General features: G+C 47.8%; 2 protein-coding genes across 4 annotated transcripts; one reads left to right on the forward strand and one right to left on the reverse strand.

Moving 5' to 3' along the window:
- The first annotated feature begins 1,391 nt into the window (after positions 1-1,391).
- Positions 1,392-27,461, forward strand: LAMB3 (laminin subunit beta 3). Of its 3 annotated transcripts, XM_076357792.1 has the most exons (24): positions 1,392-1,452; positions 1,585-1,657; positions 2,231-2,295; positions 2,811-2,965; positions 12,002-12,116; positions 12,327-12,400; positions 12,856-13,038; positions 13,441-13,504; positions 13,839-14,014; positions 14,728-14,851; positions 15,244-15,432; positions 15,527-15,682; positions 16,286-16,482; positions 17,411-17,522; positions 17,997-18,369; positions 18,847-19,007; positions 20,082-20,290; positions 21,429-21,632; positions 22,337-22,481; positions 23,835-24,042; positions 25,069-25,210; positions 25,596-25,772; positions 26,202-26,355; positions 27,044-27,461. In XM_076357792.1, exons 2-24 carry the CDS (start codon positions 1,644-1,646, stop codon positions 27,178-27,180), a joined length of 3,534 nt encoding a protein of 1,177 aa, XP_076213907.1. In that variant the 5' UTR covers positions 1,392-1,452; positions 1,585-1,643; the 3' UTR covers positions 27,181-27,461. The 3 variants fall into 3 exon arrangements, with proteins under 3 accessions (XP_076213907.1, XP_076213905.1, XP_076213904.1); XM_076357790.1 differs by lacking the exon at positions 1,585-1,657 and having other exon boundaries at positions 1,395-1,452; XM_076357789.1 differs by lacking the exon at positions 1,392-1,452 and having other exon boundaries at positions 1,630-1,657; positions 14,731-14,851.
- Positions 27,462-27,920: 459 nt separating this feature from the next.
- On the reverse strand, positions 27,921-44,133 carry CAMK1G (calcium/calmodulin dependent protein kinase IG). The gene is made up of 13 exons (XM_076358093.1): positions 43,878-44,133; positions 39,207-39,324; positions 36,163-36,291; positions 35,557-35,631; positions 34,659-34,797; positions 34,393-34,516; positions 33,769-33,844; positions 33,080-33,192; positions 31,966-32,044; positions 31,454-31,541; positions 30,255-30,682; positions 29,586-29,716; positions 27,921-28,560 (listed from the first exon to the last, which is right to left on the reverse strand). Exons 2-12 carry the CDS (start codon positions 39,296-39,298, stop codon positions 29,623-29,625), a joined length of 1,437 nt encoding a protein of 478 aa, XP_076214208.1. The 5' UTR covers positions 39,299-39,324; positions 43,878-44,133; the 3' UTR covers positions 27,921-28,560; positions 29,586-29,622.
- Positions 44,134-69,762: the final 25,629 nt, after the last annotated feature.

Consider the following 69,762-nt stretch of genomic DNA (forward strand, 5'->3'; position numbering starts at 1 on the left):
GCTTGCACGCGCCTGTGTCGCTCAGCATGAGGACGGGGAGGTAGGTAGCACACACAGCAAAGCAACAGGAGCAAAGATCTGGAATCGTCTGACGTGGTCTGCTGAGCCCCCCCACCAGCAGGGCAGAGGATGTGATTTTGGGGTCGTTTCAGTAAAGCAAATGGAAAAGGCTTGATGTAAATTTTCCTGAGGATGAAAAACTGCGGTTTAGCTGAAACGCAGCACGTGAGCGGTGTCTGGGAGCCTGTGTGCAGGGTGGGGGGGGTGGCTCTGTGTGCCAGCTGCTGAGCTGCACTCCCAGCTGCGTTCGCTGAACAGTTGTTAGTTTAAACAGATTTGTTAAAAACTTGTTATTTTGTTGGCACAGTAAAAAACAAAACCCACTTATGATACTGTTTCCATTAATACTAATGTAAAGCAACAGTGACTGCTGAAAAGTGTCAAGTGCAAGAGAGCTCCCCTCTGAGAGGGGAGAAGGGCTCCTCACCAGTTGGGCGTGCAGCTGGGGGTCTGGCTCTTCCACACACTCCCAGGCTGGTATTAGAAACTATCCTGGTGCGATAAACACAGTCCTTTTGGAAATCTTGGCACTTTTCTAGGTACCAGACAAGAATTATGTTTCTTAAAAAATTTGACAACTCTGACTTCTTTCACAGCTGGTGAGTTCACAGGATTGCATTTTGCAGATAATCCTCAAGATCATCATGTAATTTGTGTCTTGAGGAATTCAGTACTGCAGACAGGAGAGGGGCTGTGCGACAGAGTCTGCCTGCAAAGCCCAGTGCTGCGCCCGAGGTCGCCTTCAGGCTGAAGTCTGATATGTGAATACACAGTGTGGTTATAACTCATGTGGTCATCCCTAATTAGGCTTTAAATGATGACGTTTAGGTGCTGGTAGCGGTGCTGCCTTGTCAACACAATGCTAAGCACGATATGCAAAACCTGTCTGAGAGGGTGGGTAAACATTTGGGTATATCGCCCGATGCCGAGCTGTGTGGTGGCTCTGGAGGGAGCTGGTTTCAAGCTGACTTGGCGATGTCCCAGCGGTGGCCATGTGAGGCCCAGGTGGGGTTACCTATAGATGGGCTTTCGCTTGCTGGTTACCTGCAGAGCAGCTGGTTCACGCTGCCGTCATCCTCGTCCGAAGTCATTTATGTCCGCGGCCGTGCACCCTGTCTGGGAGCTGTCATGAGTTATACAGTAACTGGGTGTGTATGTCTGAAGATCCCTGAATCACTCCCTTTATCATTACTGCACCCACAGGCACCTTCTCTCCCAGGTGAGGCAGCTGCGTGTTAAAAGCTGGGAGAGGAGAGAGCCAGCGCTCAGAGGGCTCTTGCGGTCGCAGATTGGCTGCCGGGTGGCGTGGGGAGAGAGAGCCCTCGCCGTGAGCCAGGAACGCGCGGGATACTGCAGGGACCGGGGACGGTGCTCACGCAGGGAAGAGGGCAGGTGAGGTTTCTGGCTGCTGGGGGTGTGCTGGCGGCTCTGCCTCCCCTGGGCTCTCCTGCAGGGCTTCCCTGCAGAGACCCTGCAGGAGACACTTATTCTGCAGAGATTTTTACAGGTTTCTTCTTTTCATAGAACAAGACTTTGGGCCATCGTGTGCGCTGGCAAGCTTTGATCTGGAATCAATTCTGGAAATGCAGGGCAAAGGGTAGGGCTGGAGAACAGAAAGTGCAGCGTGCCTGGGAAGAGGTGGCTGTGGGGGGGTGTATGGGGTGTGTGTCTGTGCGTGTGTGTGTGCACACTCGTTAGGGCATCGTTTCTAGCTGTGCATTGTGACCTGGCATCAGCGCCGTCTCCCTGCCCGTTGTGGATCACAGTGCTGGGGGCTGCGGCTTCTCAGTGTCCCTGGGGAACCAGGCAGTCAGAAATTACACCTCTGCTGAGAGTGAGGTGCTGTGCTGGTACCTGTGGTTCACCTCAGCAATAACATAAAGATCCAAAGATAGTGCTTGGGGAAGAGGGCAATCTCTTACACGCTTCAGGAGAGTCTTGTGCATGCTTCATGAGTTAGATGAAAAGCTGGGATTCTTTCTTAAAACCAAATACAGTCTGAGCATCTGATTTTCCTCTTCATTATTCTTGATTTTGCACCCATGTTATTCTGTTGTAGATCAATTAAAATTATCTCCCTGTAAACTGAGAAGGAACGTGAAGGACCTGGACTGAGCTTTAGACTGCCATTTTCTGCTCATTTTTGCTCATGCTGCTAATTCTTCCCTAGGCGTGTCCTTGCTGGTATGGAGTCTCGCTGCCAGATTTGGCCATGGACATTATTTGTCCTCCTGGGTAAGACTCACCATATACAGTGTTTCTAAAAGGATATGGGGGAGGCTGACTAAATAGAAACGCTGCTAATGTAAGCTTTGTATTAGTAGCAGTATTGTGGCAGCAGCTGGGAGACTGGTATTTGATGATAGTGCTGGTGTTTGGCAAAAGGCTGCTCTCTGTCCTGAGCAACCGGCTGTACGGCTGGCTATATCGGTAAACAGGGAACACCAAACAGGGCTGTTCAGTATGATGGGCAGGGAACCGAGCATCCCTGCAGCCCAAATACGGGTCATGGCAAAGAAGAGTTTTGGAAATAACCGTTAGTACAAAGCACTTTAAAAGTGCCTTTTTCTTATTAAAAATAAAGGTAATTCAGGGGCAAAATACCTTTGTCCTTTTTGGCATATGCATTTTGTAGGTTTGTCCCAAGCATGACCTTGCAGTTGGTCTGTTGTAGAAAACAGCAGACATGCTGGTTGATGACTGTGTGCCACCCTCACTCAACCCCAAGCCCTGTTTTCCTGCTCTTCCAGCTGCCCCGCGGCTGCTGGGTGCACAGCGAGCCTGCTCCCAGGCAGCCTGCTACCCCGCCGCCGGAGACCTCCTGCTGGGACGAGCCCATCACCTGAGAGCCTCCTCCACCTGTGGCCTCACCAAGCCCGAGACGTACTGCACGCCCCACGGAGAGGTACGTCCACCTCTTCCCTCTGCCCTCCTAAACCTCACGTAGGGATGCTAATGCCTTTACCTGTCCCTATCCTTCCTACCCTTTTGCAGGGATGTGTTTAACCTATTTCAGGTATTTATCCCCTTTCCAACTGTGTTGGGTCATTGCACCATCTGTGGTGTCCTCTTGAGCCCTGGTAGCTCCTCCATCCCCATGGTAGGGAAGAGGAGATGAGCGTGAACATGGTAGCAGGGAAAGGGCAGCAAAGCTCGGGTGTGAAGCAGTGGGGGCAAAGTGGAAGCTTTTGCATCCAAAATATCCCAAGCCTTCCTATCTCCAGGCTTTTTAGTTACCAACTAAACTCGTATTTCACTTGTCAAAAATGGGAACGTTTCAGGTCTTTCACAAAGACTTGGAAAAGCTTCTGAACCAAACAACTGTTTTCAATTATGCTGGTTGTGCGGGGGCAGGAGATCGTGCTGGGGAGGATAACGTTTCAGCCAGCTGTGGGTTCCCAGGCTCCAAAGCTGCCACCAAATCAGAGTAAGGGTTTAAGGATAAGCCTGCCTGAGCACAGAGCTGAAAACGCTACAGAGGTGAAGTCCCTGATGTGAGCGCTTCCTGAAGCCTTTCTCTGTTGGTCTGGCAATGTTAACCCCATAACTGCCGTGGGAGGAGCTCAAAAGGGAGTGGGTTCAATGCAGGAACGGGCAAAAAGGGTCTTGGAAGAGATGCTTTAGAGGGAAGGAAATGGCAGACCTCTGGTGAGGCAGTGTTTTCTACAGTGAAATCCAGCTTGAATGAGTCAGTATTCTTCTGGTTTTAATTCCCTTTCAAGTTGGAAGGCCAAGATGTGGCAGTAAGTGCGTATGTTGCAGAGCCGGTGTTCTCGCTGGGCTGGAGAGATTTTTGCTCCTCTGCGGGCTCAGGGATGGCTGGGAGCTGTTGGTTGGTGTGAAACTGGGGCAGCTCCCTGGCCCGGGCGGGTATATGCATCACGTCCTCCTGGATGCTGGGCTGGCTGCAGCGTCTGTCCTTTGTCAGGTCATTTTCCAGGCTGACAGTTGTGGTCAGGCATTTCCTCCATTCAAGCTCTCACTCACTTTTTTCAGAGCTGCTTTGTTGCTCCCAGGGAGCAGGGCTGTTTGCTCGCCTCCCCAGCAAACCCCCGCTGCTTCTCAAGGGTGCTGTGGCCCATGGACAGGAAAAAAAGCAAGCAATTATTTCTGCTCTGGCTTAATTTTTTTTTTTGTCTTCCCGATTTCTGTTTATATTTGAGGAAAATTGCACATAAATGTACTTCTGAAATCTTCACTTGTCACTGCCAAAAGTCAATGTTTTTTACTTGAAGAGGAGGCTTGTACTATGGGAAGCGAGGGTCTTCAAAACCTTGATTAAGCTGGTCGTCCTAATACCAGCTGGAGTGGACTCGTTATTCCCTTTGCCTGGCCTTGAGAGATCACTCTGAAGGGCCTTCAGTTGTGATCATCTGCACCACTTGTAATCTTTGAAGTGGAGACTGGGTGTCTCTCTGATGGCTGTGATATACCTCGAGCAGAAATGATCCATTCGGTGCAGAATTAGTGAGTGAGGTCTTGTGGCGGTACTGCAGAGGAAGGCAGACAGCAAGATTGCAGCAGTCTCTTCTAGTCTTTAAGCCCCTAAACTATTCAGTTTTTGTATTCCTTATACCTTGCCTTACAACTACCAGGGTTAAAAGGGATATGAAACAATTAACACTGATATATTAAGTTGGATTCTCCAATTCTAGCGTTGGGAATGGGGTCTTTGCTTCCTTACTGCCTGCATATATGTGATCTTTTCCTTTACTGAAATGAGAGATGTGTTGTTACTGCTAGCAAATTCCTCAAAGACTCTTATTTCTGTTCTGCAGCGGTAATGGCTAATGGGAGTTATGAGTACACCAGCTCCTATCTTTGCAGGAGAAATCCCTATGCGATAAATATTTTTTCCTCCCTTTTTCTACTTCCCTAATTTAAGCAAAAATTAATCCCCTGAACTCAATCTTCCTATTCCCATCCCATAAAAAGTAAGCACATTTAATTTATTGACTCTTATGACTTTTTTTGTTACATGTCTTGCTCTTGTTTTGTTGCCAAATAGGTACAAATTTGGAGTCCGTTTTGCAATCTCAGCAGAGGGCATGGGATGAGGGGTTGCTCTCGCTGCCTGCCGGTGCTCTCGTGCCAGCTGGCAGGCACACGCTGTCTGGCCCCGCTGCCAGCCCGTGCTGGCCCCAGGGTGCTCTTTTGCAATTCTGGTGGGTCACTTGCTGTGGGCATCGATTTCAGCCTCTGCTCCATTGTCTGCTCCGGCTCCAAATCCCTCTAACCTTTATACTTTGCACTACCGATTGCTCCACTCCTTGGCTGTAGGCCGTCTAGTGAAATCCAAGCGGGACGGTCAGCATTGGCATTTATAGCGCAGGGGACTGCAGTGATGATTAGAAAAGTGATGGGGGGTGGAAACCAGGCAGACCAATGGTCTGGCTTGGAAATCACTTAGCGCTTGGGAAATGGCTGTTTGAGTCATCAGGGAAAGTAAAAGCAAGAGGGGAAACTGAAAATAGAAAAACAAGCGAGCCTGGATTTGGAGTCATAAAGGTGCTGATATGTGTGGAAAGACTCTCATTGACCGAGGTGTGATTCAAGGCCCAGTTAACTCATCTCTCTATTTAAATGCAAAGTATAGCACTTTGATAGGAATATGGAGTAGCTCACACTGCCTAGCTCTACCCAAGGGAAGGCACGGCGTGGCTTTCACACGGATTAGCAGGTTCCCGGTCCCCTCGCCTGGCCAGCTCTCCTGAGTGACAGCACGAGGGCTGTGCACGCCTTTGGCTCTTTGCCTCGCCGCTGGAAGCAGCGGTACCTGCGCCGTGGCGTGTTCTCACCCAGCAAGGTTAACACTGCTCTGGAGCGAGAGCACTTCTTTCCTCCAGGCTTGTGTGATGCTTGCAGCATAAAGACATATTCACAACTAGAAAACAGCTACAGACTTTTCTGGATGTTTTATTAATTTTGAAGAGTACCCAAAGCACCCTGCACACCGCTGTGAAATCTTTTGCCAAAGAATAGGCAAGAGAGGAATGAAGTTGGGTGTCCTCGCGCTTGTGTTGCTGCTCTGTTTCCTGCATCCTACAGTGGAGCAGTTTGTGTGTGTGGTGACTACGTGGATCCTCACACCCTGACCCTGGGAGACTTTCGATATTAAAATGTTGTTCGCATAAGTTCAAGGACCACCAAGATTTTCTGCCTGCTCTCACCTGCTTTTCATGGGCACTTGGTGGATATGAGCAACGAAGGGTGGCAAGTCACCTTTATCACCCCTTGTGTCAGTGGTGACGTGGGGTCATCCAGATAGGGATCGAGGGGAGAGGTACCAGAGAACCCTAATCCCTAAATGAGTTAGTGGCAGGGCAGTGTGAGCCTGTTGGGCAGGAGAGCTCCTGGTGTGGCAGAGGATTCCTCCTGCTGACGGAGGGTCGCAGCTGCCTGGCAGGGGTTGGTCTGTAGCATCTCTCCCTGTGGTGTCTCAGCACTCAGTTGTCTTTGGCTGCTTCCAAAAATACAGGCCAGTATCTGTGAAAGAGAATATGTGCAAGACTAGTGCTTCTGTCTGCCTTATTGCTACCGTCTGATGGTTACATCTACTTGCCCACCAGCATGAGTTGGTCAGGGAGCTCAGTACTGATCCAAAACATGCTGCCTGCCGGGTGCTTCAGCGGGCCCTGGGCGTGTTGGGACAGGGGAGAGCACGCTGGAAAGCCACTGTGCCTCCCAGCTCATTTGCTTTCTAGACCCACGTCATCAGTCAAACTCAAGTCTTTTACACAGAAAAATGCATCCATGAAATCGTGAAATAATTGTGGTCGGATGGGACCGCAGGACATCCAACCCCCTGCTCAAAGCAGGGCTTCTAGTTTTGGGTATTGCTTCATAATGTCGAGGGTTTGCACTGAATAGTTTGTATTCCAGACCTGTTGAAGGTGATATGGGGCTGCTCTGTGTTTATCTCGTCTTATTCTGGCATTCAGACACACCCTGCTCTTTGCTGCAGGGATATGTCCCTACCTGTAGTGAATGTGCAGAAGAAAAAGCCTATTTCCCTTTTTTTTTTTTTTCTCCTCCATCTCCCTTCTCTGTATCTTCTTTTGCCACACGACTGCAAATTGATACGTATGCTGGGAGGCATCAGGTCATTCTCTCGCAGGCAAGTTGCAGAGGCAGTAGGACCGCGGTGATGCGTGCGGGGTGTGGAGATAAGCTGGTGCAGTGTGGGTTTTGCAGACTGTCATCCTGGCAGATTTTAAATGAAGTTTCAGTGAGGGGAGATGATGTGAGAACAGACGGGGTGAGGAAAACAGGCACCCACGTGCTTGCTTTTAAGCAAGAGAAATGAACTTCGTTTCCTTAAACACCAGACCTAGGATGTTTGTCCAGCTTGTGTCTTCTCCCCCACCTCTGCTGTCACCTCTGAATTTGGGGGTCACTGGTAAAACCAAGCTGAGGGTCAGAGCCCTCTATTTGTGTTTTGAGCATAACCTCAGAGCTCGCTTCCCAGTGTCACTTCTGACTGGCCAAGCAAGGATGTGACATTAGATGTTATGGCTAAGAGATCTATCTATCTTTCAAAATCGCAGCACAGTCCCGTTTAGCAAATACCGATTGCTCACTGAGAAGTTTAGCCACACCGGCATAACCATGGGTAACTTCTAACATGTTTTCCCATGGAAAATGTATAGAGTACTTCACAGGCAAGACGAGCCCAGCTCTGCGAGCCTGGCGTAGCAATGTCCTACGGCTAGTGTTAACAGGGAATGAAAATGGGTTGGAATACAGAATTGCATAACTTGGCTTTAACAGGTGCCTTTGTTCCTAGGGTAATTTCTTCTTGCTGCCCACCCTATTTCTTAATAACCCTCAATCTCTCTGTATACATATGAATTCCCACTGCCTTCCAGATTGTCCCCAAATAAACTTGGAACAGTAATTATCGTCCCTATACAATATTAATTGTGCAAAACCATGCAAGGCTCTCGTATGGGAGGCTGCGTGCCAGCAGCCTGACTGACACAGTGCCTCTCACTGACATGGAGCTGGGTTAAACGCAGGACCACCAAGGTCTCCGCAGCTATGAAAGGTCTTCATTTCATGACTGGAGAGAAGCAGCTTCCCAGTTTTGCTGATGAATAACTTCAATTTATTTTGGGTTGTGCACCTATGCCAGGAGGTTTTATTTCAAGGGCTCTCTACTCATTGAAATGGCAGATAGAGTTACTTAAAATACTTTGGTCTGAGTCCATCAGCTTAAAATTGTTTGCGGTTTTCTGCCCATGCATGAGTGGGGAAGCATGGGAGGCTGACCAGCAACTGGTTCACAAGGTCAGAGCAGGAGGAGAAGAGCAGCAAAAACCCGCAGCAGAGCTGTGGAGAGTGCACGGGCGAGGGCAGGGTCTGCACCCGTGTCCCTGCACGCACCGTGCAGAAGTGTCCCAGGTGTGTGATGTAATATACGGGCATTTTTACAATACCTGGTTGTTCTTCTGCGTGGATTTTTTTTCCCCCCTCCACCATTTATTTCTAAAACATGACTCTGTTTATTCTCAACGCGCTAGCTTTTCCTCTAAAAAGACTGCCTTCCAAATTGCCTTTCAAAAAGCTGGAAGGAATTTCCTTTAATCTCTGAACCTCCATAACCTGTATTTTGAGTGACTCTTAAGAGTAGCTTGGAGGCACAGAGGGGCGGTTAGTGGTTTCCATGCAGACCTACAACTACTTTTGCCTTCCTTATAGGCCTTTTCAGCCCCACATCCCATACCTACTCAAACACCTACCGATTCTCTTTTGCTGCAGCAGCACACGGGCTGGGGCCTTTGGTGCCTGGCAGGGGAGGGGGATGTGTTGGAGAGCCAGGGCTGGGGCTGCCCCGGAGGTCAGTGACCCAGCTTAGACTGTGACCTCTTAATTTCCAATTGTCACGTACTCCCGCAGCCCTGGTCTATTCCTGGCAAGCCCAGCTCTGAGGGAGCTACTGAGTCTGTCGCTATGCTGGTAAAAAAAGAAGGGGAGAGCTGGGGAGAGGTGTGCGCGTGGTGAATCTCCCCCCAGCCCGGTGCTGGACTGTCATTTTTAGTAATTCCCTCTGCCCCGAGGAACTTTGAGACACATAGTCACAGTCAGTAATAGCAAATCCTCCTGTTGTGCAATAGAGGGATTTCACAATTTGATCCAAGGATGTGAAATGAATTTTGCTTCCAGTGTTAATTTTAGCCTTAATTAAAAAGCTGGGGGGAGGGGGGGAAAAGGCAAAGATTTTTGCACCGAGCACAGCCCCCGGGCTGCATGGGGAGGGTCGGTCTCACAGACAGTTTAAGCTTCATTTTTACATAGCGACGCATTTCAAGTGTGGTTGCAGCTTCATTGCCAACATTGAATTGTAGCTACTAGAAGGCACTTGTGTCTCTGGCTGTGTGAATGGTCTAATAAGTATGCGTGAATCACTCTGAATGAATAATTTAGCCGAGATTAACCTTTCCCCTTGCAGAAAGCCTTCCTTCTCCCTTTGCTAATCACAGTCAGAACTGTTGTGAAGTTTAATCATTATTGGGAATTGTTCACTAGGTTATTTCTGTGGATAATTCCCGTAGCTTCCTGACAAATTGCTGCTAGTAGTCATTATCTGAAATGAGTTCTTCTGCCTGGACCCGATTATATTATTTCTCATTCTTACTGGCAGAGCCAGGAGGAGTTGGTAGAGCCAGGGAAATTGCATGATTATATATTTTGCATTCTCTGTTTGCTTACTCTGCAATATTGTTACAAATATTGTAGTTAGCCAACTCCTGTTCTGGGATATTTATAGACAGAGAACATAAAGACTGTGGAAAATATTATGGAAACAGATCAGTTTTAAGTGAGGATCTCTTCTCAATATCCGCCCAGCTGCTGAATGGTTCCCAGGTCCGGGGGCAGAGCAGAGTCAGGTCTGGGCTTTGTTAGGAACTAAACCAACCCACGATCTGAGCTCACATCTGTCTGCTGCTGCCCGGCCACCTCGCCGTGTGCCATCTGCTCCCGGGGCGTCAGCACGGCCACGGGCTGGGAGAACCGCCGGGCGGCTTTGCCTCTGGTGTGGTACCAGTTAGTGCTTTGTTCGAAGGCAGCCTATGCCTTGTGCGGTTCTGTGTGAGAGCAAGCAAAAAGGTAACTCTGGACAGAGTTTCCCATGAATTTTTCTTTAAATTAAAAAAAAAAAAAAAAAGGTAGTTCTTATGAAGCTGAGTCCTTTTTTGTAGAAATAAGAGACTTGGCTGACTTGGGTGCACCTGTTTCAGGAGTAAGGAAATATGTGTAAACTGTGGATTAACCTTTTAAAGGGGAAACCAGAAATCTTGGTGCCACCGTGCCTCCCTGGCCACCACCTCCTGCTGCCTTTCTGAGGCATGGATCTCGCCCGACCCCAGCTCGTGTGTAGGGTCGTGTTTGGGTTGGAATCGGCTCATTTGTTTACGTATCAGATGGGGAGATTTTAGCACAGAGGTGGATATAAAGTGCTTCTTGTCACTTGTCATCCGATGTCTCTGCTCCTCCATGGAAAGCTGATCTCATCACTGGGGTCCCAAAGATGCCCATGCCTCTGCTGTCACCTTGTGCCGCCCCAGGGACTGCCAGCCCTCGCGGTGGGGTATCTCGTTACCTTCCCAGTGTCAGATGTTAGACCTTGTGCCAGACGCACTCTCCTCCTCTCCCCCGAACCCGCTTTCCTCCCAGGACAACCTTTCTGAGCCGCCCTGCCCCGCACCGTCAAGGCCAGCGCCTGCCATCACTGGCAAACACTGTCCTTGATCTTCCTCGATTTCTCAGGCTTTGGGATGTGTCGGTGTGAAGCGCATGTCCCACTGCTCCATTTGGGAGGATACTTTACTGCTCGGGCCACTGACAACTTCAATTTCTAGTTGAAATATTTCACATCACTTTTGCTTTTGGGACAGCGTTATCTGCAGCCCCTTGTGTTTGCTCTGCTCTGAGCATGGCTGGTATCGAGTGCTTCGGATGGGGCCTCCCCGTGTCCCCCGTGGGATGCTGCTGTGGGCTCTGTCATCACCTGCTATTTTAACATCCCTCTGGGACCTGCCCTTCCCCACCTTGGCCTCACCTGAGTGTCTCTGCCCCCGTTTTGTGGTGGCCCTCGCCCAGCCTGCTTGCCCACCCTGTGCCTGCCTCTTCTCTTGGCGCGTGTCTGGACCTTCCCTGTTCCCTGTCTCTTGCTCAATCTCCTTCCTGCTGCTTTCTACACGTTTCTGAGCCTACTCATGTGCCGCACGGATCCAGAGGCCCCATGTTAGTGGCTGCACAGAGCGTTGCTTGGTTAGTCAAAATTTGGACATTTGTTTGCTCCTCGGGGACCCTGTTTTCTCCTGTCCCTGCGTTCCCGTGCTACATCTCTGTTTGCTCCTTGAATCACTTGCTCAAGTGAAGGGCTGAACTTTGAGCCACTCGACTTCCCACCCGCTGACTTCTCACCCGCCGAGCTGTTTGCTCCCGCTCTGCTCCCAGGGGAGAGCGCAGGGGGGCCAAGCATCACCCGGGGCTTTTGTATGCGAGAGAAAGGCCTTTCTGTTCCTCCAAACAGCCCCTCGGCTGTGTGGAAAAGGCAAACTGGTCCTGAAAAAGCTGCAAAGAGCTTTCTATCAAGTGTTGTCATTGTGGAAAACAGGGGGTTTGCTTAAAAAAAGGCATTTTTGATGGTTTGCCAAAAATGTGTTTTAGTCAAAAGCATTTTGGTTTTAGTTTTTAGTCTGTAAACCCAAGTTGTGTTTTTTAATGGGGTGTGAAGGGGACCACTTGAGTCCTGCATATCATTAGTCTTATTGATCGTGGTTCTTCAGATCTCTAATAAACCACCTTTACTGATGCCGTTTGTTCCTCAGCGAGTCCACGCTGCACTTGGGCCCCTCACCTTTGGGGTCTGCAGCGGGGTCTTTCCCTCCGGCCGAGCCGGGACGGTTGCTTCCACGTGCCCTTTCTCTTCCAGTGGAGCATGAGATGCTGCAGGTGCGACTCGCGGCTGCCGCACACCTACAACAGCCACCGCGTGGAGAACGTCCTGTCCTCCGCCGGGCACTCGCGCTGGTGGCAGTCCCAGAGTGGTGAGTACCGGCTGGGCACGTTGGGGTCCCCTCGCAACACCGCAGCTCCGGGCCACTGGCAATAAACAGCATGAGGGGAAGAGGAGGAGGTCTTGAACTCAATAGATTGGAAGGAAAGAGGAAAGAAATGACTTGGCTCAGGCAGCTAAGTGGTTTATTTTCCCGAAGTCCGCAGTCTGCACCTCTGAAACTGCCTCTCTGTGCCCGCAGGCATCAAGCGCGTCTCTTTGCAGCTGGACCTGGACCAGACATTCCAGCTCAGCAGCATCCTGCTTCACTTCAGGGTTCGTGTGCAGCATCTCTGCTTGTGAGGAGATCGCAGATGACAGTGGATGGGCCCCGCTGGCTCTCCGCAAGATGTGGGGATCTCAGTGCACAGCTCCCTTCGGGATCCTGATAGGAAGGACACCGGGGGCCCCATCCCTCCTTTTTCCCTCTTTTTCATGGCCATTCCCCAGGGCATTTGGGAGGAGCAGAGCAGGGTGGTGGGTTCCCATCCCACGAATGTCTGCTGAAAAAATCTCCTTGGTGCAGATGTGTATTTTGTGGCTGCAGCAGGGCTGGCCGAGGGGAAGGGGAGACCCAGAAGTTACTGGTAACTTGCAGGGGAGGGGATTGCTCCAGCAGCCTGCGGAGACCTGAGCCTGAAGGGAGGAGGAGGAGGAGGAGAGGCATCCCCAGGATGGGAGTCGGCTGGGGTGTGCCTCGTTACAGATGTGCCTCTTTTCCCGCTGTGCAGTCGCCACTGCCCGCTGCAATGCTGATTGAGCGCTCCACTGACTTCGGCAAGACCTGGGAGGTGTACCAGTACCTGGCCTCTGACTGTGCCACCGCCTTCCCCCACGTTCCCCGGGGCTCCCCCGAGAGCTGGCAGGATGCTCGGTGCCAGGTGCTGCAAGGGCACCCTTTGCACGGGGGCAAGGTAGGATTTGTGGGGTTTTGTGGTAGGGGCTCCCACATGCGCCTGTTCCCCCTGCTGTGACCTTGGGTTCGGGGCGGGTGGCGCAATGCTGCAGAAACACGTGGTGGCTTGGAAGTCTTTTACATGTGTTACACCTGGCGAGGAATGGAGCCCATGGACATCCAGCACTGCTGAGGGGAGTCCTCAGGAGAATTCCTGCTCCTCTGGGAGGAAAGCCCTTGCTGCTTTGTGGCAAGCGAGATGTTATGTTGGTCTTCCTGCAAAGTCCTCTACAACTCTGAAGTCTTTTCCCTGTGTTAAGTGATGTTCTGCAGAGGCAGGTCCGGAGCACACGCTGCCCAGAGCATGAGAAGAAAGCACCTTGTGTTTCCTGCTTTTTAACTTATCTTTTTTCCTTCTAAGGTGAAATTCAGTGTCCAAGACCTGGCGTCTACCATCACTACTTCCTACAGCCAGACCATTGATAGTAAGTGACTGGTCTCTTTCATATCTGAGAAAGGGATAGGGGGATGATGCACCTTGTGGTTCTTCCTACCTGTGATGGAGCGCTGAGCTGGGGTAACCCCGCGGGGGAGCAGGTCCCCTGCAAACAAGGCCTTGAGCTGCATGTTAGACTGCTGCCCTGGTGCCTCCGAGGTGTCAAGGAGCAGTGTTTGGTCTTTGCTTATGACTCAGCTGCTGCTCTTCGTGCCGATGCCTCTGTCTCTTGCTCCGAGCCCTCCACGCAAATCGCAATGCACTTCTGCAGCCGGTGCCTGGGTGCCTGCTGCCCCCTCACACCTCTCCTCGGTCCCAAACAGAGCTGGGGCAGTTCACCAACCTGCGGATCAACTTCACCGAGCTCCCCCACATTGCACGCCAGGGCTATCGCTCACCCAGCACCTTCTATGCCGTGACGGAGATGTCGGTGCTGGGGACCTGCTTCTGCCATGGACATGCCAACCGCTGTGCCCCCTCGGGAGACCTGCATGCTGCGGTGAGCATCGGGGTGAAGCAAAAAGCCTAAAGATGAGCTGTGTGGTATCAGGCTCCACCACATGCCCAGGAGTGCTCTGTGGGAGACCTTGGCTGGGATGACCAGTGGTGGGGTGTGGGAATCTTTCCTCTGGCCAGAGGCTGCTCGTAATCATGGGAAACGATGCGCTGTTTTGCCTGCAGCAATGGGGTGGTGGCTGCGAGACAGCAGCCTGTGCTACCCCCACGTAAACCCCCTTTTTGTGTTGGGAAGAAGGTGAGAGGGGCTTTATAAGGAGTTATGAAGCTCAGTGGCTGTGGGAGGTCATGCTCTGGGGGGACTGCTCCTGCCAGCACTGGGTCTCTCGGCTGGATGGGGGACACATGGAAGGTTTCAGCAGGCTCCTTCATGCCCGGGAGGATTTGCCGGTGCAGGTTGTTAGCTGTTGTGGGATTTTCTTGTCCCCAGCTTATGCTTGTCCGCTTTGTCTTGAGCGTGGTTGTCCTTGGGTAGGTAGTAGAGGTGGTGGGGGGAGTCCTGTCTCTGCAAGTGAGGAGCAGCCCGTCCCTGGTGCTGCAGCAGCCTGGTCTGGGTGCTGGAGCTTCATCTCTGCACAGGAAATGGGGGCTGCACGGGGCAGAAGCCAGCCAGGCATGTGCCGGAAAGGCATCGGGAGGATGAAGCTCTGAACTGAGCAGCTACCATCCAGGAGAGGTAAAGTGCTGTCTCTGCAGCAGGTCCACGGGCACTGCGTGTGTCAGCACAACACCGCCGGTCCCAACTGCGATCGCTGCGCTGCCCTCTACAACGACCAGCCATGGGCACCTGCGGAGGACGACAATCCCCACGAGTGCCAGAGTACGGCGAGTGCCTTTCCCTCTCTTCTTCCTGAGGCCTTTCCTAAATCCTCCCTAGCCGTGAGTGATGGGAGCGGGAGCGAGCTCCAAGACCTTTTACTGGGACGCTTTGTGGGGCTGGATGTTAACACGGGTGTCTCCGCAAAAGGCGCCCCCGACACGTTTGCACGCAGGGCTTTGCTCCGCAGGGTTGCGGCCGGGCCATGCTGGCTCACGGGCTGCACCAGTGCTCGGCCACACTGTCCGACTGGTGCCAGTTTCATCCTGGGGTGGTTAGCGGGTGTCACTGTGTCACGCAGGGGACTCGGGCACCCTCTAGTGCCGGAGCCGCTGCTGCCGGAGGGGTTTGCACAGTTGCAGCACTAGCTGGGCCATTTTATTGGGTTTTTTTAGGGTGCAACTGCAATGGTCACTCGACCTCATGCCACTTTGACCCGGAGCTGTACCGTGCCAGTGGAGGGGCAAGCGGGGGTGTCTGTGACGGCTGCCAGCACAACACTGAAGGCAACAACTGTGAGCGCTGCAAAACTAACTATTTTCGCAACCACCAGCAAGATCTTGCCCATCCTGAAGCCTGTCTGCGTGAGTGCCCAGTTACCCCCCTGTAGCACCTTCCTCGGACCCCCCCGTCCACCCCTCGCACCCCTCAGCAGTGCCATTTCTTGCGTGTTTCCAGCCTGCGAGTGTGACCCAGACGGCACCGTGCCAGGCTCCATCTGTGACCCGCTGACGGGGCGCTGCATCTGCAAGGAGAACGTACAGGGGGACCGCTGCCACCTCTGCAAGCCGGGGTTCGCCCAGCTGGCCAACGCCAACCCCATGGGGTGCCACAGTGAGTACACCCTGAGACAACTCCTGCTTCCCGAGGTGCTCCCACCCCACCTCTGCGCTCAGCATCCTCAGTGGCTCTGAAAGGGATGCAGTTCCCAGCCAGCTTTGACTTGGGGTTTCCAAGCCAAAGGCCCATTTTGCAAAGGCTTGTAAACCTCCTCGCTCAGGCTGTGGCCTGTCTCAGGTGTATAAGTTTGGCAAAAAGCACAGGGAAGCGGAGTTTGGGGCCTGGGTAGGGCTGTATCCCCTTCTCGAGTGCCTCCCCGGCTGTGCAGGGCTTGGGAAGCCGGAGGCGGCGCTGTGCAGGCGAGCGGGGCTGTGCGCAGCAGAGGGCAGCCGTGGCTCGGGTCAGCACTGTGTCTGCGGCTGGGCTGGAGGGGTGCTGAGGCCTCTCTGGCTGCTGAGTCCTGCTGCAGTGCTTGAGGGGGCAGCGCAGTGTTAGAGCAGGGGTGCGGGTCCCTTGTGCCGAGCTCGGGTACGCGGGGAGGGACAGGAGAGCTTGTCTTTAGGTGGCTGCAAGGTCCTTCTGTGGACCTGGCTTTGTGGGAAGCTGGGCTGGTGCTCTGCACCCATTTTTAATATGACAAAACCCTCCCCATTTCAGGATGCACCTGCAACGCGCTGGGAACACAGCAGGACATGCCCTGTGACGACGAGACGGGGAGGTGCTTCTGCTTGCCCAACGTGGTGGGGAATGACTGTGACCAGTGTGCGGCCGAGCACTGGGAGATGGGGAGCGGCCGAGGCTGCCGGCCCTGTGGCTGCCATCCACATGGCTCCCGCAGCCCCCACTGCAACCAGGTACCGCCCAGCCCACCCTGAGCATCCTCAGGGCAGATTCAGCATATTTCAGCAATATTTCTTTTTCATTTCCCTACATTCTTTCATGCATGCACCTGCAAGCTTGCTCTCTTGTTTTCCTTTCCCAACTCTGTAAACGCTGCTGTGAGGGGCTGCCCGGGGGCAGCGGGGCGGTTGAGCTGCACAGCTGAGAGTGCCACTGCCAACGGAGCTGTGTCCCCCCTGGGCAGCACCATGCCGGGGATTGCTCAAAGCATCAAAACTACCTGTTGGGTGGTTTCGTTGTCCTGTCCCATCCGTGGGAGCCTCCACAAAAGGGCCGTGTGTTCCCAAGCGCGTCCTGCTCTTATTTACTTTTCCTGTTTCCTAGAAAACACTATGACAGGCTATTCAGGAAAATGAAAGAAGGTGGTAATTATCGAGGCAAGATTAAGCCATTTTAAGAGGCCTGATATTTAGTAAGGAAGCCCTAATAAGAGATCTTCACGCAGGCGAGGCAAGTTAATTATCCTCATTTGTCAATGAAAAGCATGTGTGTCACTTTGGGCTTAAGAGACAATTGGGAAAATTGAAGTTAAATGTAAAAAAAAAAAAAAACCAAACCCATGACAAATTCTAAGAGCCAAAGATAGGTCCCAAAAGAGCTCAGTGCAGGGAGGAGACCTGAGGATGGCAAACCAGCTGCTTGTGGGTGATTCCTTTGTCTTTGAAACAAAGCTTAAAACTCTGCTTTGCAACGCTTGAGCTGTTTGGAGACCGTTTGCATTGCTGCGGCTGAGCCTGCAGCCTGGCGTGAGCAGTGCGGGCATGTCCTGGAACACAGGCTGAGTAGAGAAGATTGTCCGTGTGCTGGCTTTAGTGCTCAAGAGCAGTCGAGGGAGGAAAGCGTCCAGAGCTGGGTCTCCCTGATGTGTTTCTCTTTCCTCAGCTCACAGGACAGTGTCCGTGCAGAGAAGGCTTCACGGGACGGACGTGCTCTGCCATGCAGGAGCAGGTTTGCCCAGACAGGCACTTTGGAGATACCCGGGTAGGGTGCACAGGTAGGTAGGGAGCATCCATTTCGTTTTGGCTTGGTGTTGCTTAGTACTGTGAAATCACGGGTTATCTGGGAAAGAGCACCTGGCCCATGACCTGACATCAGCATTTCCCGTGTTATTTTGCAAGAGAAATTTCCTCTCTGGAACAGCTTCCTAGTTAATCCCTGTTGCTCTTCCCCATCTCCAGGTATCCACCAGTCCCCTCCCAGCAGCCTTGGGCAAGACCCTTGGCCGTGCCAGTCTGGCCTTGCAGGGTCAGGGTGTGGGTGAACGACTGGGCTTGGGCGCTCTTCCCGTTCCTCTGCCCGTGCCACCTCCTTCCCAGATGCTGCAGGGGCTGATGGGTGGGGTTGGACTTCAGATTGTGTTGGCATCCCATTAGCAGGGTCTGATTTTTATATATATATATAAAAATTTATTCCCCCCCCTGCTTTGGTGGGCTTCACCCCTATATCTCTCCACCTTTCCATCCCCCAGAGTGTGACTGCAACTTCCAGGGCACGGAGGACGTGGGGTGCGACAAGACCACAGGCCAATGCCTCTGCCGGCCGGGTGTCACGGGCCCCCACTGCGACCAGTGCCAGCGGGGCCACTGCAGCACCTACCCCGGCTGCGAGCTGTGCCACCCCTGCTTCCGTGCCTACGACGGGGACATCCAGCGCCTGCGCCTGCGCCAGGCCAGCCTCAGCAACTCCACCTCGTGGCTACCCCTCGGGAGCGGGGGCTCCCGCTTCGGCCCCCGCCTCTCGCAGGCAGAGGGCAACGTGCAGCAGGTGCAGGGCATCCTCGGCCGCTCTTCTGTGACAGAGCAGAGCCTGGCCCAGGTGGGCAGTGCACTTGCTGCGATCAGGTGAGGGATGGATGCTGCTAATGGGGTGCATCCCTTAGCCGGGAGGGGATGCTGGCTTTTTTCTGTGTGCTCACTCCACTTGTCATACTTGAGCTGCTTCACGTGTTCTGCTTTGTTTCTGTAACTGAAAACCTTGCTCCATTCACACAGTGACCAGGGATGCAAGAGAACAGCATGTCCACATGTGCCCGTCCTGTGCAAAATGTTGCAAAGGCAGGATGCCGGTGGACAGGCTCCAGGCAGTCGGCGTCTTGCCCAGTCCCTGCGTGGGCATGGCCCCACCAGCTGTAGCCCAGCCCCGCTCTCTGCTGCTTCTGCAAACCTGTGAGGCCACGGTGTGTCCTTGGCCATCAGCTCTCTGGGCTCAGAAGTGCCTCTTCACCGGGTGTTGGCAGCATCCCAGCACGAGAGCACCCTGCTCTCTACGGGTGCTTTGCTCTCTACTTGAATTCACGTTTTCTGCTTTTTCTCTCCCAGAGAGCAGGTCCAAGGTATAAATCCTGACCTTCATTTTCTGGATGAGACTGCCTCTCTGTCGAGGGAGCTCGAAGCTCTTAACAGCAGCTTGCTTATCACTAATACCCAGTATCAGAGCAAGAAGACCCAGTTTGAAACCAGCCGCAGCACAGACCTGTCAGGTACAGTGCTGCAGCTGTAATATCTCTTAATTTGCAGCCATTAATTTACGTCAACGTGACTGTGCCTGGTGGTTTCCCACCAGCCGGGTAGATGAGATGGAGTTTTTAACCTGCTGTCAGCTTAGGAACAGCAAATACATCTTCCCTCCCCAATGAGAGGGATGCTTTCTACCCAGCCCCTGGTCCAGGTTTTCATGCTGTCGGGTTATTTGCTCCAGCATTTTGGGGCTGGGCGGCTTGCTCCACAGGCACCACATTCCCGTCCCCTGGCCAGCACAAACTCTGCTGCCGGGGCACAGCGTGGGCGGTGGGAAGGGGGGAGCCCCGCTGGGAGCGTGTCGCTGAACCTGGGAGGAAGCTGAGGTAATGAAGGTTGTGCACAGATGGAAGGGATGGAGGGGTGGGGAAGAGAGCCAGGCGGCTGTCAGGCGCTTGGGAGAGGAGCTAATTAAGCCGTGGTGATGCTGGTGGTAGGCTGCCATTATAGCCCTGCTACAGCTAATTCTCTCCAAGTGTCTCATTGCTGCCTCTCCCTCCCTGCTGCAGTGCATGGCTCAGCCGGCCGGGGACGTGCGAGCTGCAGTGAGCAGCCGCTGCCTGGGCAGGTTCACTCTGCACCTCGCTGTCCGAGCAGGGCTTAGAGGTCCACGTCCTGACAGCTCTCCTTCCAGGCTGTGCTGGAGGGGAATGGTGGGGTCTGCTTGGAAGCCAGGGAAAAGGGCTCTGAAAGCCCTGTCCTGCCCCGCCAAAACCCTCCTGGGCTGCATGGAGCAAAGCCCAGGATCAGCATGTGCACGTCGTCTTGCTTTAGTTTTGTTTCAATCTTTTTGCCCCAACCCAGAGTTCAGTCCTTCAGGAAAGCTCTGTAGCTCACTGAAGGAATGGCTGAAAGGCATCTGGAAATAAAAGGAGCTTTTTCATTGTGCCATAGTGACTAATCACTCCGGCTGTGTCTCCCTCCTCTCTGTGCACACATCCACTCGCAGGGTATAGTTAATGCCTTCGTTTAGGTAGCTATGCTGCATTTATGACTCACGGAGGCATTTGTGTCATTTATCGGTTTTATTCCTGCAGGAGCCTTCAAAACAATCAGATCTGCTTACCAGACATCCACCAATGCCAGCAGCCTCGTCGCCAGTGCCTCCGGGCTGCTGGCCGAGTCCCGGGAGAGCCGCAGGAGTGCCGTGGGGCTGGAGGGGGGACTTGCGGAGTCCACCTCCAAGCTGCTGACCCTGAAGGGCGAGATAGCCTCATCTCCCAACCTGACCCCTGTCATAAACAAGGTGAAGATACAAAGTGGTTTTATGACTTCCCCACTGCGCACATTGAGTTTTCACGAGGGCCCTGTAGTGCTCAGGAGGCAGAAGTCTCATCCTGCAGTCATGCATCTTTCCTCAAACAGTCCAGCATGGCACAAGGCAAAGTCTTTGTCCAGAGAGACTCATAAATGGCATCCAAGCAACCTGCTGTTTTGGGACATCAGTGGAGAATTGTCTGAGCACCCCTTGCCTGGGGATCACAGATACCGAAGCATTGCCCACCCCTCCCTCCCAAGCACGCACTTTTTCCTCCAAGGACTTTATGTGTCAGTTCTTGTATCTCAAAGACCCACTTAATTTCTGGGATGAGGTTTCTTTTATTTCTCCTTCGCTGCTTTGTTATTGCCATGGAGATTCATTTCGGTGTCTCCTAATGCACGGTTGCTGTGGAGACCACCAACCTCGCCTCTCTGCTTTTCAGGGCACCAACACATTCTCAAGCGACCAGCCTGTGCTGGTGCTTGCACTGGCTCTGGGTTTGCGTGTGCCCCTGCTGCACTGCGCTCTTTGGTGGGTAGTAACTCTAGAAGGTGCCATGCAGTTTAAACCACTGATGTCCAGGCGAGAGGGCAGGGTCTTCTCATCCCATTCTCTCTCCCAAAACAAATTGCACAGGTTGGACAGGGTTCCCCTGCCATGAGGGAAAGAGTTGTTGTCCTGAGAGTAAATGAGATGTTTGCTCCATGCAGACCTGCTCTGTTACTCTTCATGAGCTGCTGAGGTTTAGCTCCTGCTTTGCTCTTGTTATGCTCTAGCTTGGGGTGGTGAGGAGATGCGGACCTTGTGTTGCTGTCTCAGGTGTGGGCATTCAGCGCTGCCGTACATGTGTGTAGCTCTGGCTGCCCTTCCCCGACACAGTCACGGTCTCTGGTCATTTGGGCTGTGCCGCATGCATCGCCGTCAGCCCCGTCGGGAGGGCTGGCTCCGTCGCTGTTCCCATGCGGAGCCCTGCAGCACCAGCACAGCCAGTTCCCCAGCTCCCTTGGCGAGGGTCTGTCAAAACTTTGGCCCCTGTGATGTGCTGCTTTGCCTCCCTGAGGGCACTGAGGTCTCGCCAGTGAGGTGAGTGCCCTCGCTGCCCCACTGCTCTCTCCCTCTCCAGATCTGCGGTGGCTTCCGAGTGGAGACGTGCACGCCTGCCCGCTGCGAGGGGCTGCTCTGCCTGCGAGACAACAGCACTGCCTGTGGGGCTGGCCGCCCCTGCCGCGGCATCTTCCCGCTGTCGAGCGGGGCCCTCGCCACGGCTGGGGAAGCTGCCAGGGAGTTTCGCAGCCTGAGCGCCCGGCTTAGGGAGACGGCGCAACTGGTGAGTGCGGGGCAGCACTGCCTGTCCCATGGCCGAGCCCCATGCTCGGTCCTTCGGTGTCATAGCAGCAGAGCCTGGGGGGACAGCTGTGGAAAGAGCGAGCTGTGATAAAATACCCAATCTCAAACTCTATTTGAGGCTTGATCTTTTGGACAGCTGCAGAAATTCAGGAATTTTTGAGTGGGAGACTTCCTGCTGCGTGCATGGATCCTGCCTCCCCCCAGCACAGGAGCCACAGAGCCGAAGGCATGTGACTGGCTCTGGAAATGTCACAGGGAAGCCTGTCCTCCTCCTGGTTTGGGATTAGCATGTCAGAAGGGATGGGGATGTGGAAACCTCTCTGAATCCACAGGTGTATCTGCTCTAACATTTGATGCAATCTAGAGTGTGTGTGTTAGTGCTGTTGCAGCTTCTTTCTACGGCCTCTCGGGTGCTTGCAAAGATAAAGTGAGTTTCCAAACTTGTTCAAAATCCATTTCAAAGGTGTTTTGAAAAGCTGAACGGTACTGCCCCTGTTTGAGAGCTTCCCTTGCAAATCCAACCCTCAATCTTTAACATTTACAATCCTTTAAAGCAGTGGCATATTAAGAATGGGGAACAGCATAATTTCAAAGTGCCTTGCCCAGTTCACTCAGAGTTGAGGTAGGGCTGCTGGGATTCCAGGTCAAGAAGAAATGGCTACATCAGGATATTGTTGTTTGCAGATTAAAACGACAGAGACGTCTGCAAATCAGATTCAAAGCAATACTCGGCGGCTTGCGGACCAGATGAGCGTAACAAGGACCCAGATAGAAGGAGATCTCCGGCGCATCCAGCAGTTCATCCAGCAAGTCCGAAATTTCTTGTCAGGTAGCGCTCTGCAAGCTGTAAAGTATGTCTGTGCAGGTTGACTAGTGCACAGAAAAAACTAATTTTTACAGTGATATTATGTATGAGAGTGCAATACAAGGGAGTCAGCTGAATAGCTCACCCCAGTTAAACTCTCGGATATCCAGTTTATCTGCACATGGGTATTTACGTAGCAAAGGTAACGCACACCCTTGAGATGGCAAGTGGATAGTGTTTTCTGAAACACACGGATAGTGTTTTCTGAAAAACGGAGAAGACATTTCAGCAGTGCAAAAGTCCGTGATTTTGTCAGGAGTTGCAGTTTGGCCAGCTGACTTGCTCAGGCTTGGCTGTGCTGTTCAGATTGACCCAAATTAATCCTGGCTGTTTCATCTGTGTTGACTTCCCTGGGATGTCACCAGGGCAGACCCTGCCTGCTTCCTTCTGGGGATGGTTGGGGTCCATCTGTGAGGTCCATGGGGCAGGAGGTATTGCCACAGCCTTGACTTCTGTGCACAGGGCTTTGTGGAGGGGTCTCGCAACATCCCCCCGTGAACTGCTCTAAAAAAATGAACTGAATTAACATAAGTGGAAAGCTGTGGGGGAGACGGTCTTTTGTCTGTAGCACGGACAACGGCTTGCTTTGGGTCCTGCTCTCTGCCGCAGAGCCTTGTGCCATCTCTAGGGCTCAAGGACAAACCCATCCCTGCGGCCGGTGCTCTCTGAGGATTTGCAGTCGGCATTGACCCAATGCAGAAAAGTTTACCGGCAACGCTCACTGACCGGAGATAAACAGACAAATCTTCTCTGGAGCAGACTATTAATCAGATGAGAATTCCTCATTGTCCTATAAACCAATGGGATGACTTATTGTTCGCAGACACATTGTAATAATACAATGAGCCTCATGAGCATTAGCTGAATAAGAAAATCAGGTCATTTGGTGCTGCCTGGTGTTAATGATGAGTGAAGATATTTCTGAGCTAATCACTGGGCTAATGTCCCTTGGGCTTTGCCTGCCTCCGATTCCTCAGTTTTATTAACTTTTATTTGTGAAATAAAAAAAGGCTTGTCTTGAAACACAACCTCATCTGCTCAGTGAGGTCCACCTAACTGCTCTGGGCTTAGCCATAGTGTTATCGTCACCAAATTAAAGGTATCGTTTCAGTACTTTCCTGGAAGTTTTGCTGATGTGAATGAGAAGTACATTAACTTCAAGGGGATTAAATTCAGGGTGGATCCTGGCAGCTGAAATGAAGAGACTGTGTGCGTGAGACACGCGTGGCTGGATGCCTGCCCTCATCCTCCCTTGCATTTGCACTCCCGCCTTTCCCCTCTCCCGTTTCTGACGCCGTCTGTCTGTTTGCTCTGTAGACAAGGACATGGACCCTGCCACTATCCAGGAAATCAGTGAGTCTGTTCTCTCCCTACGTCTCCCCACGGATGCTGCTGCAGTGCTGAGAAAAATGACTGAGATCCAAAATTTGGCGACTAAGCTGCAGTGCCCAGAGAGCATACTTGCCCAGACGGCTGAGGACATCGCTAGGGCCAAGCAGCTTCAGCAGGAGGCAGAACAAGCCAGGTTGGTTGGGGTTCAAGGGCTTTCGGTAGCTGAGGGTCACTCAGCCAGAGTGAGTGTGGTGGTTCTCAGTTGGATTGAAATCTCGCTCTGCGGGAGCTGTGCTGACTTGCACAATACGAAGCTCTAGCCTGGGATCTTCTCTGTCTGTACAGTGCCTAAAAGAATGAGTCTGCAAATCTCTGCAGACACCTCCCTGGTGCCCGATACGAATAAGAAATCTGGTTGCCAAGAATAGATCTTGTTATAGATACTAGAACAAGAAGGTCTTTACCAAAAGTAATGGAGGCTTTTCTCTATCTCTTGAGTCCCTGTGATGGGAGATGACAAGATTGCCCTGGTATTACTTGATATTGGTGACCTACATCCTAACTGCACAAGAGAGCATGAGGAGATTAAATGGGCTATTTGTTTTCTGGGTGAAAGTTGGGAGGATTATCCTGTGGTCCCTTAAAAAGTAATTACAGAGCGTCCTTGCAAATTTGGAGCATCTACCTTGTCACATGTTGACTTGCAGCAATATCCCAGTGAGAAGGTTAGCAGGATAAGTACATAAACTCCTTGATAGTGTCTAACACCTGCTTAACCTGCTGGAAGTGATGAGACAAGGGATTCTGGCTTTCTATGGGGAGCTCTATCACCCAACCTGAATAGTCCCACTGCAAGCAGAAAAGTATTCATTGAAACTGGTTCAGTGGTTATTGCTTTCCCTTCAATACTTTTTCTTGCACTACTTACAAAACAAATGTTCCTAACTAGTTTAAAGGAAGGCTTTTCTCTCCCATTCTCGGTTTGTCTCCTCTGCTTGGGGGTATGAAATGGAAGTAACGCTTCTCTCGAAAGGAAACCTGCTGGAGTGCAGTGTGTCCAGATGTGTGGGTTTGTGGCTTTTAGGGGAGGGAGACTGCAACTTTCTCAGTAACAAGCCTGTCGTGTTTCTCAAGCTTCCTTATTTAGCCTCTGCAACCTCGACTTCCAGCCCGTGCAATTATCTACACTCATTCCTGGCTGTTTCCCACATTTCCCCAGGAACCGGGCAAATGCCGTGGAGGGCAACGTGGAAGAGGTGGTTGGGAATCTGCGACAAGCAAACACAGTGCTCCTGGAGGCCCGGGGTGCTATCAGGGGCTCTGGCTCTTCCCTTCGGTTCATTCAGGAGCGTGTTGATGAAGTAAGTGATGTGCGGTGACTTCCCAAATAATGATACTGTGCCCTGCTCACTGCTCCTTTGAAACTTCCCCACTTGGTAGAGTCCTGCACCAGCACAGCTGGGAAATGGGATCTGGTGAAGCTTTTGCTGTAAAATCTTCTTTCTGTGGTGCCTCACTTGTGTGCTTCTCCAAACTCCAGTCATGGTCCCTGCCCGAGCCCCCTGAGACAAGCCCTGGGGCTGCTGTGCTCAGCTGCGCAGGGAGCAGTCCCGGCTCCCTGCCGAAACCCTGCTTATGTGATGAGTCTGTCAAGCAGCGTAGCTGGTCCCTGCGCAGAGGAAAAAAAACACTAGGAGTGGGGTTTGGATATGGTTTCCTTCTTAATGTGGAGCACTCTGCTTTTAGATTGAGGCTGTTCTTGGTCCAGCTGAGAAGAACGTGAAGTCCCTTGTGGGCCAGCTGGACGGGCTGATGGAAAGACTCTCGCAGCTGCAGCGTGGAGCAGACCAGAACCGCCTGCGGGCCACCGACGCACAGCAGACAGCCGGGGAGGCGGGCGAGCAGGCCAGGAGCGCACAGCAGGTACCGGGCTCCGGCATGTTGCTGGCCAGGGCAGTCACAGCTGTGCTCCGCTTCCCCGCTGTCATTAGGCAGCAAAGCCAGCTGTGGCCAGGCATGTTTTTCGATGAGGCGAGGAGGCTTTCCTGTTCAGGCCATGGCTTGTGCGTTATCGTGTCACTTCTTATTAATCTGATGTAGTATCCCACTACTGAATTCTTCCTTGACTTATCTCTGTTGTATCTCCCACCTGAGGCAGAGTAGCCCATACAGCTGTCAGTCAGCATCTTTCAGAGTGCATCGTGAACTGTTATGCATTTGCATGATAACATCGTGGCAAAGCTCTAGTGCAATATCCATTTAATATTTAAAATGGATTCAACGTTGGAAAATCCCCTTTCCCCCAGTCTATTTGCTTGCTCCTACTTGCACTGCTTATTTGCTTTTCCACAGGCTTTTGAACAAGTGAAACAAATGTACGCTGAGCTGAAGAGAAGGATGGAGCAGAGCCCGGCTCTGGGAGAGCAGGGCAGCAGGGTGCAAAGCATAGACCTGGAGGCACGGGCTCTGTTTGAGGAAACTTTGGCCATGATGCTCAGGATGGAAAGTAAGACTCTTTGTGAACTCAGTGTAATCATAGAATGGTTTGGGTTGGAAGGGACCTTGAAGATCATCTAGTTCCAACCCCCCTGCCATGGGCAGGGACACCTTCCACTAGACCAGGTTGCTCAAAGCCCCATCCAACCTGGCCTCGAACGCTTCCAGGGATTGGCATCCACAACTTCTCTGGGCAACCTGTTCCAGTGCCTCAGTACCCTCATAGTGAAGAAATAAGTAATAATCTTATGCACTGGGGAAGGGCTTTTGACTCCCAGTGGGGTGAGGGAAAGAAATTATGAGGAAGAGAACATACTTACGGCAGTGAGACGGTGCAGATTTAGGCTGCATCTGCTGGTGCTGTGCCAGTAAATTTAGAATTTGCAAGGGTGCGTGGGTGGCCGTGGAAGGGACGCCCTGCCTGTGATGCCGATGTGGCCCTGTTTTCCTCCACACACTTGTTTCCATTTTTAAGCATTCAAAAGTAATGGCTTTGTTTGGAGCAGTCATGTTGGGTTTTTTGAGGGGGAGAAGGGGGAACATAGGAGGAGAAGGTGGTGATACTTGTTTTCCTCGCCCCACCAGAGCTATGCAGGAGGGAGATGGAGGCTCAGCCCAACCTGCTGGGGTGGGTAATGGCCATGATGCCTTCCTCCTGTCTGATCATCGTGTAACCCTTTCCTGCCCTCTTTCCTCAGCTTTAGAGATGGAAATTCAGGAAAGCAACAAGGCTTTGATGTCCAAGTCGGCCAGGCTGCTGGGCCTGGAGGAGCAGGTGGGAAGGATCCGGGACGCCATCAACAAGCGAGTTGCCTACTATGAGAGCTGCTCCTGAGCGAGCTGCCCGTGCTCCGACGGCATTGCCTTCCTCCTCTGCAGACACTGACTTGTGTATTTATTCCCATTTTCCAGCTGGAGTTCTCATGTGCCTAATGTCTCTATTTTTAGCAAATTGAGTTTTCGTACCGCTGGAAAATAGCTGCACTGAGCCAAAGGAGCAACCCCCTGGAGAGGGCTAACCTTTGTTGGACTGGCTGAAGCTGCTCAGTGGTTGGAGGAAAAAGGGGGAGAGACATCAATCTTCCATTGCAAATAAAAACATCCCTAAAGCTGTTATTTCCAGAGGGGTTTATAAACCAAGACATTATTTCTTTTTCTTGTTTTAGCCAATTCAAGCTCTTTTAGCTGAATCTTACTGTTCAAATTAAAACCCTCATGTCAGGCCTTTTAAAACTTTTTATCTATGCTGCAGTTAATCCTTAAAACTTGCCATGGCTTCAGTACTTCCCTCCTAGAGCTTTCTTCAAAGAACCAGATCACAGAAATAGAGAATTTTATCTCCATCGTATCTATACAACATACCTATGTTTATACAAATAAGAGAAATGCGATCTCATACTCAAAGGTGAAGTCAAATGTCTTGTTTGACTTTCTGACACAATCTGCTTATTTACCATGTAACGCTTTGCCAGAAAAATACCAGAGGGAGCAGGTCTGCAGATGCACAGGGAATGCTTTAGAAGGGACTTAATAGACCGTTTCCACATCAAATTTCTATGAATAACCAACAGGCACTTTACAAAACAAAACTCAGCTTTATTAAGCAAGTATTTATTGTGCAATTACAGACTTGGAAGCAGGGAATTTAGACCTTGCTGTGATTATTATCAGACATATGGAGGTTGCTAGCAGGTTATCTTTCCTTTTGTAGCTGAAGTGAGAACTGCACAGCCTGGGCAGCTGGTTGATGCTGAACTTCAGCGTGCCGAACCCTGGGACTAACCAAAATCCAAGGACAGGATGCAGATTGTAAAAATAGCTGAGCTGCCACTGAGTAAAACTCTGCATAGCTTTGGTTTATAGGATTTATGTTGTGCAGTGCACTTATGCATTGGACAACTAAACAATATGCAGAAAACAAAAGCTTATAGCATTGAGCGATGTCATATAGATAATATACACTGAATATGCCTGCAGTAGCCTCAGACTTTCCCTTGCTAAAGTGCCTTCTCCCAGTTTTAACGATCCAGAAACACCCTGAGGTCACTGCATTTGATGGATTCCTGGGACTAACATGCCGCTCGTCACCAGTCGGTCGCTGCTCTCTGGGATGCTGCTGCCCGCCTGCTCCTGGCAGGACACAGCCTCCTTTCTTGCTTGCACTGTTGATGTCTGGCTTTGAAGCGCAGAAAAGAGTAAAACAGCCCTTCTGTTTCTGCAAGAGAGAGAATTTCAAATGAGGGTTGAACTTGGTTTCGCTAGACTGCTACCTTCAAAATGTGCTCTGTTAATAAGCAGTAGCATGGGGGCTAGGAACAGCTTAGATCCCTTTGTGTGCCTTATTTATAAAGGGTTATTACATGTCTGATCATTGGAATGGACCTTTTTGGAGCCTATAGTAGATCCTACTTGCATTTGTCTCTTCTATTAATCCTTTGTATTTTACAGTTCTGTTCATATAATGTCATCAGTAGAGAGGGTCATAAAAGATGATAGGATGTAGCTCACTTTATGTAGCTTTTGTGGAGAACTATGCTAGCATATGCTCGCCTTTGAGGAACATTCTTTATTGCAGGATCTAATAGCAATACTTCTTACTGCTCAGATATAATGTGGTGCAAATGATAATTTAGCTAGTCCAGAATTAATCCAAGCTATGGTCAAACAGGATGAAACTTTCATGATTGTACTCTGCTCACCTACAAAACGAACATCTCCATGCTCTGCTCTCTGGTAACAAAGCAACTTAAACTGACCTGCCTGGGCCGAATCTGGGAAAGGGAATGGCCCTTCAGGCTGCAGAGATGTCCTGCCTATGCTCAGTCACGCACCAGCAGCCTGTTGTCAGCCCTTTGCTCATGGTCACAGCTGAGACCCAGCTAAAAAGCCCTAATCCCAGCTGATGAAGCTGTCTGGTTCCAGTGTGATTCCCAGTGAGCAGCTTTGAATAGTTGTAGAGTTCAATATGACAGGTCCATGCTTGGCTTCCTTTCACATGCTTCTTGGGCAACCCTGTTGTAACTGTAAAAGTTGGATTCAGAGTCACTGGACTGGCCTTAATGGAAGCTGAAAGATGGTTTCTTCCTTGAAAGATGGTTTAGTTAAGGCTTTTTCTGTTGCAAAAAACCTGTGAGCCAATTTATTTCATGTACAATCACTTTGCTATTTGTGCCTTTCCCTTTTTTATGCCGTAATAGGATTAATTAAAAGTAGCTAGTGATTGGATCGTGGAGCACTTACCGCTGGTGATGTGGGGAGCCCGGTGGCTGCCTCCTCATCACATGATCAAACAAACTCCAGTTTGCCCAGTGCCACAGTGAGAAGAGTGTTTACTGGTTTTCATTGGAACAAGAACTTCTGTTTTGAAATGACTGGTTGGAAATGGAAGAATCAGAAGAGAAAGAAGAAAAAAGAAATAGCAATATTTAGGATCATTCTGCAGGTGAATTGAACACAACTTGAAGTTGTGTTTTTAATATAAAGAACATCAGCTGCTGAAAGCAAAGCAGAGCTGGGTGCGAGTTAAGGCTGCAGCAAAGGCAGGGTCTGGTCACTCAGCACCAGCTGAGTAATTGGCATCAGCAGTTTCAACCACAGGCAACTGCAGTTTCTGGAAAGCAAATGTGCTCAAGTCAATGGCGTGTGTCAGCTGAGCACTGCTGCCTCAGCTCACTGCAAGCTTTGCCATGCAGCCTGGGCAATGTGCCTCACCTGATGCTCCTACAAGCATGGAAGACACTTGGCTGGGTACTGCTATCCAGCCAGTCAAAACATTTGTTTCTGTCCTTATTCCTCCCTTCTTTCTACCTCCACTTGGGGCTGGTAACTTAAATGCCAGGCAACTCTTTCCAGAGATGGTTATTCCCGTATACTTTGTTGGAAATGATGGCTGATGTTTTGGATACCTACTGGGATTTTGCAGATTTTTTAAGAAGCACTGTCTGGGAGCGGAAGGATGTCTTCGTTTTCTCGTGCCCCACGCAGGCTGGACTGTAGCCACAAGAAGTTCTGGTTGGTGGGCTATGGTTATCTGGCAGGACCAGGTTGCTGCCTGCGGGCGGCGGTCCATTCTCCGAGTGGCTTTGTGGCTTTCCCTCTCTCATTCCCGTGTCTTGCTCCAGCTGAGTGGGAGGGTTTGGATAGCCCTGCGTGGGGACCAGAGGGAGTGATGTGTCCTCATCTTCGTTTGGTATTGTTGGCCGGGTGGCCACTGTGGGTGTGTTGGGTCTGGATGCCTCTGAGATTTGTATGATAGGGATGGTGCGTTCAGCCGCTGCATGACCGTTCATGTGGAGCTTCTTCATGTGGTGCACAACGGTTGCGGCGTTGAAGGCTTGCTGTGGAAGAAGACAAAAACCCCACAGTGAGCACCCACTGATGCCAGGCTGGGTGGGTGCTGTGGGACGAACGGACTGTCCCCCTTAGGTAATGACTGCGTGCTCAGGGCGGGCAGCGCTGTACTGGTTAGCAGTGACTGTCTGTTTGCACAGTATGTGCGAAGTGGGACATGCTCGTTCCTGGCATAAACACCACGGTTTTCGTTGAGTGCAAACTGCGGATGCTTTTGAAGATTACAACCACTTCTACATGAGGAAATCAGGGGGAACAGCTGTAAATTACCCCGCAGTGTGAAATGGAGACTAGAGCTGAATTTTTAATGTAAGTATTTAAAATGCTACCGTACATGTGGTTCCTCTGGTATTTCTCTCTCCACCTAAATTCTTACTAAAACTCTTGATATAAATGAAGTACCAATTTATCTTTAAGGCTGAAAGGAGGAAAAGCCAGGTTAAGCTCCCAGGAAGGTCTGCTGATGGAGCACCAATTTCACTCCCTCGGTATAAAGGCAATAATCCTTTCCCCCTCCCCTTTACTTTCTTGGCGAGGCCACTATAGTGCAATGTTTGCGGTAAATCTACCAGTATGCATTGCAGCAGGGAATATTGGTCCAAACATACTATAAACATCATACAATTTTCAGGCAGCCTTTGGAGGATCTCAGCTTTTGGGTTCTTACCCACACAGCTGAAGCCTTGCTTATTGCTAGATGGCAGGAACTGGTATTTGTTAGTGAAATGGCTCTAGGCTCCCACCAGCAGACGACTTACCCTCCATTTGCTCTTTGCAAAGTTTTTCTGAATCTGAGCACTGACAGATGGGTATATGTCACGGTGAAGGGCTGTATTTCCATTAATCCTGCAGATGGGGAGAGAAGAAAATGGGCTCGTAGGCAGATGGCATTTGTAAGGCATTCCACATTCTGGAGGCAACTAAATGCTTTGTACGTTCAATCAGCAATAATTAAACCCAAAGGAAAAACAGCAACAAAATGTAACACAAACACACACTTCAAAGCTTGGAAAAGCTCAGGATGGGATTTCTTCTTTGCCTCTGTTTATGGAGGCAAATATGCACAAATTGCATCCTTAATTATTCATAATTTTCTTTCTTTGCACACAAAAAACAAACACCCAGGGCCACGCGGAGGCAGACAGTGACGTTAATAATGGGGGCTGGGGAGACACCCTGCTCTCAGCTACCACCGAGCATGTGGAGCAAGACGCGGAGGCTAGTAAATCCCCGTGGCCACTAGCTACTGCCGGGGCCCCGGTCCTCTCACCATGGGTGCCGCAGGGCTTCTTCACAGGTAAACCTCTTGTTCGGGTTTTTCTCCAGTAAATGTCTGATGAAATCCTTGGCTGTTTGGGAGGGGAGGAGAAGCAGAGAGAAAAGGTTATTTTCGCCTTGTTCCAAGATATGATCCTAATAGGATATGGCAAACGCTGGTAGATAAACATCGCAAAGCTCAGCCCCGAGAAGGAGGTGTTCATACAGCTTCGTTACTCTGTTAAAGGGAGATGCTTGTAGTGAAGAGCTCTAGATGAAAAAATGTTAACTGGGGACGTACCAAACTTCAGGCTTAGATTACGTGAATTTGAGTTGAATTACTCAGCTAAAAAATAACTCTAAAAAACATAAAGTGTAAACTGAGCAGATTTAGAAGTTGCCCTAAAGAGTAGTTACATCTCTCCCTTTTTTTTTTCTTTTTTTTTTTAGGGAGGATTGTGATGCTTGTTATTGAGTCCTAACAAACCTCATGCTAGTTCTGTTTGTATGTATAAAAGATTGATGTTCAAAACATGCTGCTAAGATGCTGGCTTCGGTAAACTCTGCGCAGGCGAGCTCCACAAGCAGGTTAATCTGGTGGAAGGGTGCAGTGGTGGCTGACACGGTTTGCTGTGTTGATGTAAGGAAATGTGAGCTAACGGGAAGAAAAGTAAAGGGGAAAAGAAAAAAAAACCCCAAAACCAGAAAACCAAGGTGAAAAAACCCTGGAGTTCCCCTGCTTCCAAGGGAAACCTAAGCCCACTCTGAGCTCACTAATCGTTTGTGAAAATCAGGGTTACATTAACAGAGGCTTCAGCTGAGGATGCTGCATTACAGGCAGGATGCAATGTACCCCAAACTCTGCCAGTGCAGCTCAGCTTTGGCGTCATCACCCCTGCTCCTGCGGTGCTGGGAGCCTCTGCAATCAGTTCCCATGTCTGGGGGTTTGCTGCTGTGTGAGTGACTCAGTTCAATGCTTCATCCTTTTCCATCCCTGCTGAGGCAAGCGAAGGGCGTTCAGGGTGTGTGTGGGGGCTCTGCTGGTGCAGGCTCATGCCCACGGGCTGCAGGTTCTGGATTGCAGCTTGTGGGAGGGAGTGCGGTGCTTCCCAGTGCCGGAGCTTTACCTGACTCGGAGATGTCGTCCCAAAATGGAGACTCAAACTCATAGTAGCCTTCCTTAATCTTTTCAAACAGTTTGGATTCAGTCTCTTCGTAGAAAGGAGGATACCCGCACAGCCTGGAACAGAGCAGAAAGCCAGTGGTCCTTCAGCGCTGCCGTCCACATCTGCACAGGCTCCCCCGCAGCCCGGCCAGGCTGGGCACGCGTGGGCAACATGAGTGAGTGAGTAACAGAGGAGGCTGCTCTATCCATCTGTCCCTCCCATCTAAGTGTAACGGTAAAGCTGCAGAAAAGAGTTAAAGAATTAAAAACTTAACTGCAGCAGTGAAAGTACAAAGCCACAGCTGGTATAGCTGTATGGCGTAGGAGGAAATGAAACAAAAAGTACTGAGGAAGATTGAACGATATTTGTAGGCAACTGAAAAAAAACAAAGCATAGGATGAGGCACATAATAGAGAAAATGTGATTCCTTTCATCTGCACTCCAGCACTTGATTCCCCACATCCCTTTCATTTCTATGGTCTAGTGAATCTTGTGCAAAGGAAGAATACACCACTGCTGTATTCCCGCAGCAAAATGGGAGGTCTGGTATCACCTCCGCTTGCACTGCCACTCTGCAGAGGTGTCTGAAGCAACGGAGGAGTTGGGAAACTCATGGAAAAATAAGTGGGATGCTGTTTGCTCTTACTCACAAGATATAGGTGATGACTCCAATGGACCAGCAGTCTACGGCTTTGCTGTACGGTTTCTGGGCGAGGACTTCAGGGGCTGCAGAACAGCAAAACCAAATGAAAATTCTAAGCAATAATAAATTACTCAATACTGGGAAAAGCAGTAGTTCTTGTACGCTTGGCCTCTGAGGTGATAGTGCAGCAGAATCAGCCAGTAACAGCCCCATTTACCAGTTAGATTGGTCTGTGCTTTTTGTATCTATTTTATGCCGTTAAATAGAAGGAATCACTGACAATTTCTGCCTGCATCCTGAGGCTTTAACCAGTGAGCTGTGGATCAAGCCAATGCAGTCTGGTGGACAAAATCCCATTGTGTTAAAATTTCAATAAATACATGACTAACGCTGAAATATTTTTTTTATCCTTTTCTTTGCACTTTTAAACGTTCTGGGATTTTGCAGTCTCTACACTCATCTGTAATTCAGTCTTTATGTGGTCCACGCAGTGCATCTGTGAGTAGCATGTTGTTGTTAACGTAATTATGTATTTATTTTTTTTCCTTTCTGCTAGGCAACGTACTGTACATGCACGACCTTTTTTCCAGACAGTCCACCAGCACAAGCCCATTCCTGATCCTTGGCTTACCAACGTATCCCGGAGTCCCACAGGCAGTGGACATGATGCCGTTCTGTTCCATTTTAGACAAGCCGAAGTCTGTGATCATGATTTTGGAGTTCTCTTCGGGAGTAAGGTAAAGAAGGTTTTCAGGCTGTGAACACAGAGTGATCAGAGGTTGAAATTTGTGGCAGAAAAATGGAAAGGAACAACAGAAAGTCATGGGGCAGAGCAGGTAAAGTCTGCAGTCATACCAGCTCCCCGAAGCACTGCTGTTGCTGGGGGACAGGTCTCACCTTCAAGTCGCGGTGAACTATTCCATTTTCGTGGAGGTACTTCACTGCTGTCAGGACCTGGTGGATCACCACACTCGCATCTTTCTCAGTGTAAACTCCTCGTTCCAAAATTCGATCAAATAGCTCTCCCCCAGATACCCTGTGGAAATAGTAGTTCAGAAAGAAAAAGACTGAAAAGAAAATGGAACAAAGCTAATCACGATTTCGTGTTAGGCAAGCTAACTTTCTGGTCCTTTTACAACTCCACCTACAGCAGAACTGTTCCTTGGGCAGCAGTTTTTGTGAGGCTGAGAGGCTGACGGATACTCTTGAGTGCAATTTCAGGGTGCCAGTAAGCATTACTGGTAAACCTAGGGATTTTGGGTAAGGTTACGATGCAACTCCCGCAGGTCTGAGCCACAGGCATCCAGCACCATGGGCAGGACTGCCTTCAGGCTCTGCTACACAAGCAGATACAGGTTTTTGTGTGATTGCTTCCTTTTAGCTAAATTTGCAAGTTAGCGGTAGCAGCTGGGTGCTCAGAGCTGCTTTCTCTGCAGCTGACATGTTGCCCATTTTCATTTCTAGAAACCCTGCATGGCACAGCTTTAATTAGAAATACTTCTGTCTCTGCCCTGCTAAACTGTGATGAATTAATTTGCATAAATAGATCCTAATCTTGGTTTAGAAACTTGCTGCTAAAACGAGCATGGGCCAAGACAGCATGAGAAGTGTCCAGGTTAGTTCAAACCATGCGTCTCTCGCTTCGTTAGTGAGGGGTGTTTGAATAGCTCTTGTGCATGCAACTTTTACACGTGAGGGACTCTGGTATGTAGGTGCTGAAATACAGTGCATCACCCTGGTCCTGCCACTGTTCTTCCTCTGTGGCCCACAAAGAAATGGCTCTGCTGATACTTACAGCTGCATGACCAGGTAGAAGTGGGTTGTACTCTCGTAAATATCTTCTAAAGTCACGATGTTTTCATGCTTTATTCTGCAAAGATAAATGTGGGTCAGAAACAAACCTGGCAAGGACAAAGTGGCTTCTCAAGTGGAAAACCCAAGAGTCATCTTGCTTTAATCACCAGTGAAAGTTCACTGGGCTGTTTTGTGGCTGATCTCCCTCGACCTGCATGGCAGAGGATTGTTGATGCTGCTGCAAACTCCCTTCGGAGCACCAGGCACCAACAGTGGAGGACCAGATCCTTTGTTTTTAAGCAGCTGCCTGCTCTGCATCAGGTGTGTTACGTGGACTGCAAAAGCATTAACTGTGGTTCTCCTTTCCCTGAGTACTGCTTTGCTTCATCTATCTCCTTCCACAGGTCTGGGGCAGTATGGCTGTCAGGGTTACAAGTCCAGCCGAGGAATGAGAGAAGAAACTTTACTGATCTACTAATTCATAATAATATTTATATATTCTTTAAAAAGAAATACTTATTTCTTTATATTATTCTTAATGTAGAGCTACATGGCTTAGGAAAGGACATTTGTTCTACTTTACATTACAATGTATATATACACTCACTTTTTCAACACTGCTATTTCATTTTCCAAGCTGCTATCCCTTGTGAGAGGAGACTTCTTGATGCATTTCAGAGCGAAGAGCTTGCCAGTGCTTCTTTGCTTCACTAGGAAAACTTCCGAAAAGGCACCTCTGCAGAGAGGAGAAGAAGCTGCATTTCAGTAGATGCTGCTGCTGTGAACTGGAAGGATACTTACAGAGAGAAAGAGGAAATAGCAAGAAAAAACAATACTGTAGTAATTTAACTCTAAGTGGATGCTGATTGTAAAGCTAGAACTACATTTCCAGCAGCCCCAAACTTAGGATATTCAATGCAAGATTATGCAATATGTAGACACACCCCCACCCCCACCCCCCAATTTTCTCTGTTTGTAGAGAAAAGGTTATTTTTGCACAGTTCATCATGAAGCTGTGTTGAGGTGGTGGACAAAAAAGATCCCTGCAATGAAATGAAATCACATTCTTCGGGACTGTCTGTAAAGACAGTCAAGTGTGTTACTCTTGCGTGTGCTGGGCTATGGGTGAACTTCAGCCGTGCCAGATTCGGAGCACACCTCCGGGGAGGCAGATGGCAAACACAGTTTTCAGCACGTGCCTCAAGGGTGGGTGCAGGAGGAGGCATCGTCCATGGTCTCGCAGCTCGCTGCCTTTCAAAGAACCTTTGCACTTGAAACCATTGGGACTGGGGGGATTTTCCCGGGCTAAGTGCGAGCCCAGCCGAGGGGCTGTATTGATAACCACCTCGCTAATGGGGCAGTCTGCAGCTCAGGTGCTCGTTGGGATTAACAACCCCCCCTGGAAAGATCTCAACAGCCTCCACTCTAATGGGGCCAAATTCCTGCTTAATACAAATCCTGTCTTCTCAAAGCCCCCATTGTCTTAAAGTAGCCCTTCGCTTCCCCTGGTCAGCATCGCCCTGAGGACTAAGACAGCCGAATTGCAGTGAGGAGAGCCCAATTATGTTGCAGTTTGGGTATATCAATCAACGTTTTGTATATCTAAAGTGCAGAACAACTGGATAACCTCAGTTAATGCTTTCATTCAGCATCCAATGTGTTTTCCTTTCTGCAGAGACTGCTAATACCTGCGTACCCTTAGTGACAAAGTGACAATGAGCGTCCTGTGCATTCCTGATATGGGTTCAGCCCAGTGCAGCGATAAGCGGGTATTTATAACATGCCTAAAGCTCTCAATCCGGCTCAAGGTTTGTCTTTGCAGCTGAAATGTGGGCCTCGAGATAGTGACAGTGCATACTTTGCTAGGTCAGTCCTCAATAATTCTCATCAAATGAGCAACAGATTAATTGATGGCAGTTAAATGGAACTTGCCACTGAGTCTGCAAAGCGCTGCAGGGAGCTGGAGGGCAGAGCGAGGAAGGTGGGCGCAGCGGAAGCACCTTCTTGGTTGGGATGTTATTGCAGCAAACCCAGTAAACAAGGGCAGAAAACCTGTATCTCCTCTAATCCACTAAACAAAGAATCCAGCTTACTGTGCAGATGGGTTGGCTGAGCACGGAGCCGTACCCATCTGGCATGTGGTGCTTTGCTCCTGTGTCTTTGCTAGGGAACGGCAGCCGGCGATGACACGGGGCAAGCGGGAGCCTAAGGCAGCGCCTCGCTCGGCTCAGCTTTCCTCCTCCTCCAGTGGGCCCCTGAGTGCTGCTGAAACAATGTGCAAGACCACTGGGGTTGTGAGGAACCGGGCTGTGCCAGGACCGGTTCCCAGCAAGGGGGAAAAAACCCCCACCGACAAAAAAAAAAAAAAAAAAAAACCCAAACAAAAAACCCCATAGGTTTTTGGGAAAGCATCCCAACAGATGAATTTGAATTTTTGTTTCACTCAGTAAATGATGTGCAATGGTCTTCTCTCTTCTGGCTCAAAAAGCAGGTGGGGTTGGGACCTTTTCCTTGTTTCACACATTTTTCTCCTTTTATCCATATCAACTCTGAAGGCTGTTTCGTGGAAATGCCTTTCAAGTTCCTTGGAGCTCTCAGGGAATAGGCAGGGATGTCCTCACTAAGGTCCCTAATCCAACAGTTGTGGATGCTGGGGGAAGGTGATAGTAAATTTCCAGGTAGTTTTAGGTCCCAGATCTTCGTTTATACTTGTCAGCTAGCTGAAGCGGTGCATGTGGAAAAAATCCCAATTTCTAATGCTAAATTTTCCTGTTAATGTAATAGTAGGAAATGAACAACCTACAAATCAGATGCTGGGGCATCTGTTCTAGATGTCTGTCCCAAACAGTTTATAATAATTATGCCCCTTATTAAAAAATGATGAATCAACAAGTTGGCTAGGAGAGAACAAAGCTTTTTCTAACCTCATTTCTTTAGAGAAAGCTGCTGGATATTTTAACTAATTACTGAGGCTGACCATGAACATGATAATTTAAAATGTCGCCCAGCTCTGGAGTAGCTGTTTTTTCGGAGCGTTGCCGTGGGTTCTGAAGTCGCAGAAAATTTGGCCGTGACAGAACTCGCTGGTGGAGGTAATTCAATTCCTCCTCCACCACCTTGGAAATGTTTTCTTGTCTCATTCGCATGAATAGGCAAATTAAGCTGTTAACTCACAGAGAAGTATCGTACAACTTGAACATCCTTGTTCTTGTTTCATCCCTCAACTGAGTCAGGGTTTATCAGCTAAATATATGACATTATTATAATACCTCTCCCAGAGCCATCCCTTGACCTTGCAGCAGCAGCAGACCGGTGTGCTCAACGGGAAAATAGCAAAAACTTTAACTAAGCTGCCATGCAGGCTTAGAGGGAAGGGAGGAAAGGGCAGAGCTGACCCAGAGCCGTGCCGTGGGGCTGGGTGGGGAGGAGCTGCTTCGGTGCTGCTTGGCAAGCGCGAGCCATGAATCAGAGCACCCGCAGCAACTGTGCGGCAGCGATGGGGAGCCCACCCCTCACCTGGATACTGGTGCCTGTCTCAGAGGGAGCTGTTTTCTTGTGACATTGGCCAGTGCCAGGAAGGGAGTCGCTGCCCTGGGCTGGGAAGCCGGTGTCTAGAGGTGGCTCTGGCTGGAGAGCAGCTGTGGTACTTACGATCCCAGGGCCTCCATGAAAATGAATGTTTTTCGGATGTTGCTCGTCTGTTTCTTCCAGGAGCTGCTGTCGTCCTCTTCCTTGCGACCCATCTCCTCCAGAGTGGAAGCAGGGAACGCTGTGAGGAAGAGGAGGAGGAGCGGTGACTGATGTGGTGGGTGCTGTCATGAAGAACACCCAGGAGCTAGCTGGATTCAGGATGCCGTGAATGGCATTTGCTTGGTCAGAGGAGTCAGACTCTTCAAGTATGTGAAATTTTGTGCTGCTTTTGCTACTCACAACTGTCAGTGCTGACCACGTCCCTGCCGTTATGTCCCCCTCCAGTTGTCAGTGCAGCATAATACCGGATCAGCTGGGTAGGAGCTGGTGACCATATGGTAATGCTCTCTTGTCAGTATACTCACTTAGCACATGTTGGCAATTACAAATGTTTATATTGTGCTTCATATTTAGTGGTTAAAAAAGCCCTGCTGAATGCTTGCTAATTTTAACTAAGGCATCGATGACTTAATGGATGAAAAGTTAGGTATGACTAGTGATGGAGATGGATTTTAGTTGAGCTGCTTTATCGCTCAAATAATAAATAGTTTAAAGAGCTCATGACTGCAGGGAGGGGAATTGATATAAAACACTTTGTTGATCTGTCTTGTACAGTTTGCGCTGCTGTCATCTTTAATTTTTATTAATTGCCTGATTGCTTTTGCTCTGAGTCATAACCTTCCCGTTGCCTTTTTCTCACAGGGCTGCGATGCCACGGTGCTGGCTGCTGGGAGGCCACTGACGTGGCGAAGGGGTGCCCAGCTTTTAGTGCCCTGCCCTGATGGTGTGTCTCTGTGCTGCAGATGCGGAGCAAGCGGTCCCCGCCTGCAGCCCCCGGCTTGGCGCGCAGGGGACGGCGAAGGCAGCTCGCAGAAAATGCAGCTTTCTGGAGTCGCCCCTGCTCTGCGGGGATGTGGCTGAGCCCGTGTTATCGGCGTTGGAGGATGTAACTGCAGGAAATCTGGTCTGTCGGTAAACGCAGCCGTGGGACTCCTGGCTGATACATGCACCTGAAACACGCGCCACTGCTCAAGGGCGGCTTGACCTTGGTCAGGCCCCAGTCCCCCATCTCCGCCCCACCGCTAAGCTCTTTAGAGCGCAGGCTAGGCAGCACCGCTGTAATACAGAAAGTAACGCTGTCAGCATGGGGGGAGCTCACCAGAGCGGTGGGGAATTAGAGCTTGCACAAGGTCTGGGAGGTGTGAAATGTTATACAAACATCTAAGCACTACTAATAAGATCAGGTCTAACATATAGAACTGGAAGTATGCTGGAAGGTGAAAAAGAAGCCCTGAGACTGGGGGGGGGGGGGGGGGGGGAATGGCTTGTCCACACTATCAGGATACAAAAGAAATGCACTTAAAATATCCCTGGGCAGGAGGGGCTTGGGTGCTGACAGCAGCGCCCTTGGCACGTGGAGCATCCCCTTGTCACGTGGAGCACTGCACTTCTCGAGAGCCGGAACGGCTGCCCCAAAGCCTGTGAGACACAGCTGAGCCTTCGAAAGACAAAGCACAACCTTTTGCATAAAAATAAGCGTTTGGAAAAGGCCAGAAGTATTAAAGCAGAGAAAAAGCTTAAAGATCTTGTTTCATGACAGACAGTTTAGATATTAAATTCCTCCTGAACCTAGTTTATCTCCTTAATTAGCACAGTTTCAGGATTTTGAGCTCCTTGACACAATTTTTTAAAGGTTAATTTAACATTATTGAAAACAAAATTGACTCAGTTGTAAACAGTTGAAGGCTTCAGTTCATAAAATCACCAAAGGCCAGCACGCACTTGACCTTTATTTACCGTCTGGATTCTGATGCATAACTCCTAGCAATACAACTCCTTATAAAAACCAGCCATATCTTGCTGTTTAGAATCAGTGAAGATCAAAAGTTCTTCACAAAAATGCTGATCAACTAGGAGAAACCTTTCTGCCAATATTTTGAGCCCCAAAATGAAGTTTTCTTTTGTGGTCATCCGCCCATCCCAAATCTCTACAGATCTGGAATATCACAAGAGAAAGAGTTTTCAGCAGAGATATTCAGCTGCTGGTGGAGGTGAGTTTTATCCCCTTTACATAAATATCAAATGCATGATGCCAGTGTGGTGTTGAATGACGGGTAAAATTCAGATGACCTCCTCATTTCTTTCCCAGCTTACTGTCAAACAAAGAATATGAAGTGAAGTGTAAAAAAAAAAAAAAAAAAAAAAAAAAAAAAAAAAAAAAAGTAGGTCAGCCTGGCCCCAGGGACAAACAGTATTTTAGTCTCCGTTCCTGTGCAGCCCCTGCACCGAAGTGCAGCCCAGTTGGCACAAGCTCTTTGGGGACAGCCTGAGTGCGGCGCGGTGCAGAGAAATCCCTCCTGGGGAGGCTGGACCATGCCGCAGGCACCAGGGCAGAGGTGATGGGACACCCCCCGGCGGGAGGTGACAGTGGAGCCATGTACACTCACTTCTGTGAATTTGGCCCATTCGAGCACAAGTGTCAAATTTGCCCAACATTTGCTCATTTAAGCTCGATTCCCTTAACGTTCTCGCGTTTAATTCCTTGTGAATTCAAGAGGTTTCTTTTTAAAATGAATTTTGCTTCTAAAGGAAGGTAGTATCGTGTTTTCCTTAGTCTCCTGTGAATCATCTGTTCATCTTATAGTTCCTCCTTCTGTCACTCTCTGTGTACGGCATTTGGTTTTGCTGATATCTGGAGGAAAGGCTGGATGAATAACTCTGACTCCCTACACGTGTATTTGATTTCCTGCTTTCTCGGGTTTTCTGTGCCATCATGAGCAAGTCATTTCCTGCCTCCCCTCGCCTTTCTGTGAGGAAGGGGAGTAAGTGCTGCTATTTTGAGAGCAAAATAATGAAATGTTTGAATTGCCTGAAATGTAAAGCTGCATATGTGCTCGGGTGATGAATACTTGCCCACCTTCCTCCCTCCTCACGGTGGATCATATTATTCTCAGTACTTTTTCCTCTTTTGATGCATGGGAAAGAATTTGCAAAGGGGCTTGGTGCAGGATGCAGAGGCTTCAGGGTCCAGCCGTGATTATGGGACCTGTGACTTTCCTGACGCAGGCTCTGGGAACTCATTTTACATTGTCTCTCAGTCTGGTTAAGCCACTTATTGCACTTTGCAGCAGTTTGCGAGAATGCAACGTTTGATATGTTTGTTGTCCGTTTTCTGCTATTTATTCAGGCTCCGGCCCAACAGCATCCTGACTCTTCTTGGTGCTAGTACACAGCATATGGGTAAACAGGGTTTAATGTATCTGCTCACTTAGTTGAAGAAGCTTTACTTTCCCCAGGAATAGAAAACATCACAACAAAAGTTGGGCAAACAGACTTTGTGCTTGGACTGGCAGGTTTTCCTGCCATATGATGTATGTGTCTGTCTGCGCACTTCCATCACGCTCCCGACATAGTTTGTCAGATCCATCCTGACACCCCATTCAGATGTGCATCAGCCCCTGGCTTGGTGGGCACATCTTCCAGCCACAGCAGTGGGATGCACGGGTAGAGTACATCCAATATGCACTTTAAAAATGCATTACTTTAAACACCTAATCTAGAGAAAGGTCTGTGTTTGCCCATTCACCTTTTGGTAGTGCAAGAACGGGTAGTGTGTTAAGATTGCATAATAAAATAGAAATGCTCATTAATTAATGTAGGTAAAGACCTTTGGAGATTAAAATGAAGTACATAACGTTGCTTTAATTTGTTTAGCCTCCGTCTTCTCCATCGTAACAAATTAAGTGATATGCAGGACTTCAATCTGATGAGTATATGCGGAAAGTAGTAAGTAGTTTCAATATTAATGTCTAACCTTTGGGCTTTTCTACAGACTAAGTCAATAAATGTGACTGCTACTATACTCCGTCTGATCCAGCAAATGACATATCATTGCTTAGAACGTAATGAGTGTTATTATGACCTTGCTTAAATATTTCCTGAAGAAATTTGTTCCGCTTTCATATCTCGCAGTAACAAATCCATCTGCAGACAGACGCTCTGCTTCTGAATGGATATACTGCATTAGCAAAATTATTGTAAGACATGATTAATAGTCTTGTGACAAAGTTACATGTGGAGGGGGAAGATACATGCTGCTTTCATGATTTTGCCTTTAGAAGTTTACAGAAAAAAAGGAGAATACAAAGTCAAAAGGCTTTGCTTTAAAAAAATACACCAAAACAAGCAATCTGCATGTGAACGGATTAACGGGCAGCCTTTGTGTTCAGGGACAAAAGAACAAGAAATTGAAAACACGAGCTCACCATGAAAAACAAATCTACATTAAACATCTTGCATTCATCCCACCACTCCATCAATTCAAAAGCAGTGTGTTAACTGAATAGTCCGTGATGAACACTTGCAAAATCACATTTTTCATTATAAATATTTCAGATTCCTTAAAATACTTTTGAAGTAAAATGTCAGAAGGCAGCTTTCTATGAAATTGCTAAATATAACGAGTGCTGTAGGAAACTAGACTAACAGTCTGCGCAGAGAAGTCCTCCAGTGTTTTCCTGTTACTAGAGAAAATTCGTTTTAAAAAAGCAGGTTAGCCAGAATCCCACCTGCTTCACTCCACAGAATGGCAGGAAAAGCAAATGGCTATTAAGGAAATAATATTATGCTTACCCCAGTCAGCACAAACAAAGCAACTCCTGTTCACTGCTGCTCCGGCTCGGCTCCCGTGGTCTGCGGAGATTAGAGCCTGCCTGGGTGCTCACCGGCAGCGGGGAGGGAGGAGATGGCTCCGCCGTGGTGGTAACCAGGCAGCGCTTCACGGGGAGTAAATTGCCACGAGCACGAGCTGCCTGTGGGTGTGCGTGTGCGTGCACGTCGCTGTCAATAACGGCAGCGGTACCTGGCAGCGCGGACACGGGAACCCGAGCGCTTCGCCGGCAGGAATTGACTCAAGCTGCTGCCGGGAGAAATGGTGCACAGTGTGCAGCAGCAGCTGCTCCTCGCAAGTACCGAATCTGGTATTGAAATATTCCTGGGTGGAACGCAAATATGATTTGCCTTAATCAAACAAATGACTTCTTGGTATTAAAAAAATGCCCCGTTTTCTTTTGTATGATTTTGGGAGTTCTGTGGGGCCGCACAGTGGAGCGGGACTGGACCGGGACAGGGTTTCCTGCTGGGATGCTCCTGCACCCCAGCCCTCTCCTCTCCAACGCTGGGAAGGTGATGCTCTCCACCATTTTTAGATGGTAGAAAACCATGGACAAAAAGCATTGCAGCAGAGACTAATCTCCATCACCAGAGTTTTAGACTATTTCAAACCATGCAATGGCTCTATTTTGTCTTTCAAAATCTCCCTGTGTGCACCTTCCCAAGAAGCACAGCACATATGAATACAGGAAATATTAATAATTCTTTGAATCTTTTCTGTACTGTAGGATTTTTAGAGATGGCAATAAACTTTACTGACTGCACTCTCAATTGATTTACACTGCCATCTAGAATAATGCATGAAAAAGGTACATATCGCTGCAAAGTTTAGTTTTATATCAGGAATAAATCAACTCTGAGGCAATACTAGAAATTCACATTATTTTTCTTAATTTTTTTTTTTCAGTAGCTTAGTTCCAAGGTGAAGGCAGTTTAGTACTCTCCATTTCTTGGTTGGCTGGACTCCATCACTGTGAACTCCATAGTGTCGGGGATTTTGGTCAGAATTTCTGGCTGTGGATTTGAATGTTTAGCACTAGGTTTTGGTGGAATTTGCATTGATCTGATCTTGAAACCCTTGTAAAGCTTCACCTGTTTTTCCCTTTAACGTCTTTCATGTGGCAGCACCAAAAGCCTTTGTGTGGCCCCGTCTGTACCCCCTCTGGAGTGAGGGGGAGCCAGTCCCACCCCTGGCATCACGGGTGAGACACCAAAATCAGAGTAACGTGAGGTCATTTGTTAGGGTATGTGTATATATATATACACACCACATGTATAGATATATGCCCTAGTGTGTATGTACGTATAAACATGGATGTGCAGGTCAATCCCTCTGGTCCTGCTGCAGCACAGACGTTTCCATTTGCACCCCTGTGTAAAGCCCATGGCAGCTGGCAGACAGCAGAAACCCTCGGCAGGGAGGCACAGCGCCTGTCCCGGCCGCTGGATGTGTGTGCCCGCGGTGCCCGGTGCCCTCCTGCGCCCGGCCAGGGGCTGTAGCCCGCTGTGCCTCGGGACAGACCTGGAGTGAGAAAGGTGCTGGCCACTTCTGCCTCTTGCTCTTTCGTTCCCATCTATTAAATCCAGTTTTAAAACGTAAAAACAGTTTAGTGCTTTCAGTATTATCTTTGTCATATTCAGTTCTCAAGTAATTTCTTATTATTTTATAAGATTCTGGATTTCCTTATTAACTTCTTTTACTTTCTCAAAAGCTATTGGCAATCCTATCCTGACTAGAAATTTAATAACCACAGTTAAAACCTGTGTTGTGAGATAACACAGAAGCAAAAGACACCCTGGGCCACGGAGGGCATTTTAAGATAGATTCAGTTGAAGGAACCTACGTACCCGCAGCAGAGCCGAGCGCTGCCCGCTGGCGAGGTGGCCGGTAGGCGGGTACAGGGGAGGCAGAGGAGGAAAGCAACAAGTCCTTTATTGAAATAGGTTCATTATGATGATAATTCCAAACAGAGTGCTAATAGGGAGAACAAACTGGCATCCATCTTCCCTGTGATGCTGGTGCCTGACCCCTGGGTTTTGTTTGCCTCGCATGGAGGAGCGCTCGCTGGCCCTGTGCGGGGGGGCACCGAGTCAGGCCAGGCTGGGTTAGTTGTAGGGTGATTAAGGGGAAACGAAATTAAAAATGACACGATTTGTGATAATGCGATTGCTTTGGGAGAAGTTTAAGGCAGAGATAATAAGAACAAAGGGGAAACATTTACTGCGCTCCAGTCCTTGGAGTTTTTGTGGTGTTATTAGTTGTGTTGAATAGGAGACGGCTGTGATAAACTGGAGTGGGTACGCATGCCTTGTCTTGCTTCTGTAGCACTTGCTGTAAAGGTATTATAAATCTTACAGAAAGAGCACGACTGCAGCAGGGCGATGCTAGGGACAGCCGTCAGAAGTAGGAAGAAAGTTGCCTGGAAAAACGGAAAGCAGAGCAGGGCTCTTCAGTATGTGAGAGCTGCAGCATTCCTCCCATCAGCAGCATTCAGAGTTTGGCCTTCAGAACCATACTGAGAAAAACACCAACAACCCAGTGGGAGCGAGAGGGAAAAGCTCCCTTGTGGGCTCTGCTGTGGAAAGAATCAATCACGATGGTGGCTCTCAACCTTGCCTGATAGAAATCTAGGGCAACAGGCAATTCAGTTCAGGGACTTTTGCTGAGTCTCAATGGGCTCGAGTTAAAACAGCAGTTATTAACCAAAGACACTCAGAGCAAGCAACAATCTAGCTTTTAATGGCACGAATCAGAAGTGAGGAGGTGTGATGGAAACCAACAGCACAATGTGCAAATTACAGCAGCCCGTTTGCAGAGGTGTTCGAAAGGCGCCGTTAGCCCTGTCCCTGCGGGTCCTTCCCTTCTGGCGAGAAGGGACCTGGAACGCTTCTGTGAGTTTTTGCAAAGAAGCAAGAAAAGAAAATATCTTCTGAATACTATCAGTGAGAGGGCAAACAGGGCAGCAAGGCCATTTGTGCAGGAGGCGCATGTGCAGGGGTTTTCAAGGAGGGAAGTTTTGAGGTGTGACACCCTGAATGGAAATACAAACTCAGAAAGCAAATACAAAGAACCAGTGTTGGTAATCTCAGGGTTTTCCAGGAGCTTGACTCATGGGTTGTAAATCCTAGGGCCTGGCAGCACCACAAGTGCAATCCCCAGGTGGACACGCTCAGGGGTGTGACAGCCTTGTCGCTGCCTTTGCTCAGCTGTAGCATCCCTGGAACTCCCAGGCTGGTGCCAGCAGAGAGCACTGCAGCACAGCCAATGACAACAACATGGACTTTGGAGCACAAATAAATAAATAAGGACTTTTATAAGCAAAGCAGCTGGGATTTCTGAGTGGTTGGTCAGGGGGAGGTGTTATTCTAGGTGAGCTCCTTGAAATAACGTGTGATTCAATAATGTATTCCTCTCAAGTGGAACCTGTAAGCATTATTTGCTTTCCTTTGTTGCCTTAAAACACAGACACTGACTGTAAAGCAAGGAGGTTTCTTTATAGTGTGATTGGGAATGAGTTGATGATCCAAAGCTGCTGCTTTGAATCTATATTGTCTCTGCTGGAAAGAGTTGCTTTTTTCTACAGGCTTTACTTTTATAAATAAAGTGGTTAAATTGGTAACTGAGTTATCCAAGGAACTTAGCCGCAGGTTTAGCGCATTCTTCTTAACCTGGTAATTATGGTCCTGGGAACTAAGTGGTAACCATTCATTTTGAAATAGTAAAGAACCATATAATTAGCTCCTGATAGGCATGCGTTGTTAATTAATCTGTTCAATGGTACGTTTACTGTACAGCTTGATTATCTGTCCCTAAATAATTCCAGCTAGCATGTCTCTCGTATTGCCATTGATTTCATAGGAAACTGTCTTTCTGGGACATGTCCTGACCCACTGTACACACCACCATCCCAAAACTTACAGCCACCTCGTGACCTAAAGATCAAACATTGTGGGTTTGGGTTTGAGACTGAACTTCTTCACCTGAAGAATGGCTACTTTTGAATCACCTTTAGTCTCTGCTGCACAACGACTGTCCACGTGAGGTATATTTGATCATGCGCCCAGGTGCTTGGCCATCCTGCTTGTTGGCTTTCAGCCCCGCATTCCCGGTCTGCGCGGTTCCTGTCATATAGCGCATTTCCCATGTTGATCGTTCATGCTCAGAGTTGACTAATAGTAAGTAGCAGCCAGTTAGGAACCTAAAAGGGCCTTTCATTAGCTTTTTGAAAAAATAAGTACTAATTATGTAGGTTTGGATAGATGTTTACTCGAGGGGTTAACTACGCATCCGTAAAAAGCAAAACTTTAATTTTGTGCATCTGGGGAGGAGAGGCTCAGGAAATCGTGGTGACTGCTGGCTGGCGATGCCTGTGAAGCCTTGAAAAGTTCATCCTTTCCAACCGCTGCCGTGACCGCTCGTCACTTTGGAGAGCCGCAGAGGGAACGACCGTCTCTTGCTGGAAAGGCGGAGAGAATCAATGCAAAGGGCGGGCAAGGACAGCCCTGGTCCACGTTTCCTTTTATTTCCCATGCCCTTACTGCAGAAGTGCTGTGGATGCATGGCAGGCTGGTCCCACGGCCACCTCGCCCAGTGCTCCCGTGCTCTGCTCCCTGCTGCTGCCGTTCGTTGGCCATGGGCTCCCTCTGGCCATTGCCCTGGGAATTTCGGCCTGCGCAAGGGCTGGGGACCGGGACTGTGGTGGAGAGTGGGCTTCGGCCTTGGTGGTGCGTCTGGCAGCATCCTCTGAAAGTTGTCGGTGCCATGCCTGTTCTGAACGGGAAACTGGCCGTCTTTGAATGGCAGGAGACCTCCCTGCTACGTCATCCCATTGGGGAGAAGGTTTAATATATCAGTTGTTACAGAAAAAAAAAGATAATGGGAGAAATAAAATTCAGAATTGCGAGAACAATTATTTTTGCACCATGTAATGGCTGTTAAAAACCAAAACTATTAAGGCATTCCCAGTAAAAATATAGCTTTCTTTTTTCAGTTAAAAAAGAAATCATTCAGGATGCTGAAATCTGGCTGAAAGAGCAATTTTTCTTTGTCTGCTTATTACTGTGTGCAGTAAATAATCAAGGAGTTAACAGTATTGTAGAATTTAGCTTAAGAAAGAATCCAATTACATTCTTCCGGGCTCGTCTCATATGGGATTATGTGTGTTTCTGTTAAGATTTTTTTTCTCTTGGGCCAGATAGCAGCTTCAAATAACTTCTTCTGTTTTATCTGTGATTACAGGTGCAAGAACAAGAAGAAAAAACTCTCTTGTAAGTGATATACCGACACCACCTTCCTGATCTGCTCAGCAGTCTGTGAGGAGGATGGAGACAGCCTTGACCTGGGTTTCCATTCCCTCCCTCGCTGCTGCCGGTCACGCAGCCAGCTGCGCCCTGGCTCTACACATGCCTGGGGAACACGGCAAAACACTGGGAAGGGCAGTTAAGGTATAAGGAGAAGATGCTGAAAAACTGCGCACATCGCTTCTGGAGAAGTATGTGGAAGTCCTACCAAACCAGCTCCACATTTAGAGTATCACATGAGAAACATCATGAAGTTTGGAGAGCAGGTTGAAGTATCAGAAAGAAAATGGGCATTTTTAATAAGCTGATATCCTGGCTGCTTTTGTGTTATCCAGAGTTTGTAGGTGGCTCCGCGTACCTGTAAAATACCCCTCTCGAGGTAGAGGAACTTACGCAGCAAAAATACTGGCTAGAAATCAGTGTTTAGGAGGCTGCTCATGAAATCATTTTTCATGACTCTCTGGATTACCTTTTGCTCTCAGGTACAGTATGATGGCAGTCTAGATATCTTTTACATGAGTGATATCTTCAGCATAATTGCCACATAGACTGATTTACGCAATTTCCTGGGCTCACTGTCGCTGCTTCTCTGGTGCTTCACAGCAAGTTTTAAAGAACATGGGACTGGGCTATGGACCAAAAGGAACTGTCATCCATCGGGAAGATCGAGCAAGCGCGCAGCACAGCGAGGCAGAGCGGCAGGACACGAGGGCTAATTTTTGCAGGAGCAGGAGTGTTTGTTTTGCTTTTTGAGTGATGACAAGTGAGCAAACAAGATCTGAATTTCACATCTGCTCCAAAGACTTCTCTTACTCTCTGTAAGTAGCCAAAACATATCAGGAGTTGGTAAGACAACATGTCTGATGGATTTATGCTTTTTTTTCATCAGCTTGCTGAGAAGTGGAAGCTAGATGACAAAACATTTCATAAGTAGTCACAGAGTCCATCTCTTGGCATGTGGGAGTACTGATAAAAGCCGGCTTTGCCTGAAATGGTAAACCGCACTTTCATAGCCTTGATTGGAACTCTGTAACATTGTCCTCACATTTCCCACGAGACCTGATGGACCATCAGCACTTGGACGTGTTCACTTTACTCACTTATGTGTAAGATGACCAGAGACATGGTTTAGTATAATTTCCCGCGTTGCTGTTACTCATAATGGGCCATTACCCCAGTTTGGTGATGTTTGGAGAAATTTTTATCTGCCTGGATCCTGCTAGGTGTAATTATTCAGAATATCTGTTTTCTGACCATTTGAAAATAGCTGTGGGATGGCTGCTGGCAGCTAACATGTCTGCTGTGACACAGGGAATAATATCCAAACCTATTTAAATAATCTTTTTTCTGTTCTGTTTAAAGAGATGGCAGTTATTCTTATGGGTAAATAGACTACCTTCCAGGTACTCTGTCATCTTTAGACACACCATGCAGTTCATTATAGCAGCACTAAATCAAAACCACTTCTTGTCAGAAGGAACCTTCCCACCTCCTTCCTATGAAATTTGACAGGGTACATGGCAGATAATGGCTTTCCTGCTCAGGTGACCCGCCGGTCTGTCTCAGCCGCACCATCTAAGTAGGTAATTGAGATGGTGACATAGTCTCTCCCCCCCCCCCCCCCCCCGAAGTAAAAGTTTTTTAAGCACGTTAGAGAATAAGGCTAGAATAGCTGAGTAAATAAATGGATGAATTACTCAAATATGTGCTGAACGTCCCTGGGATTTTGCATGCTGGGAAGGAAAACCACAGAAGGTGGCGAGGGAATAGAGCCGACGTGCCCGGGGAGTCGCTAGCTGTCGGCAGACAGACAAGCACACCCCCGGGTTCGCAGCCTTTATTTAGCTAAACCCTTTTCTCAGTTGTTTTAAGCAGGGGCGGTTTCCAAACACGCAGCCTCTGCTCCTCACACAACCGCAAAAGCACAGTGCCTGCGGCGGAGGCGTCCTCTCTCCGGCACCCCACGGGTCCCCTCGTCCCACACGGGCACACGCGTATGGACGTCGTGGACTGCGTGGTAGTGATGAAAGAGGTGCTTAGATATCAATGTGGTGAAAATGAGTTTTTATTATTAAGGTCTAAAAGTCAGTCAAGCTACCTGGGTGGTCAAGTGGAAGAAGGTGATTTTTAGGTCCATTTTTCCCACTCCCAAATATCCAATTTTTTTTAGTGAAATTGGCAGCAAGAGAGTTGTCCCCCAGTGAATGACAATGATTTAGGGTACAGTGATGAACATAAACCCCAAAGTTAGAGCGGTGCAGGTGTGTTCCTTAGCCCAGCCCTTTGCCAAGGATTTTTCATATAAGACCAGAATTATGACAACGCTTAAAACCAGCATGAAAAGTGCTATAGCTTCTATCATTTGAGATTTATATTGATGGGTTTTGTACCACAGCCACCTCCCTCCTCATAAAGCTGCACATCAGCTTTGAGATGCTAGAGAAGAGACCACCTGGCTTTCTCCTGATTTATTATGAGAGTCATCTGGTGCCATTTGATTCCTCCCAGTATGAAGCCATTCATTATTTATATTGCGAAGAACTAGAAATAGCTGTCGGGTGTCCGTTTTCAGGTTGGCATTGGCAGAGAGGAACACAGGGTATTCTGAGCATCCCTACCAACCTGCAAGATGTAAAAGAGAAACTGCCCTGAGGCCGCCTTAGAAGGAGCAAAATGGGGAATTAATGTGTTATTTCTATGTGAGATGCTGCTCGGGACTCCTGTGCTGGCATGCAGAGTACCAATGCGCTGTGGGGAGATGCACGTCCCGCTTACCACCACCTGTATGCTCACAAACAGCTCCAGACAGCATGCAGAGGACTTAGGACTTTTTTTTCTTTCTGCTTAAACCAGTCTGTATGTTTTGAGCTCCACTGATCTTAGTCTGTGAGGTTCTCCTGAGGTTAAACAGCTGTTTTGTTTTTGCTTGGTAAATAGGTTTCTTGGCTGTGATCCTTATTGTTTTACATCTTGAAGTTTCATTTCAAGCTTCTGGTTCATAATAAGCTTACAGCTCAAATCGCAGCAAAAGCTGTAAGCATCTCTCACAAGGGTATGGGGGGAAATCACAAAAAGAGTTTAAGTATGAGATGGTGATAGCACACCAGAGCTACCGCCACACAACGTGAAGGTGGATTTAATATGACAGCTTCATGGTTACAGCGTCAAATTTTTTATTTCCTGTGTGCACGTGGGTGATTTGATCAGTGCTGCCTTCTCTTGAGTTACAGCGTAAAACCAGATTTGGAACAAAAAGAAAGGTGAAAAGACAGACAGGATGGGCGCTGGAAGGAGGCAAGGGATTCAGAGCCAGGAAGATCAGGCTTCTTGGGAAAAGGTGGTCCTTCTGCAAAAGAAAAGCCTCTGTAGAGGCAAATGCAGACTTGAAATCATTCTCACGTGGTGTTTCACTGAATTAAAATGTTAATATTTTCTGCAGATAATTAATAGAGAAGCAGATGAATAGCAAAGCCCAGCCTACCAGATACTTCCTAGCAAAGCATTTTCTCATTATTTTCTATTGCCTTCTTCCTCTGGTTAAAAAAAATATATCCAATCACATATGATATGTTAGTGCAGATCTCTGCCAGCGTAAGGAGCCAAACAGTGAGTATCCTGGAGGATGCGGATGCCAGCTTCTTGGGGGACAAGAGGGATGCTTGCCAAAAGCAAGATAGTTTCCAGAACTTACTAATGAATTTGCAGAGTTATCACAAAATTCTATGGCCAGGCATCTCACTAGTATGAAAACTATTTATTCATCATGTTTTTACTTTGTGCTCTTGTTCAGCACAAAACACTTCATATTTGATTCATTAAACCCAAATGAACAATTTTACCAGCACTGGGGTGCACCACTCACAGGCGGGACACGGGATGTGCAGTTTTTACCAGCATTTCGGTCCCGCTGAGCAGCTGCGTTTGACACTGCTGTTGGCAGGATGACACGGTTCATTTTAGATGACCTTTAATTGCTGCCCTTTCCTCTTCATTGTCTTTTTAATGTATTTTGGATGCACCTTTAGCAGACAGTGACGATTCTCTGCAAACCGCTCTCTGGGTACCTTTTATCTGAAGCATAGTGCAGGGTGCTGCTGCTCCCTACCTTGTCCCGTGGAAATGGACTTTCACAGGGACCATATGTTTTGCTGCAGCAATAGTGGCTATTATATTCCATTAGCATGCTGTTGATTTGCAAAATATTGACTCCTTGAGCAAAGGTTTTGCCACAGAATGGCTTTTGCTGTCGGGAGAGAGCAGAAGATGGGATTGTTTCCCAGGATGCTATGGGAATGGGATTCCAACCCACTGCTTGCCGTACAGCACGCTGGGAGCAGGTACAGTCCAGCAGGCTGGGCTGGCGCTGTGTTCATGTCACACACACCCCCCCCGTGCTACACATTCTGCCAGTGAAACCATGTTTATCAGCAAAAGTTTATTTGAACGTTATTAATCTTTGAGGCTTGATATTTGTTTGCTTCCCTCCCCGTACTGCAGAAGCCTACGCTCACTTCTCTCCCTTAGGAAAAATAAATTTTAAAACCTTTTGTGCAAGAGAAGGAAGAGAAAATCAGACCATTTTCCTGAGGCCACAGAATTTCTCAGCTATCCATTTCAAGGTGTTCATTACAGCCTTTCATCCCGTCCCCTGACTGTTGAGACTGAATTCCCTGCCTGGCAACAGATGGGATGCCACTTTATTTCTAGCAGTTTGTTTGCTTTGATTGAACCCTTAAACAGTATCCTGCTTTTAAGTCCTTGAGTTACCTTGGGGGCTAACAAGTTAGGCCAAACTTCTCTGCACAAGGAAATTCAGGAGAGAAACTACCTGTGACAAGGAACTATCCTGGCTGCATAAAAACAATGTCTTACTCTTCATCTAGGGGACCTGGAGTATGTTATAACTATTAACTGGCACGCTGAGCAGTGAGTAATTAATTTGATTTTACAGAAAGGAAAGCAGAGATTAATACCACCTCAGTAAGGGCTGGATGAGCGTGTAAGGCCATCTTCTTCAGTCTTAGTTCTCCACGAATGTGACAAAAGACATACAAATGGGTCAAATGGCCTAAGACAGGCATGTCACCCCCATTTGTACGATCCCATGCGCACCGTTTTTTCTGGGAAAGCCACAGTTATATACAAACCTTCTCATTTCTTTTGTCTGAACCAGGAGAGCCGTAGACACCAAGAACCTCCTTGCAATTTAGAAGGAAAATAAGATAAATTTATCCTTCCTCTGTGCTTTTCAGACTTTTGAACCTACTACTGCCATTAGGTGTGGTGGCAGTGGACTGGCCTGTTGGCCTTGCTAATTTAATAAACCCTCTGGATTAAAAATGTTCCTGTGGCCAGTGGCCAGCTGGAGCCCAGCTGCGAATCCATCCCAGCACCCACGTGCTATCCCACGCGCAGCCCCTCCCTGCGGAGGAGAGAGGCGATGGGACGACGAGACAGCTGCTGTAGCACAGGGATGCAGACAGAGAATTTTTGCATCAAAATCAGAACACCCTGCTGCGCCGGGGTCTATTACATATTTGGAAGGGGTTACTCCTGCTAAACATATTCACATACAAATAAAATAGTATTGTCCTCTGCCTTATGAGTTTGTGAGAAGATAAAGCAGAGTGAAGAAAGAGGCATACTGCTGGGAACAAGGCTCTGCTCAGGTGGGGTGAAATACAGCACCTCCGCCAGCCCCTGGCATCTGCTTCCTTGCTCTTGGCTCTGCGGAGAGGCTGACTGCCCCACGCTGCAAATACCTAGTCATCAGGTTTTGGCTAAACAAAACCAAATCCCATTCTCGCTCGTTACCACAAGCATTCAGCAGCAAGACTTGCTTTCTCCCTCTCCGGGCTGGGAGGTACACATCTGGATGCACAAATCCATGCAAAAACTCTTCGGAGGACTTTTTAATGCTTTCTGTAATGAATATAACAGGGATCATTTCTTTTAATCGGCCAACGTCTCTGCGAGCTGTCAGCCACTGCTGCATAGAGAACAAAGCGTCTCCCTTGCGTTCCACTGAAAACATCTTAATGAAGCTCTGCACATTTCTGGGAAGCCTAAAAATCTTTGTGCTCGTTCCAGCGTAGAGCTGTAGACAAAATACGAGAGTTACCACGTCTCTCTATTGGGGCCTGGCTAGAAAATGAATCGCTTTTATTAATAATATTTTACTTCTCATCTCCTTTCACCTATTTGTTCAGTTCTTTGCTGAAATTATCCTTTGAGTCAGAGAGCGCTCCTTTAGACCCTCATTTTGGTTTTTCCCCTCTAAATTGCTTTTAATAATTAAGTGTAATGGAGAAGCTTTGATTGGATTCCTCACTCAGATGGTTAATTAGGTATATCTAAATAAGTTACAAAATGTACTCCTTTGGAGTCAATTCCTTTCCCTTTATCCAAACTAAAATACACTGTTCTCCAGAGAGTTCTTGTTTGAGAATTGACTGAAGGTAATTATTTCAGATAATTAAGATCACTAAGCAAAGTAGCTTAATTTTCCTCCCTGCCTTTTCCTCCCTCCAAGAAATGTAAATGTCTGTGTAACACTTGATCAATAAAAAACCTTTTCAAAGGTTAAGTTGGCCAAGTATGCTGTTGAGTTAGGAGAGAGTAGCATGAAGTGAAATCCAGTAGAGATGTTTGGAAAAGTAATGAAATTTCCAACTGATTTCCCCCCCCCCAATTTTTTTTGTTTGTATGTTGTTTGTTTTGGGGGTTTTTTGGTTTTTTGGGTTTTTTTTTTGTTTTTTTTTTTAATTCTGCATCTTTGCCAAGGGCAGAGCAGGGATGGCAGGTACAAAGATATGAACCTCTATGGCCAAATTAGTTGTATTGAAATCAGCTGCTGTGGGGCAGGGCTGGCCTGGCTGAGACGCAGCAGGTGACGGAGATGCAGAATCATGGGAGAAAGGTGAATTGCATTGAAATGATGAGGCTCCACCAGTGACATGTGCAGCAAAGCTTATTTAGCAAGGACTGCAGTGGGGTAGCAAAAGAGAAATGGAAGTTTAGGGCTTTAGAAGAATAAAAAAGCTGAGGCAAAAAAAGGTATGTGGGGTTCTTACTTCCTTTTTCTTTCTTTTTTTTTTTTTGCTTTTTCATTATCTCTGAGTGTTTGGTGGCCACACAACATAGATATAATGTGTGGTTAGGGATGTCTGGAAGAAATTTGCTTTAACTTTTTTTGTTGGAGTGAGTAATCAGAGGAAGAGAGGATTGCTTTTCTCTAAATTGCAACGTTTTTCATGTTTACTAACTTTTCTGTTTAAAGCTGGAGAAGGGATGAAGTTGGGAACTCTTTCCTTTTGTGCTTGGTCTTGGGGCTATGAGGCAGGAGCCTGTTTACCAAACTTATTTTATGTAACCGAAGAAACTGTGAAGCAATGAGGTTTCTTTGTTCGGTGAGATCCTGAGTCATTCTAGTTAGTGCCAGTTTAACCCACTTCTTGCTTCTCTTGTCTCTTTGCAAATGTTTCTTCTCGTCTTAGCTGTATCCTATCTGTGTCCCATGCTGCTTGTGCAGAGAGTTGGTGATATTTACATAGGAAGCATCTTTTATAGCTCCCTTTCCCTGTAACTCTGTGGTATCTCAAGCTGTGAGTTCAGAAAGTGCTTAGTCTCTTATCAGTGTCGTATGTCTGGGTACAGACAAGCAAAAAATAGCAATACTAAGTCTTAAGCAGCTTTCAGGATTTAAACTTTATTCAATCCCGTATCCTGGGCTGTGCCTTAAGCTCAAACCTCATCTACAGCTGGGTCAAACCTTCCTGACCTGGTTAGTGTTGCCTGAATCCAAAAGCCTTGGGCTGTGTTGGGGGAGTTCAGCTCCTGCCCGTGCAGCCCTGTTCCAGGGGTGTGAGCGAGGAGGGGTCCCTGACAGGAGATGAGCCGGGGATCTTGTTGGAGTGGAAAAATCTCTCACTGCTGCGAAAGTCTGGGCTGGACTTGCTAAGAAATGAGCTAGATACTAAAACATTGGGGGGGTGTCTGCATGTCTGAAGTACTTCTAAAAATCACTTAAGCTCAGAGAAGACTGACTCCCTGCTCGTGTGTTTACCTTAAACTGCTTTGGCTTCTCTTTTCGGAGTCTACTGGAAGCCCTTGCTGCTTTTAAGGTTGTTTGTAATATGATGCATACTTTGGAGAAGCAAAAGGTCTGGGACCATTTAAATGTGGCTTTGTAGAAAGGACAGATCCTGGGTGGAGTGTCCAGGTCTCCAACAAGGACCTGCAGAGCATTTGGGAACAGTGGCTACTTTCCATAGCACCAAACTTCCCACCCGGAACTGCAAGCTTCCCTCCTGTTAATTTCCAAAGCTTAGCTCAGGTTTTTCAGTTCTACTCATTTTGTAATGACTGCATACTTTTATTAAAGCTTCCTGTGGTGTGTTCATTATAATTTCTGTTTTACAAGGGCCACTCACTGAAATGCACAAACACTTCAGCAACCTGTCAGTGCTTGGCTTTGAAGCCAGCGTAGAGGCAAATACCGAAGATCTGCTATCTTAATTAGTACAAGAGGTTACAGAGATGTTAATGCCTGATCTTGCAGGGCTGACAGAAAGGATTAAAGGTTGTGGAATCAGATGCCTGTAAAATAGAGGGTTCTGGGCACTACTGTTTTTCTTGAGCTCAAGTTAGCAGACTGTGGCTTTGCTTGCTTGGGTGAACGTGCTTGTTGGTGCGAGTCTGAATTGGAGCATACAGAGACGCATGGGTTGCACTTGGGCCGAGGGTGGGAACCACCAGGAAGGTCTTAATTCCTTCAAAGCTTTGATGGTATCAAATTCTATCAGAAATACTTGAAATAATGCCTACGCCTTGTGGCTATGAAATACGATCTTTCAATTCATATGTTTTCTAAACAGCCTTGCTGCTGTGGTTAGGAAGCTTTGTGGGGCGCAGGCACACGGCACGCATCTTATCAGCACCTATTCTTGCAGACTCCCGTGACCTGAGGCCAGCAGGGCCCTGGTGATGTGACTGCTACCCACAGCACCTGCACAAGGTCCACTAGACAGCAGCCAGAAACACTTCCCCCCCCCACCCCCCCCCGCACTGTGACAAACTGGAACACTTATTTCCGTAGTGCCGGGATGCTGAGCAGCTCATGTGTGAGGGCCAGCAGAAAGGAAGAGGCACCTTGGGAACCCCAACTTGCTCCAGGGCTGTGTGCAGGGGGGTTGCACCAGGGAAAGGGTCACTCCAGCAGGTATTTGTGGCAATTAATGGAAATCAGATACTGGACAAGATGTACCTTTTGCAGATCTGTTCTCCCTGGCCTTGCCCAATCTGTTCTTGTGGTTCATGTGATGAAATTCCTGAGATGCAGACAGTCGTCTGTAACAGCTAGAAGCCCTGCTTGAAGTCCTAAAGCAGTCACTGTGTGGGCATGGAATAACAGTGGTGCTTCAGTCTTATTTGTAGCTCTCAGGATTCTGTGTTGCAGTAGGGTATTGGAGCCCTTTGCCGACATTGCTTCTGCAGTCCTTGCCCTGAAATGTTTATAGTTTCAGGCCCTGATTCTGCAGTAAGGTGGTTTTGACTGAATCTTTCCGGAAATCTGTATGTGACAAGTAATATCATCCTGTCTAACGGTGGTAAAAATCTTACTGTAATTAATTAACTTATTGTATTTTATGATGTTTGGTGTGCCTCCTTGGCACCCAGAGGATCTCAGATCTTTGATCCAGAGGGTGTGATTTATTGGGCAATTATACATCTACACACCATCACTCATGCTGGAAAGAGGCGCTGTGATCTCATCAGTCTGGGAGAATGTGACATGGAAGGACTTTTATCAAATGAAGGGGGGGCTGATGGATGGAGAAGTCGGGGAAGTATTGATTCAAGCCAATATATTATTTTCTACATTAATATTGTGCAGACAGTAGCAAATAGAGACCCTGCACTAGTGTTAGTGTTTTTTCCATGATGAAGAATTGCCCTTCCGTGAAGCTTCATTTCAATGAGGAATGATGTTTTGGGACATTAAATGATTTCTTATGGAAATGTTAGTTCTTTCATTATACAAAGAAACAGGCAAAATGCACAATTATTTTTCTTGCGCTATCAGGAAGAAACGGTGCGAGGTGAATCCTCTTGGGAATATGGGATGGGAGAAGAGTTTTCTGTGTGTGCTGCTCTGTTTTGGGGGATGACTTAGGACCAGCAGTATGCTGTTTTCTAGCATGGGTATGTGACTATTGGAGCCCATCTGAGTTAGCACAACCAGTGATAGCCTGTGGGTATTTTGTCTCTCCAAGAACAACAAGCTGCAGAAGTTGCAGTGTGTTTCTATAGGTGCATTAAAAGGAACAGTGGCCCGGGCAATCCACTTGTAGATAAACTTTGCTGCAGGTCTTAGGTCCGGATGGTGACTATGGAAAGGTGAGATCAGGAGAAGATTTTTAATATGTTTAGTCCTGTTGACTTTCCAAATGGCAAATGGCTCCTGAATCAGGGCCAGAATATGCATTACATGACACAGGTTTTCCCCTTCTATAACTGTTTCTTTTTAATTTGAAGGTCATTCCTCTGAGTTTAGCAGAGGCTTTTCTGTTGATGACTGATGCATTCCTCCTGCTATCTGTTCTACCTTGTAATACTGGATTTATTAATGTATCAACAGAGTTCTTCCCATATTCACAGGGCCAGACGGTGATAAGGACTTCTGCTTTAAAAATTACCTTCCGCCTTTTCTTTGGTCCCCACCAACAAAAGAAAGGGAGGGGATTAATCTTGGACAAAAAGTGTTTCAGTTAATGCCTGCCTCCAGAAGTCATTAGTAAGATAACCAGGTAATGAGAGTGATGTAAGAGACCTTGACTTGTGTTGACAGAAGAGAAGGTGAACCACTATGCAGCATTTCTGTTTTTGTTGGGATCAAGCTGCTTCGTACAAGATACGGCACAGCCTTATAACGGCAGCTGCTGATGGAGATGATCTTTGCTCTGGAGACCACACATGTTCCATAATTTTGGCACGGATAACCCATCCCCAGTGGAGAGATTCAAGAGGTTAGCGTGTCTTTGTAGACTTCTCATGGCTTGTATTTCTTGAGATACTAAAAATTTAGGGTAAAACAATTGAAGATGCTATATCAGTGTGCATAAGTTGAAGAATTCTGAACTTAGACCGTAATGATGAACTTATTTACAAATAAAGTATCCCTGTTTCCAGTAGATTAATGCTCTTGAGCTGAAAGGAATTAATGCTGCTTTGCTCCTGGCATCAAACATCCAGTTGTTTCACGTGCTTTCCATGCATGTTGGCTCATGTTGATTTCTTGTTTTGTGTGTCCCATGAAGACATGAACTCAGGCTTAGAGAGCAGCAAGGTCTCCATGTGATTTCCCCCCCTGCCCCTGCCTTATCCTGTTGTCAGAACAGTGAAGGCTTTCACCTGAGTTGTCTACAAGTTAGAGGGATGTGAAGGTTAGTTAGAACTTACTTGGATAAAAATGCCGAGGAGGATATCTCAGACCACTTGGCCTGCTTGTTTATCAGGCAATAAAACTGGGCAGCCTCTGCAGGGGCATCTCAGCCCAACTGTCGTTGCTCCAGGTTTTGCAAATGAAGAGTTCTGCTACACCAAGCAGAGGATGGGTGTATTTTCCCCTGGTCCCCACTGGAGGTCACTGGAACATTGTTTACCATTGTCCGTTAGAACAAAGGAATTGCAAACCTGACGTTTCATGGCATGAATGTTTTAAATTTTCAGAGATTTTACCAATTTTACGTATGAAAATAAATCTCCAAATTGCTCATAATCCTTGTGTGTAATAGGTATTTTATAAACACTTCTTATGCCCTGAGGAGATATCAGCAGAGTCTTTATTTTACGAAGGTATGAATCAACTGATAGGAATTTTGAGAAAGGCTCCTGTAGTGGATTCTCTGTGCCCCAGCTTTCTTTGTCATACCCCGACGGATGTGTTCTAAGTGCAAAAACATGTTTTTGCCGTTCTATGTTTATCAGAAGGAAACCTGCAGGAAACCTAAATGTTGCTATTGCCAATCATTTTATTGCATGTATGTTGTTATATGTGTTGGAAAGATGATGAGCAGTTTGGTGTTCTGCAAAGGTCATCTTACGAAAATTGGTTCAGACCAAGGAGGCAAAGAATGTCTTCCCCCCGCCCTTGTGCAGGCAGCAGTTCTTGCCTGCTCAAATTTTTGGGAAGTCTGCTCAGATAGCCCTCCTGTCCTAAATACAGACACACACTGCCACCCCCCCACCCTGCATGAGGAGCCCTCTGCACTTGGTGCTGGAGCAGAAGCAGATGCTAGACTAACAGGATCTAATTATGAGTAATATGAAAAGTTTGGCAACTAGTCATGGAATCAGCAATTAAAAAAACCCCAAAGCTTCTCAACCCATCTATCAAAGTGTGTGCAGTTGCTGTTAATGATAGCCTGAATAATAATTAGTATTAACTAAAAGGGTCCCTTTATATTTCCCAGTGATATTTAAAGCCAAGAAATAGACTCCTGACTTTTGGGTGATACCCAGTTTCAATATAGCACTGGGATTTGTATTTTAGTCTTTATATGTAAAGTGCATTTGTGAAATGTATCAGCTTATGGCAAATTAGGTACCATTTGCTGGAAGTTTTTGACTGTGAGAGTGCATGCAGTTGACCAACTAGAGCAGTGCTTGGTCTTCTTGGAAAATGTGTGGGAGGAGTTGGGGATTTCCATTTCAGATGTAGGTACTTCCTTTAAATCTCTTCCCACGGATAGCGGATGGATCCAAAACCCCTGCTGCTGTATTTCTCAGATATGCATACATAAAAAAATCTCAGAATGCAGCACTCTCCACAAACATTTCTGTTAGAGAAACACAATTTGCTGTTGAAAAATTTTCAGCAGAAGTTTAAACTGCTTGCAAGTCCATGGAGAACTTGGATTTGGGCCAAGGAGGGAGCAGGGTCAGTCTGAGCAGTCTCCCTTGGCAGGCGCTGCGTCGGTCTTTCACTGCTGCCTTTTCCTGATGTCATTACCAAATACATCAGGTAGAGTCTGTCTGGTGAATTAAGGTAATATATCTCTTAGGCTCTGACAGTCATCAGAAGCCTCATGGGAAAGGTGGGGGTTTTTTTAACAGCTGGTAACATGCTTTTCTGTTCTCTCATATAGCTTCTTCCAAGCTCCCCACTGGGAAAAAGATGGGTAAGGAAAACTCTGGTTTCAGTTCTGCTGAGTATTGGAGCAGAGGCTGTGCTACTGTGGTGGTATCGCAGCTGCCCCGTGGCAGTGTGCGTGGGAGCGCAGTGCAGCGCAGCAGGCTTGCAGGGTTTTGAAGGGGCCTCTAGCAGACAGAAAATGCTAAAATTGGTCTAGTGGCCTGGCTGGAGTGTCTGCTTCAGATGTGCGCTGCAGGTGAAGGGTTAAACTGAAGTGAGATAAAGTCTTGCTAGTGGCTCTTAAGATGCTTACCCTGTCTCTGCTACCTGCCCTGGGCTGCTGCTCCGTGCACCCGGGAGGATGCAGCAGTGGCTGCAGGAGGACCAGCTGAAGGCAGATCTGCTGTCGGGCTCTTAACAATGAAAACACTCGTATTATAAAGACTTCAGAAAAGTAATTCTTGATTGTGTTTAGTGAGTAATTTTCTGAACCTAAATAATAGGTTTATCTTGAATTGATGATGAATGCAGGGACTTTAGTCCTGAACCACGGAGATTTGATTAACGCATTAAAATGATGAGGCACTCAGTTGGAATAAGAATGTACTTGTCTATAAGCTCTCGGTAACATACTGTACTTGAGAGATCTGCACTGGATTTTTGTGAACACAGTGCTTTTTTGTAGATTCAAATGGGGCAGGCCATCTCCTGAAACATTGCTGCTGGGTATTAAATTCTAGAGATGGAGCTCTCTGGTGCTGCCCTTGTTTGAAGCTTTTGGCAAATGTGGGGGACAAGAAAGCTGGCTTGATATAAGCTGCCAATAACTTGTTATCCAAGAATGTGCCCGAGAACCATCCCTTTATTTGTCGAATTCATCAGCCTCAAAAAGGTTCAAAATGGCCTCGTGAGATGTGCACATATCCAAGCAAGCCAGGAGGAGAGATGGCTCCATTTGCACCACAGCACCAAATCCGAGCCTGGACTGGGTCTGGAGCAGTACTTCTGCTTTTGCTTCATTTAAAAGCTTATCCTTAAATGTTTGCACTAAAGCCCTGGAGCCCTAAGAAAGAAGATGCAAATAACTTTACTCTTTTCCCATGGAAGCAATTAGGAAACTGTGTTGTTAAGAAATCAAGTTGTTTGTAAATTTTAATGGTTTAAAACACACCCTAGGGAAATCACAAACAAATAGGACGCTGTTTGATGTGGACCCTTGCTACCCAAGCAGCTCCACCTGTGTTGTAGATGTGATCAATTAAAAATTATCAGGAGAAAATGATGCATTCTTTTAATTTAACGTGTTTAGCCAGAAGGATTTTCTAACATAATGATTAGAGGCTAGGAGGAGAGTGTAATCTTGTTTTATTTCCTCCCCATTTAAGAAAAAGGGAAACCATACTACACCTTGCTATAGGCTGGTTGGGAATGCTAGGAGCAAAATCAGTGGGAAGTTGTGTTAATATCGCATGCAATGACCAAAAATGGATTTAACAGTGTGCTGGTAGGCAAATAGCATAAACTGCATTTATTTGAATATCAGGAGCTGCCTCTGGTGTGGGTTTGACGTTTGCCAGTGTCACCCAGCGCTGCAGGGACAGGCAGATTTTGGGGGATCCTTGGCAGAACAACACCACCAAGTCGCTGTTACCATCAGGTGTTATTTTACCCCGTCCCTCTGCGGATCGGGTCGCTTTAACCCGTTAGCCGTAACCGGGGCCCACAGCACAGGTAGGGATCCCGGCCCCCTGTGAGGCAGCAGCGGGAACCCCCGACCGGCCCAGGCCCCGCTCAGCGGCGCCAGCCTCATGGCCACCCCGAGTACCGGCAGTGCTGCCGCGTGTGCGTCCCGCTCCTGCCGTGTACTCCACCCTGTGCAGGCGGAGCGGGGACGTCACCCGCTGGCCGCAGCCCATGGCCGCTGCTCTGCCAGGGAGTGAGGCCCCAAACGCCAGCGGGGAACAGCCAGGGCGAGATCAGTCAGCTGTGGTGAGAGTCCATACTCGGCGCTCTCAAGTCTGGGGAGAGGTGGTGTCTCCAACAGGGCTGGAGATGTGAGGTTTAAAACATGGTGCCCGGAGGTGCTGCTCCTCCTCTGCTGACTTCCCCTCACCGATTATTTTAGGCAGGTAGCTGGCATTTCCTTCTGGGGGGTTAACCCTCTTCTCACAGCCTCCCTGCGCTGAAGACGGCCTTGCTGGGCGCTTGCTGAGCAGCACCCGGGCCCTGTGGCGGAGCGGGGCCGGGAGGTGGCCGAGCTGTTTTACACCTCTGTTTGGTGTTTGATTCACCCATGAGAGTTCATCTTTTTGTGAACTCTTTCACACGCAACCTGCTTGCTGACACCAGTTGGTGCTGCACTTTGTCACTGGTACGCAGTGGGCTGAGAAAATGTGAGTACAGGTAGCAGTTTAAAAGCAAGAAAACCCCATTAAAATGTCAAACTTCTCCTCTTTCAATTCTGTGATCGCAAAGCCCATTTCATTATTTTGAGGCCCAACTTGTGCTTTACGTAGCATGAGGGTTGGCAGCACTGCTTCTACTGTGGCTTGGAAACGGTCCTGCAAAGAAGTCCTCTTGGTTTCTAAACGTGCTAATATCTGACACATGCAAAGAGCATGAGCAGAGGCTTTTATACTGCCTCGGTAGCTGAGGAAAATATTAATGTGACAGGAATAGAAGATGGAGCTTAAGGCACAACACTTGTATTTGAGGCAGGTGAGAAACAGGGGGAGTGACTAAATGACAACTCGTGTTTACTGCTGCTTGGGTGTGTGATAAGTATGTGGTCTCCATAGGGCTGAATTATTGTGATTTATAAGAAATTCATGGAACTACATTTAGTTTTTTGTAATGTATGTCTACACATACACGAAAATCAACAGAAGACTTCATTATTGCTGTGACACGTTCCTTCCAACTTGTTCACTCCTATGATTATTGCAATTTGTTTATCCTGAAATTTCTGTAAGGCATGACAAGACACCAAAGTTATGGTGAGTTCCACAAAGGACTCCTTTGCATATTAAAGACTTTGTATTGTCAGTTGACTAAATTTGGGAAAACATCTACCACTGTGAGCGTCATTAGAGAGAGATGAATTCCAGTGCTCGTTACTGGGGTGCTGTGACAAATAGGTGGAGGAAGGACTATAAAGTGGCAGTGTGCTTTTTTTTTTTCCCCCCAAGCCTTGTCGAGGCTCATTTTACTTCTCTCCATCTCTAGCAGTCTCAATCCCTTGATAATAAATGCAGCTCGCATATGAACAACCCCCCGGACTGATTTCTTTCCACTGGAAAAAAGTGATTTAAAAGAAGACGAAAAAAGACATTGAATGTGTTCATTATTGATAATCTTAAAGATTTACTGTGGGCTTTCAGAAAAGCTGCTGCCTTAAAGCAAACTGCTTTTATCTCCTTTTTGTTTGCTTAGTTGGCTTCTGTGGGTTTTGTGGTTTTTTTCGTTCAGCAGCTTATGTAGGTAGAAGCTTGAATATTTTTTCTTTTTTTTTTCTGAGGGGAAATTTGCCAGCCTCTGCTAGCAGTGGGAAAGCTCAGTGGGAACAGCACAAGGATGTGTTTTGCCAGTAGAGCAGTGCAGGGAGTACATCAGACCTGGCTTTAGGTGCCTGTGGCCACGCAAGGCAGCTGGCTCTCTGTGCTGGGGAGCATTGCGGTGTTACCAGCACAGCAGCTGAGTGCCCTGGTCTTTGAGAAAGAGCTAGGCTCCTACCCTTGGGCATCAGGCTTCTTTAAAGCATTCTGAATTAGACATTAATTGTAAATATTAAAAAAAACAACAACAAAACCCCCCCTTGGCAAAATAATGGAGAAATCTTCTCAGTAACTGAAGCTGTTTCCAGTCTGGTCCTTCTGAGCCCACATGGTAATGCCTGATCTCCATTCTTGCCTGCATTCCCCTGTACCATTTCAGAGCACTTGGGCTTAGGGTTAAAATGTTCTTCATGTGGTACGTAATTGCATTAGAGTGCAAGAAGCCAAGAAGAAATGGAAGAGGAAGGGGGAGTTTAATTCAGATGAATCCCCAACTGCTCCTTCATGCTAGCTCAAGGAAAGATGTCGACAAGGTAATTATCACAGCGTTTTGTGTTTTGTTGCTTCCAGCTTTCTCCTTGAGGGAGCAGAAACAGTTGGTGCGGTGCAAGAGATGGGATGGCAGATGGGAGTCAGGTGCATACTGACTAAGCCAAAACATAGGAAACCGGGAGAATGGGAATCCATACTAAAAAGCCCAAGAACAGTGAATTTCTCCATTGGGTTCTGACCTTTCTTAGTGCACATCAAAGGGCAGAGGCAGTCACCCTGTGCTCAGAGTCATTAGATATTAGGGATGTTTAAAGTACAAGATATCAAGCCGGGAGGCGCAGACCAGATGTGCTCATTCACCTCTTTGCCCTTCAGTCTCCAGAAGTTCCAGAATCTCTAATTAAAGCCAAAAATAGGTTCAGGGAGGAGCAGATGGCACTGGGAATCAGGAGGTGTGAATGAGCTGCCACGGGGATATGAACTTTTCACCCACGTAACCTCTTGATGGGTCCTGCGAGAGCACTGTGCTGTCCTGAAACTGCCGTCTTTTAAGAAGGTCACTGCCGGAGCCAGACAAGGAGGTGGTAGAGAGATTATCCTGGGGAGAGCGGGTGGGTCGCAAACTTCCACTCGGTTCTGTGCAAAGCATGCTTGTTCTTTCCGAGTGATTATGTTTCCTAGATGGATGACTGTTGGGAAGCAGAGCGCACTGACCCAAAGGTCCATGAAATTGAGAGAAGCAGCACGTGCCCGATACCTTGAAAAATCGGGACTTCCAGTAGAAGCTTGTTCACCCTTTTTCCCCTGTGTCTGAAGATAAGCACCCCTGAACTTGAGAGTATTTGTAAACAAACACAAACTCTCTGGAATTTAAATCCCAAAACAAAAGGGGAGGGTCCAAACTGTTGTGTGCAGTGGGAAAGGAACAAAGACAACCCAGTAGTATCTTAGCTAAGATGAGTCGTACAGATGGATGCTGTAAAAACAGAGCAGGGAAAATTTTACCCTGATGTTAAAGCAAGGAAATAACTTTGCTTGTTTGGGGACTCTGAGCATGCCATCTTTTCCCTGTTTATGCTCTCCTTTTGCAGAGTGTGCTTTCCTCAGTAATATGATGCAGGTTCTTGGGAGGAAAGTGCCAGCTTTCTGGCACAGAAGGCGTAATTGGCTGATTGAACTCACTGGCATTTAGAGGCCTGATGGCTAAAAAGGGTTTGCAGGGTTCAAAGCTGGGTAACGTTTACCACAAAACTAATAGGAAATATAGAGAATTTGGTGTATTTTCTTGTCAGTTACAATGATGCACTGTACTGAATCTAAGTCCCTCTGGTTTAGGGTTTTCCTGCGTATGTAAGTGGAAACTTATCAGGCAGATGTAAATTTGGTGTCATGTTGGAGCAAAAGCAGAACTGAATTAACTTTGGTTTTTTTTTTCCTAAGTAGCTAGAATGAGCCAGGTAACTTCTGCAGAAATTGGTCGATTGTGTGCTCTCATTTGCTGTTTCCTAGAGTGCCTCTGCCTTCCACATCGCGGTATTTGCTTCTGAAGCAAGAGAGATTTCCCAAAGGTTTCTGAGCATGTGTAGCTGTATTTCATCCCCATAGTTAATTCAACAAAGAATACTGGAACACAGAGTATCAGAAAACATTTTCTCTGTGTTCAGAAAGCAAAACCATATGCTCAAACGCTGTCATCAGTTCAGAGGCGTTTAATAACCTCATACTTCACCAATCAGAATAATTAAACAGGCTTATTATTTTAAATATTCATTGCGTCCAGATTCCATGTTTGGTTTTCTTGGTCAATTTGGTTCTTGCTAATCTGGGGGAAGGAAAGAATGTTCTCTAGTGCTTAATTTGCATTAAAAACACTATAATTTGTAAGTAAATTGGAAAGCTTTTAAGTGAAGAGGGAACATCATTGACTTGACAGTCAAAGCTCTCCTTTGTTTTTCAAGCATAATGTTCCAGAAAGATGCTCTTCCTTTCTTGGAATTACATGGCGGTAAGAATGAAGCCTTGTAATTGTTCATTAATCCATGGTTATTAGAGACTGGTGGAAGAAAGCATCAGAACAGAAAAACAAACCCAAAGCGGGTAGTATCTTGCTTGTGATACCTTTACTAGAAAATCGATTTTAAATTTCTTAAGTTTTTTAAGGGGGGTAAATTATCATCAGAAGAGCAGTCGCTGTTCTGCATGGTGGAGGCTGGGGAGATGGAAGAACAGCGCTGCCTCTCTGCAAAGTGCAGTGAGACCTCTCCCTGCCTGCTCCTGCGCTGAGCCAGGCCGGCTGTTCAGCCTTGTTTCTTAGATCTGATATTTTTCCTTTCCACTGCTCCCAATTGTTCAAGACTTCCTCTTACTGGTGAGCTGATAAGAGTGGCCCACAAGGAGTAATAACTGAAACTTGGCCAAAAGGAGTAAAAAGATATAAAGACATGTCACCGTGGCTAAATAGTGTGTGTGTGTGTGTGTGTGAATTTTCTCCTATTTTCTTACTTGACCAACCTGATGCAAAGAAAATATCTTAATTGGTTTGATTTTAAAAAATACCCAAATGGACAGGCTCTACTTTTCTTCCTTTTTTGGTATATCTGATTGCATGGATATTTCTTGAAAAAAATCTTTCTCTGTTGTATTAAAGACGTTGCTTTCTTTGTTGCTTCCACCTCTTTATTTAGGAGGAGGAGGGGAGAGGAGTGAGAAATGCAGCAGAGACACTTATTTCTATTGTTGATAATTGCAGTTTTAAAATCTTCTCAACCTTCAGCTGAACAATGATAAAAGAATAATGGCTGTGAATTATTAGCTGTTCCACTTACCTTCAAAATAGTTCTTACATTGTTGTGAAACTTGAATGTATTTAATTTTGTACATCTCTTTGGTTTTTTAATGTGCGTGTGGTTCCTGTGGTCTTCATTTTCTTTAGGACCTCTGATAATGCTGCATCCATGTTTTTGCTATGGATATATAGGACTAGAATAAACTAAAAATCTCTACTTTCTTCCATGCTTCCAAAGTAATCAGATCCATTTTTCCATTATTCTGTTTCAAGGCCAGGATAATGCAACAAATACTAGTATTAAAATGAAGCAATCTAGGGAAGTTGAATGGGCTAGTTCTGTACTGCTTTGAACCTTTTCTGTAGGTATTTGCAGAGGTGGGCTCAGTTCTGAGCTGTTAAGCTGCTTGCCATCATCGAAGTCCAAATTTCTGTCAGCTGTGGCACTCACAACGAGTGCAAAGGGAGTACAGAAAGCAACTGGAGTGGGGTACAGCATTTTACACCCATTCTGTATTTCTTCTGCACATAAATGACCCTCCAGGTTATGGGGTGTAGGGAATCCAACCCCAAGGGATT

The sequence above is a fragment of the Aptenodytes patagonicus genome, chromosome 22 (genome assembly GCF_965638725.1).
Source record: "Aptenodytes patagonicus chromosome 22, bAptPat1.pri.cur, whole genome shotgun sequence".
Lineage (NCBI taxonomy): Eukaryota > Metazoa > Chordata > Aves > Sphenisciformes > Spheniscidae > Aptenodytes > Aptenodytes patagonicus.

Bases quoted from the DNA above. Each gene is read 5' to 3' on its own strand.
- CAMK1G (XM_076358093.1), bottom strand. From the start codon at position 39,298: ATGGGTCGCAAGGAAGAGGACGACAGCAGCTCCTGGAAGAAACAGACG. The intron at 34,517-34,658 runs GTGAGACCTGTC...CTGTGTTCACAG, and splicing joins TAGTTCACCGCGACTTGAAG to CCTGAAAACCTTCTTTACCT. The intron at 32,045-33,079 runs GTAAAGCTCCGG...CCTCCCAAACAG, and splicing joins GGACGACATCTCCGAGTCAG to CCAAGGATTTCATCAGACAT.
- LAMB3 (XM_076357792.1), top strand. The intron at 20,291-21,428 runs GTGAAGATACAA...CTCCCTCTCCAG, and splicing joins TGACCCCTGTCATAAACAAG to ATCTGCGGTGGCTTCCGAGT. The intron at 21,633-22,336 runs GTGAGTGCGGGG...TGTTGTTTGCAG, and splicing joins TTAGGGAGACGGCGCAACTG to ATTAAAACGACAGAGACGTC.